General features: G+C 31.5%; 4 protein-coding genes and 1 long non-coding RNA gene across 8 annotated transcripts; 3 read left to right on the forward strand and 2 right to left on the reverse strand.

The window, feature by feature from the left end:
* Window positions 1–4,448: 4,448 nt before the first annotated feature.
* On the reverse strand, window positions 4,449–7,173 carry LOC114176800 (ubiquitin-conjugating enzyme E2-17 kDa-like). The gene is made up of 5 exons (XM_028061962.1): window positions 7,025–7,173; window positions 6,683–6,762; window positions 5,390–5,517; window positions 4,846–4,950; window positions 4,449–4,773 (listed from the first exon to the last, which is right to left on the reverse strand). Exons 2-5 carry the CDS (start codon window positions 6,750–6,752, stop codon window positions 4,630–4,632), a joined length of 447 nt encoding a protein of 148 aa, XP_027917763.1. The 5' UTR covers window positions 6,753–6,762; window positions 7,025–7,173; the 3' UTR covers window positions 4,449–4,629.
* An 800-nt stretch (window positions 7,174–7,973) lies between these two features.
* Window positions 7,974–9,779, reverse strand: LOC114175918. The gene is made up of 3 exons (XR_003602946.1): window positions 9,614–9,779; window positions 9,425–9,495; window positions 7,974–8,285 (listed from the first exon to the last, which is right to left on the reverse strand). It is a non-coding gene; the product is annotated as an uncharacterized LOC114175918 (long non-coding RNA).
* A 6,646-nt stretch (window positions 9,780–16,425) lies between these two features.
* On the forward strand, window positions 16,426–20,992 carry LOC114177515. The gene is made up of 2 exons (XM_028062892.1): window positions 16,426–17,061; window positions 19,718–20,992. Exons 1-2 carry the CDS (start codon window positions 16,736–16,738, stop codon window positions 20,949–20,951), a joined length of 1,560 nt encoding a protein of 519 aa, XP_027918693.1. The 5' UTR covers window positions 16,426–16,735; the 3' UTR covers window positions 20,952–20,992.
* Window positions 20,993–27,442: 6,450 nt separating this feature from the next.
* On the forward strand, window positions 27,443–43,773 carry LOC114177910 (DNA (cytosine-5)-methyltransferase CMT2). Of its 2 annotated transcripts, XM_028063507.1 has the most exons (23): window positions 27,443–27,827; window positions 29,904–29,938; window positions 30,038–30,575; window positions 30,812–30,846; window positions 30,957–31,059; window positions 32,240–32,344; window positions 32,418–32,537; window positions 32,640–32,733; window positions 33,570–33,712; window positions 33,820–33,885; window positions 33,960–34,193; window positions 34,884–34,942; window positions 35,027–35,093; window positions 35,181–35,510; window positions 41,140–41,208; window positions 41,285–41,371; window positions 41,585–41,672; window positions 42,014–42,132; window positions 42,210–42,311; window positions 42,838–42,881; window positions 42,960–43,029; window positions 43,101–43,204; window positions 43,310–43,773. In XM_028063507.1, exons 1-23 carry the CDS (start codon window positions 27,498–27,500, stop codon window positions 43,491–43,493), a joined length of 3,126 nt encoding a protein of 1,041 aa, XP_027919308.1. In that variant the 5' UTR covers window positions 27,443–27,497; the 3' UTR covers window positions 43,494–43,773. The 2 variants fall into 2 exon arrangements, with proteins under 2 accessions (XP_027919308.1, XP_027919309.1); XM_028063508.1 differs by lacking the exon at window positions 29,904–29,938 and having other exon boundaries at window positions 27,697–27,827.
* A 2,430-nt stretch (window positions 43,774–46,203) lies between these two features.
* On the forward strand, window positions 46,204–57,155 carry LOC114177735 (pentatricopeptide repeat-containing protein At3g29230-like). Of its 3 annotated transcripts, none has more exons than XM_028063233.1 (5): window positions 46,204–48,732; window positions 50,237–50,343; window positions 50,426–50,579; window positions 56,611–56,816; window positions 56,908–57,155. In XM_028063233.1, exon 1 carries the CDS (start codon window positions 46,739–46,741, stop codon window positions 48,593–48,595), a length of 1,857 nt encoding a protein of 618 aa, XP_027919034.1. In that variant the 5' UTR covers window positions 46,204–46,738; the 3' UTR covers window positions 48,596–48,732; window positions 50,237–50,343; window positions 50,426–50,579; window positions 56,611–56,816; window positions 56,908–57,155. The 3 variants fall into 3 exon arrangements, with proteins under 3 accessions (XP_027919034.1, XP_027919035.1, XP_027919036.1); XM_028063234.1 differs by having other exon boundaries at window positions 46,204–48,724; XM_028063235.1 differs by lacking the exon at window positions 56,611–56,816.
* The last annotated feature ends 14,934 nt before the right edge of the window (window positions 57,156–72,089 follow it).

Consider the following 72,089-nt stretch of genomic DNA (forward strand, 5'->3'; position numbering starts at 1 on the left):
CTATTAACATTATTTGCTATTAACAACTTTAAAATAATTTTAAATAAAGTTCAATGTAAAATATTAATTAAATGAACTTAATTTGGTTAAAAATATTTACTTGAAATATCAATTTTGATAGAAATATTTTTGTACTTTTGTATAGAAATTAAATTTCATTTCAATTTGGAGAGGGACAAAATTGCTAATTTTTATAAAAAATGAGACTAATTTGAAACAAAAATTAAAATAAAGGGACCAAATTGAGATTTTGGAAATGACATAAGTGACACGTGTCATTGTCACTGCCACGTGACACGATAACATCTTGACACGTGACAATTTTTTTGATTTTTTTAAAAAAATTAAAAAATAAATTAAAAAAAAAGTAAAAAAAATCAGAAACTAACACGTGACACTTCCTCTAATGACGTCAATCTGGACTTAATAGAAAGGGCAAACTTGAAACATTTTAACGAAAAAAAATAAAAATATCAATTTGAAACTTTTAAAAATTCGAGTACCAAGTTGAGATTTTGACTCCAAAACGAGGACTAAAGACATAATTAAACCTAAAGAAAATATTATAGATGTGTTGGCAATACGTTACTTTTTAGTTTCTAACTTTCTAAGTAATTAAAAATTTTAAAGTTAGGATTACAAGTAATAAAATGAAAGAATAATGATGCAGATTTATAATTTTTTTAAATATATGAAAAATGCAATGCAGCGAAATATTTTACTGGTTTACATTTTTTAAAGGATTAGTGCAAACTATCTGTTGCGTAAATGAAAGTAAACAATTATTATATATGGACAAACCTTTTATAAATTCCTGTAGCATATAAAAGGAATTTTAATTATTTTTTCATAATACACACAAACTAAATTTATTTTAAAAAAAATAGAAAAATTGTTTCGTAAGTGAATTAACTCACAGATAAATTAAATGTATTTTAAAAAAGAATTCATGAATAAATTAATTTTAGAATATAAAAAAAATAATTGTATAAATTTATGTATCTTTCAAAAATAAATTATATAGTTTTACATTGTTAAATAAATGAGATATCTTCTGAAGGAAAAAATGAAAATAAAATTTTGAATAAAAATGCTTAATTCAATTAAAATACAAAAGAAACATAAAATATATGTAAAAAGGACAATCTATGAAAAATAAAATATGAATTTTATAGTTTTAAATTTCTTTCTCTATTTATTCTTCTACAACATGATATATATATATATATATATATATATATATATATATATATATATATATGCTTTTTTATTTTATTTTATTTCTCCTCAATCTCTCGAATTATTTTCCCTCTGTCATTATATGTTACTTTTTTTAATTATTTTTATATATACATAATTCATTGATGTATTATTTAGAAGATATAAATGAAAACACAAACTGACAGACATGTGCCTGTACTTCTGTTAATTTATATAAAAATTATATATAACTAAATATCTAATAAGGGATGCAAGTTCAGATCCAAAATAAAAAACTGAGGAATGCAGTTAGAGATGTACTGAATAGAAATAAAATAAAAAAAAAAACGAGATACACTATTAATTTAGTGAAAAATTCATTACATATTTACTATTTTTAAAAGTACAGTTACCGACAAAATAACTTACATTGACCTCATATATTATACATTTTATATTCAAAATTTTCACATCAACAATATTTTAATATATATTACCATATAATAATATAAAATTTTACTTATTTCTTTAAATTATTAAACCTTTCAAAACAATTATTACATTTATTATATATATATATATAAACTTAATTATTTAAATATAGTAATAATTATTATTATATTATTCAATTTAATAAAAAAAATTATGCTTACGGGTCTCATGCCAGTTATTCAAAAAGTGAAGTTTTGAATCATGATACTCTTTATTGTTGCATGAGAATGTAATTTTGTTTTTACAATATAAATGTATTTCAGTTAAATATGGAAGGACTAATTATTTAATTCCTGAAAAAGTAAATTCTGATTTTAATTGCTATATTCTTATATTTTCTATATTTTTCATAGCCATCATCAATATAAGAAAAGTTCACGATTTAAAATCATAATATTTTATGATTATATCATTTTAAAAGAATTAAATTATGATTATATAGAAATAGTTTTCTTATACTGCTAATGCTTTTTAAATCAAATTAAGAAAATAATAGCATAAATGTTTGAATTTAATTTCAATGCATTATTAATTATTAATATAAAAGCATTTGTATTGTTAACTTAAAAGATAATATTTAAAATATTTTTTTAAACATTAATTACCATAAAATGAAAGAATAATAAAGTGTTTCCTCCTTGTAAATACTTCTAGTTAGAACATTATTCAGTATTTAGTATAAACATGTTTTTCACAAAAATATAATTGATCAGATTGTGAATCAGAACTCAAAAAAAGTCCATACAATTTATTAAACTAAAATATACTTTTAACTTATATTAAATAACAATGAATGCTTATATTTTTTGTTCTTAATTTGAAAATAATGATTTTTTAGATACAACTTATGTGATCGCTGATAATCATTTATTGATTATTCATCAGTGTGTTTGGTTTCATGTCGAATTGACGTGTAATTGGTTTTTCAACCTAAATTCATGATATATTTGGTTTTAAAATTAATTTTAAACTAAAAAATTCACATTAAAGAAAAAGTTAATATTATCAGAAAAGAAAAGTTAATATTATCAGGTTATGCGTTCAACAATCCATTGCTCCAAAATCAATTTTTCAACATCATTCCAAATACACTTTATGTATTAAACAAATTAGAGATGACGAAATGTTAACAAGTGATGTCTCCTAAGTTTGATAAATGTTTTAAATTTTTTATCTTAAAATAAATATTAGAGAATGAGAATCATCGTTCCAAATTAAAAAAAAAATTAAGATAAAAACTCACATATTTCATGAAAATTAAAAATATATTAAACTTATTTTAATTATTCACGTTAATACATTAAAATAAGTGTAGGTGTAAAAAGTTAATATGTAGCTCTGAACAGCGCCGCGTGTTACAGATATAATGCTAAGGTAAGTCTGACACTCAAGAAGAGAGATACAGAGTCACGAGACTTCTGAGGTTATGTTTTTTTTTAAACACTTTTATAATTATATTTTGCCTAAAATATTGTAAATTTATTTTTATCTACATATATTTTGCCTAAAATATTGTAAATTTATTTTTTATTTAAAAAGTATTAGTATTACCTTTGATAATGACTCTTTTTTTTATAACTACTATATTTTTTATCATCATCAGTGTTTAGATATTTTAAACATAAGGTATAGAAAAGGCAACCTTAGATAGTCATGTGAACAGATTTGGTATTTATTTTGTTTTGACGTGTGAATTGATTTTGTATTTTGTTTTGTAGGTTGTTCTGAAGTTTGTGTCTCAACCAATGTCGGTAAGGGGTTTCTGGAGACATGCAGTTTAAATAAATTCAAATCACCTAGGGTCCATCTTTTTGGACCCCTCCACAAAACTTGTCTCCTGAAAAATTTACGGGGTTTTGCTATATACACTCCTAAACTTACATAAATACCCTTTTCATTATCTACTTCAAATACTTTTCTCCCTCTTTTACCCTATTCTACTCCTTCCCTCTCCCTATCCTATTGTGTACCTCTTCTACTTCAAGAACCTCACAACTCTATCTTATTAAATAACACATAACAATTATATTATAATAAATATTATATTTATAAGTGGCGTAGTAATAATAGTTATTTTTTTATTTTCACGATCATATATTGTTAGCTACTTAGTATTGTTGAATGAATCATTACAATCAACAATTTTATTTCTTGTCTTATTTATGGAAAATAGTTATCATTTTGGAAGCACATGAAAATTTTGAAAATGACTGTTTTCGCCTATTGTCCTGGATAGCATTTTATTCCATGGTTCTGAAAGGTACTTTTCAAAATTGCTTCAAAATGACTAGAACAATTATATCAAATTTTAGTTATTTGTGTATGAAATGAATAATGTCATAAAAAAACATTTATAAATTAAAAATATAATTTAAACAAACTCATGAAAAAACTTCAATCTTCCCGACGATGAAAAAAAAACACACAAAAATGATTTTAAGAAACTATTATAAGAAAAAAATTTATTATGGGAAAACTGTTTACGCAAATTATTTTCAAGTACAAAAAAATTGTCATTATAAAGACAGGTAAAGGAAGAGATGGGGGTTGGATTATCATATTAGATTTTCTCCTATGTACTTCTTCATAATACCTACATTTCTGCATTCATTCACATCACAAGTTTGAAACAAAAAGAGAGACATGGGGGTTGGATTATCATATTAGATTTTCTCCAACAATTGAAGAAAACTAATAAGATTCACAAGGATATTAAATTATTTTTTTAAGAAATAAAATTTAAATGAAAATTATGCTGCATCTGAAACTTCCTTTTTTAAATTTTAAAGTTCAAAGGACTTGCATAGAACAGAGTACATACATATCATACTTGTTTAAAATCAATTCAACACTATTTATTTACTAGAGTGTAGAAAGTAAGGAAATTAACTACGGAAGAGAACAATAAAAATATGAAGTAGCAGATGAAGCAATGACTTAGCCCATGGCATATTTTTGAGTCCATGACCGGGCAGTGGCCTCATACTTGGGTCTATCAGTTTTGTACATATGAGCAATCTCAGGCACCAGAGGATCATCTGGGTTGGGATCTGTCAGCAGAGAACATATAGACAAAAGGACCTACAATTTTTTTAACATTTTTAGTATATCACTACCAAGAAAATTAAAAAAAGAAATTATCAGATAGATTACCTTGGATATTGTGAGGGCAGGGCTCCACTGCTCTTTGAGAATGTCTAGGCAGATACTACCATTACTGTTGATATTAGGATGGAAAACCTTTGTCCGGAATGAAACCTTAACCAACAGATAATGAATACGTATTAATGAAAAAACTTGCATTTGGAACTGATTATGTCTAAAATCCTTGAATTTCTCTACTCACAACTAGCCATTTCTTTAACTGATAACGATTAAAAAATATAACAAAATTAAACAAGAGTCATCAACCAATCATCTAATGAATAAATCAGATACATTACTCTGCAAGTCCACAACAAATAGTTAAATCCACTACAATCAGATACATTATTGCCTTGCTTGGTCCTTTATATAAACTTAAATTAAATTCAGTCATTTACAGCACATCAATGCAAAAGTCTAATGAAATTGAAACTCTTCATACAAAAAAGAAGAAGTCATAGTTAGCACAAGAAAAACCAGTCCCAGTGCATGCATACATATAGCCATATACATAACAGAATTGTGAATAGAGTATAGTAGAGGTTTGATTTACCTTGGGTGGTTTGAAAGGATAATCAGGAGGGAAGTGAATTGACACAAGAAATACACCTCCAGCAAATGGGCTATCAGCAGGGCCCATAATTGTAGCTTGCCAATGGAACATGTCATCAGCCACTGGACCTGCATATAAAAGTTCAATTATTCAGACACTGACAGAGCTAGAACAGTCCAAAAGTTCTGACAGGTTTTAAGCAAACGAGAATAATTGGGGTCCTACCTTGGTTCCTCACTACTACCATACCATGGCATTATTTTATTTATTTACCCACAAAAACAATTGATGCATAACCTGGGATGAAGTCTTCAAAATTTTCTATTTTACTAGCAGAATTAGCAGAAGAGTCACACTGTCGGCTACATTCTAAAGACTTTGATGAATAATTGTGATAACTAGCAACAAAAAAAATAAAAAACCCTAAAAGTGGATACGGCTATATTCTACAGACTTTGATGAATGATTGTGATAACTAGCAACACACACAAAAAAAAAAAACCTAAAAGTGCATACAGTCTCTGGCATGCACAAAACAGAGTAATCATAAAAAAAGCCGTCAAGCAGTACTAAAAAAATAAATAAAGAACATAACAAAATTCATCACAGAGCAATATCATCCAACATTAGTTCAAGGTTTTATATTCTACAGACTTTGATGAATGATAGTGATAACTAGCAACAAAAAAAAAAAAAAAAAAAACCCTAAAAGTGCATACAGTCTCTGGCGTGCACAAAACAGAGTAATCATAAAAAAAGCCGTCAAGCAATACTAAAATAAATAAAGAACATAACAAAGTTCATTACAGAGCAATATCAACCAACATTTGTTCAAGGTTTTAAATTGATGTCACAAGGATTGTTTTTTCATGCTCTTGGATATTCACGGAAGTAGCAGACATATATGGCCAATTTGGTCACCATTGTGGGCTGACACCAAAAATATCTAACACGAATAATCAACCATCGCATTGAAAATTAGTATAGACAAATTGTGGATTATTATAAACATTACTGTCGGAAATGCGGCCCCAATTACTGAGGCAGACACCAAAAACCTTAACTTTGCGACCAAAAACCTTAAAAATGGTGCTATAGACCTTTTCTAAATAGCAGTCCGCAAAAAGTGTAATTTCTATCCCAATTTCAAAACTTTTGAAACCACCGAAAATTGCTGATCAACACTGAAACCACAACTAAAGCCATAACTTGGAAAACCTTAGTCTATAAACTTGGCCAAAAACATTTTTTTTTAAACGAAACTACGTAGCGCAAAAGAGCAGAGAAACATACCAGCACTGCAGGATGCAGGAGGATCTTTCTGCAGGTCCTTCAATTCCTTGTTGATTCGTTTGGTGGCCATCTGATCAACGCTGTCACATTCAAAATTGCATTTATTTATACATAAGCACACACACATATACATGCACCCATATATCCAAATATTCATGCACTTGGAAATATCTTCACTACTATTTATCACAATTAGAAAATACATTAGGAGGAAAAAAATCAGATGAGAATGAAAAATTAAAATAGAAACCGATGATGGGATGCATGTAATTTTGAATAAGAAGCGAAATATGAAAGCAGAGAAGTGAGAGTTGGAAATGGAAAAGAGAGAATTTGACAGACCTTGAGGTGTGCTAGGGTTTGGGGTTTGAGTGTTGTGGAGTTGGAAAGAAAGGAAGAAAATAGAAGAAGAGAGAATGTGAAAGGTTAGAAATTTAGAGCTCAAAAACCGAGCTCTGTGCCCTTCCCTTCTTGCCACGCACAGGGTTACCTGGCACTCCTACCATTCTTCTTTTTATTTTTTATTTTTTATACTATAAAACAAAATATTATTTTAAAATACGTTTATTTTAAAATAAACCTGAAACTCAGATTATTTTAACCATTGATTGTATGCATAACTGATTATAATCAAAATGCTTTTTATCAATTTTGTTTCAACTGTTAATTGTTATCATCCAAATTATTTTATAGATCACTTATTCCATGAAAAAAAGTTCAAGAAAAAGGTGTTTTTAAAATTTTAAATTACTTTTTTAAAATTCAGAATTAGAACAGAGTCAATTTTCAAATTATGAAACTGTAGTGTATAACATGCTTTAATTTAGTGTTTCTCAATAGTGCACGTTTAATCCACAACATTCATTGTCAAAACATGTTGGTTATATTATATGAGAGGTTTACTTTTTCATAAACTACAAAGAAAATATTTTGAATTACTAAAGAAAATACTTTCAATGAGATTTGTATTTCTTTGATTGAGTTTATTTATTTTGTTTCAAATTAATCAAAATTTATTGTTATCTTTAAATATCAAGCATATAAAAAAACTACTTAGTTGATCAATTAAATGGAAATATTTTCGCTTCTGATGTATTCATAACATTTTTGTGTTTTTCGTGCTATGAGTTATCTTAGTGAGAGTGTTTAGTTTTGTGTGAATGAATTAAGTATAAATAATTAAGAAAAAAGGTTCCACATTAGATTGTGACAGTTTAAAACAATACTTCACGTTATGTACATTACAATCACAACAAAAATAAAAGTGAAATATCACATGTGACGTCCCATTCTCAATAGATTAAACTATTAAATAAAGCATCACAAAATTACAGTAACTAGAAACACTCAGATGGACATAAACGTATAAAAGGATAATTGTTACAGTCATCCAGAAGTATACTGTGAAAACAAATTTAGGCATACCACTATGCCATAAACAACCTAAGAGAAAGTTAACAGTTTCACAATAGGCGATGCTCCTCTAGAGCATGAGATTTCAAAAAGGCACTTAGGGCCATAAACTGATCCTGAGAGTCACACAGACAGATTCCCTAAGCTGCACCACTGCTACCATCGGGCCTACTCCCAGAATTTCCTCCATCTGCTCCCACCAAAGGTGATCATCGCAAAAGAGAAAACACAACAGGAACATAAACAGAAATGCAAGGGTAAGCTAGTGTAATTTAATCTTATCATGATACAACGGACAAGTACTTAAACATTCCTTAACATACAACACAACAGGCACAGAACATCATGTTATAGCAAACAAGCAGGACACTATGACTCAATTATCCGGATACATATACTAAGATCGGATTCACTGGACGCTTGCACTTGTGGTGGCCTCTAATGCTCTGCAGAGCCATTGCCAATGGGTTTCACCCTACCACGCACAAGGTTAACTTCAAGCATCTAAAGCCATTATCCTGCCAAAGATTAAGGTCTCCCGCTACTCTCACCACTTGGGTCAGTTTGCTCTACCTGAGACTCACTGACCCTTCAGAGTTTCGGGATGCGATCCTTACTTGAATCCATATCTTAATATATACACTACACACCACCATGAGGTCTCCCCATGAGCCTCATGGAATTATGCCTAGCACATACACATTTCATGTCTCTCATACCACAACCACCACTTTCATTTCATACATCAAATTCTCATTTCACCCAATAATCATGTGCAATTCCATGCCATCACTCACACCAAACATACCAATCTCGTCCATAAAATCCAAACACCCAAGCATATTCACATACATCATATTTAGGAAGAATAATCCAGACAATACATGCAAAAAATTATCCAAATAGTCAGTAAAACAGTGCACACACTCACGAACTCGCTCAGGCGAGGGACTGGCCTCACTCAAACAGCGGGCTCTCGCCCAGGCGAGACATGCAACATAAGGGTTTCACGAACTCTCGCTCAGGCGAGGCCTTCTCGCCTGAGCGAGACAGGGCGTCGCTCATAACGCGAATTGGTCGCCTAGGCAAGCGTTCGAGGCAGAACCTTAGGCGAGCCTCTGATATTCTCGCCTAGGCGAGACGAGCTCGCTTAGGCGAGAATACCAGATCTCCCCCACTGTTCCACGCCTGTAACCCCAGAAACAAACCACGTCAAGTATTTTAACTCCATCTTACACAAATACACGCATCCTCCAGTCATTTCATGCATAACAATAGTGGAAACAAGCACATGCAACAAAAAGAGACGGAAAACCTAGATCCCCTTACCTCTGTTTTGGAGTACCAAAAGCAACCAACTCTAGCTATGGGGTATCGCAGCTACAAGGACAAGAGTAGAGCTGAAACATGAAGATCCAGGCCAAAACAGGGTTAGAAGATCGAACCCTAATATACCCAAAGCGCTCAACAGCGAAGAAAAGGGGAAGAACTAAATTGAAGCTCCAGAGTTTGACTTACCAGGAGTACCAAATGGGTTAGGCTAGCTTGGAGATGGGAGATGATACGTGCCCTAACAGAACCTTGCTGAAGGACAGACTATTTGAGGGAGGGGAACCTGCTTCTGTAAAGGAGACAAGGCACAGAATGAGCTGAAAAGGGGGTATAGGATCCTACGGAAGGGCTGGCCTTGAGCCTCCGAAAAGACCAGGACCAAAACTCTATAATACTGAAAAAGGGGCTTACATTACACGTATTTTGTTTGTCAAAAATAAAATATAAAACCTTTTTCTTTTTTTTTTGGTGTTGAGAGAATTCCTCTGTAATTAGTATCAATCTAATATTATTGTGCACAATTTTCTTTCTCATGATAAAATTGCTTATTTTATACTACTCAACTATGCATAAAAAGCTATCTACAAATTTATTAACCAAAATATGTACTTTTTATTTTTAATTTGAACAATCATAATGTCTTTCTTCTTTTGTTTCCTGCTAAAAAACTAATTAAAAGAAAAGATACTTTTGGATAATTAGTCGTATGCTATAAATGTAATTGATGCTGAAAGTGAAAATAAATTGTTACATGCCTATAAAAGAAATAGATGGATAAATAAATAAATTCTTTTTTTTTAATTATATTTCTTTATTAAGAGATGATTCTTAAAAAAAATGTAAAACCAAAAAATTCATAAATGAATTAAATTCAATATCTTCATTTTACTAACTGTAATTGAATTGAATGTTTTTTCCTTCTTAAACCCCTTCTGAACACAGTCCAGTCCACGCTTCACTTAACATGGTTCGCATTCCAATTCCAAATCCCCTCTCAACACAGTCCCCGTTAGAATTTATTGTTGCGGAGAACGAGAGGAAACAAAAGTGCTTGCCAGGCTGGGTGGAGGAAGGTGGCCGGAGAAAAAAAGTATCCATATTTTTGACACATAACACATTTTAAATGGCGTTAATGAGAATTTAACCTAAGAGAATATATTTAATGAATTAAATATATATATATATATATATATATATATATATATATATATATATATATATATATATATATATATATATATATAAATCTAAATATATGAACTAAATTATTAATTAAGCTTTGTTTGTTGAAGATTTTTTGGTTGGACGTTTTTAACAATATTACTCAATGAACCAAATCCACATGACAATGATTCGTTTACAATGGGTTAGCAAATTTATGTGTTTTTCATTTAGGGTGCTTGAATGTATATGTATCCATTGTTAAAATGAAATTAACGAATAATCCATTCATATTATGATTTATAAATATCTTATCTTTTAATATAGATTTTAATCAATAGTTCATGCATTTTTTTTCCAACAATTATCTCTGAGTGTTTTTGTTTTTTAAAAGGTGGGATGACGGATGAATGAAAAGGCAAAATGAGAAATGATATATGAAGAAGAAAGCGGAGGTGAAGCTTTTGAAACATTATAAATTACAAAAAAAGTAAATTACCAAGGTAGAACATGAACTTGTAAAATATATTAATCATGGTAGAACATGAACTTGTAAAGTAGATCAATGAAAGTGGTGACTCAAATTTGTACAATCAACAATGAATAACATTTTTTTTTAAGTTGTCAAACTATTTGAAATTACATTCATATTTGTCAGGTGGATCACTAATTTATTGGACCCACACTCGTTTAATTAAGAAAAATAAAAAAGAGATATTTTTTATGGACTTTCATCTCATTATGCAATTTAAGATATATAACTCTTGCATCATCAGTTTTGTTAACAGAGTAAGTACAGAAAAAGGAAAAAATTGTGAGGGCCTCTAGTGAGAAAAGAAAAGAAGCCATTAGAGAGAGTGAAGAAGAAGAAATAAGTGTCCTTGAAATCTCCAAGAGAACTTGTGGTCTACCCATTAATTATTAGTAGTAAAAGATTTTACTATACTAGGTCTCGTGGACTTTTCCTCCATAGTGAAGTTTTCATACCTTAAAAAAGTTTTGGTGTTTGTTGGTTCTTCCTTCTCTTTTATACATTTTGTTATTTTATATATTATTTATTTAGTAAAGATTTGATGAGTTTTGTTTCCGTTTGTTTATTTGTTAATTTTGAGATCTTCACAACAACTTTGTCACCCTTTATATACATTTTAATTATCTATTTATGATTTCCCTCTTTTTTCTATTAGTTACTTGACACAAGAAAATAAAAGGACAAATATTACATAATTTGAAGTAACTCTAATAAACTACCTATGTAATGCCAAATGCTCTCCTTGATTCCACATTTTATACCAATTATTGCATATAAATTCTATCTTGACTTAGCTTCATTCTTTGTCTTGATGACTCTTCTCCCATATATCTCAACAATGTTCTCTTCTTGATTTCTCTTATTAATCTTATTTTTTCTTGACACCTCTCTTATTCACCTTTGTATACCAATTTGCTTATCTGTCTCCTTGATTCAATTTACTCATTAATGCTTTCAACAAGTCTAATATAAAAAAAAAATACAAAAGTGAACTACTTAAATATTATCCAAATCTATTTACTTATTATGATTATCACAGTCTTTCCAAATACAAGTTATAATAAAAACGTTCTTGACATTTCAGTTACTTAAGACCTATCAACCTATCTTTCAAGTCAGTACAAAAGTCCTAATTATTTTTAAAAGACTTATAGTGATCACTTTATACCTATCTTTCCAAATACATATTTATCCCTTAATTAATATATTACCACCAATTATGTAAGATAAAATAAATATATAAGTAAGAAATAGTAAAAAATTCATCTTTCCTCTCTAAAAGATATAAGAAAATAAAATATAAAAATTTTAATATGTGAGTATGGATTATATATATATATATATATATATATATATATATATATATATATATATATATATATTTCATATTTTACATTTATCAACATTCAATAAAAATAATTTACTTTCAGATTATAATTAAATTAAAATTCAGATTATATTAGTAAAGTACGTCACACAATCGCTTTTCAACCACAATGGCCAGTCGCAATCACCCTCACTCCCCGTTGCCTACACCATCACTGATGTTGCTTCTTGAGTCATGCCAAAGCTGCCTTGCCTCGTTAGTTATACACCAAAAGGATATCTACCTTTTTTACGTCTGTTTTATAGGATAATCACAACTTTTCTTTCTGTGTCTGTTTTATAGAATAATAATATTTTTATCAATTTTAATCTATCATTTTAATTACTATTTTATTATTTATTTTTATTTTTATAGTAGTATGATATGATAATTTAAGAATGATTAAATGATATATTAGAAAAAAAATAGGTCAAAGTTTATATTATCCTATTTTATATATACTGTTATAATATATATTACTTTTGATTAGACAGTTTGTTGCTATTTGTTTGTAATATATTTTACATGATAAAAAAAATTACCCTAAAAAATAAATACACGATTATGGAAATTCTAATCTTAAAATTAATTTTTATTGTTACAATTGTAGGGATTATGGTTAAAAGTTTTAAAACATGTTTCAATTCAATTAGTTTTGCATCTCTAATAATCAAGCACATAAGCATTTTGTAGTAAGACTTGATAAGTTCAAAATACATTTATGTTAAATTGATGTATTTTAAATAATTTTATGATTTCTTTAACATTTTAATATAATAAATAAGATAATTTACATTACGTATTGTATATGAGTCATTAGATAATAAATATATTCATATTAAGTTTAGTGTTTTTTATGACAATGGATCGTTTATATATTTTATATGTTTTCAGTTTCAAGATCCCATTGGATTGTCCAATGCTGAATGTTGTAGATAGGATAAAAATGAACAATTTATCTTCTTAAGATTATTTGGTAGTTTAGGTAGAAATAAACAATTTAGTTATTATAGTTGTTAAAAATTGTATATTCCGAAATTATGTATTGCAGGATAGATTTTGGGTTTATGGTACACAAAAAAAATTTTTAAAAAAATCCAGATATTTTACGCTATTTGTTACCTAAATCGTCGTAAAAAATTTAACTTTTTTTAATTTATTTTGTATGTTAGTTGAATTTTGGGTGATGTGTAATTTTTTTATAGGTTATATATATGTTTTTGATCTTTTAATTTTTATTGAATTTTGAAATTAATTTATTTTAAAATTTTGGACCAATTTAGTCATTCATCTCTCGAAATATATGATTTAGTCCTTTTAGTCAAATTTTATTAGATTTATTTGATGTTTCATACACATTTCAAGATTGTATTTGAGTTGTTTATAGTGTTTGACACATTTTTGCTTTAATGTTAAGTCAAATACTATTATAAAACACACTTAAAATATTAAATAAATTTAACAAAATTTGATTAAAAGAACTAAATTCACGTATTTCGAGAGATAAAAGCCTAAATTAGTCTAAAATTTTAAAATGAACTAATTCTAAAATTCACGGAAAATTGAGGAACCAAAATCATATTTAACTTTTTTATTTATTTATAGACCTGTCCATGATCACAACTAACATAATAGTCTTTTTACATCATGCAATATAACTAATGTAAATTAAATCATTTTTTTTCATTACTTATATCTACATGGAATATCCAAGTAACTAATATAAAAAACTATTTTACAGTGATGGTGAAAGGGTATGCTAGGATTGGTAGAAGGTCTCGTGATGGTTGAATCATGGTGGGTACCAGTGGCGGAGCTATTTGGGGGCAGGGAGGAGCCCCGGCCCCCAAGATTTTTATTTTTTATTTTATATATATATATATATAAAATTTAAAAATATATTTAAAATATATTAATTTTTTTAAATTATAGATAATATATATTAGAAATTAATAAAAATAAAAATTTATTTTTTATTTCTTTTATTTAAACATAACATTTAATGTAAATATATAAAAAAATATAAAATTAAATATAATAAAAAATAAAAATATTTAGGTTTAATTATTCTTTTGACTCCTGATTTTATTTAAAAATTAATAGTATCATTAAGTTAATTTTACCAACAAAGCAAATCATTTATATTAACAGTCGATCAGTTTTTTAAAAATTGGGACCAAATTGAGATTAAAAAAAAATTGAAGGACCAACTTAACATTTTTAAACGAAAGCATGAATCAAAAGAATAATTAAACCAAATATTTATTAACTTAATTTTTATTTTCCTTTTCATTGTCTTTTTAGTTTTTCACAAATTGTAATAATTTCCCACTCTCATATGTCTTCTTTTTGTTTTTAAAGAAGAAAAAAGTTAGACATAAACTCATTATATTTCTCATTTATCCTCTTCCTTTCATGTCTTTTTGTCTTATTTGATAATGAAAACATTATTATTTTTTATCTAATGAGCTTTTTGTATTTTTTTTATGAATGTAGAAAAAATAATAGTGTATTATGTATTAAGAATAATGAATATGTTTTTCTTTTAATAATTACATATCTCAATTTTTTATTAGATTATGATCAATTATTTTTTAGTATTATTTTAAAAAAGTATGTTGATAAAGAATGAAAGAATAAATTAATCCTTTAAGAGTGATGAAAAGAAAATTATTAACTAAAACAAGATAGATTCTACATCTTCACATATTTTAAAGCATTATACTAATGATAAAAAATGTTCAGTTAGAGAAGTCATTTTTTGAAGTATTATACTAATGATCGAATTTAATAATTTCAAAATTATATTACTTTGGCCCCTCCGACACTTTTAGTCAAGATCCGCCATTGGTGGGTACAATGACAGTGAAAAACCAAAAAGAATAATGTTGTTAAAAGTGAAGAAAGATGTGTTTTTTCATTGATATTCTGAGATAAATATCGCATCAATTATAGGAACCAAGTGTAATAATACAATTTGTTAAAAAAATGTACTTTAATTCTAAGTCTAACTTATCTTTAGTGGACGTGGGATGTTCAACCACCCACTCATATCGAGACATATACATATTGAGCATGAGATCAGACAATAAATGGTTCCATAATGATAAATGGTTTAATAGACCCAACAAAATAACTTCTCATTGGAATAATCTAATCTACAACTTTAATACCATATTAATAAATAAACTTTAAGTTTAATTCAACTCACAAAATTAACTTAAAAAGTGAAGTTTGTACCTATTTATATATTATAAAGTCGTTTTATCTCTAATTGATGTAGACTTCCAAAAAAATGTTAATTTCTATTACAACTAATAATAATATGTATGTTATATGTAATTACCAAAATGTTTCAACAACATCTTTTTATCAACTATTCCACTCCACTACAACTAATATGATATGACATGTCATCAACATTTCTCATTTATATTATAGTGGTTTGAAGCTAATTTTACCATTATATATTAGAGAAGAAAGTATCCCCACTATTTACTATAATTAAATTTTATTTATTTACCATTCTCAATCATGTTTACTTTTTTCGCACACAAGATTTCATGATTTGATTAAGTTATCCGAACTCAATTTCACTCGTAGGAATATTTTGTGAAGTTTAGTTTTATGCATGTTGAATAAATTATTACAAGTTATAATCAATTGGTAAAGATTAAAAGGGAAAAGAACAAATGTGCTCGAAATCAGTGAAGTATATAATAACAAGTTGGACAAACCAATCATTCACTTGTAGAAGAATGTTTTAAAGCCTAATAATAAGGAACAGTTGTTTCCAACTAAGCACATTTCATATATATATATATATATATATATATATATTCCTCTTGTTATGTGGTTACATTTTGTTTCTTGTGAAATGATAAAAAGAAAACCATGAGCTAAACTAACAGTGGAATCTATGTGAGGAACAAGAAAAATTTCAGAATGCAACTATTTGTTTAAGCATTAATAAAGTAACGGAAATTCCACGCAACTCATCTTCCAAATCATTGAACACCAAGAGTCGGCAAATCTCATTAGCACTTACCACAACAAACAAAATGAAGAGAAAAACAGGCACAATACTATTCATATACATATATATGGGTGCACTTTACAAGGTAATTTTCTGCACCCTCGAAACTTTCGTTAACCAGCTGTGTTTGCATCAAACACTTACACTTCCTATGTTACTGTGACCATTCTTAAAACACCCTCTTCCGTTGTTCTCTCTTTGTTCTCAACAACGATGGAATCGGACACTGAAGGTGGAGGTGCCCTAGGGCAAGCATCATCAGTTCTTGCACCTCCAAATGGGAACAGCATAGAAACTAGGTCTATGAGAAGTTCCAATTATAGTTACGCCAATGAAGAAGTTATTGGAGATGAGGCATCAAGGTTTGAGGTTTGGGGATGGTATCTGTATGAGTTCTGCTCTTACTTTGTTCAAACTGTTCTCATCCCTGTGGTTTTTCCTCTCATTATTAGTCAGTTACAGCACCTTCCAATGGACCCTGTTCAGGAGTGGTTCAAGAACCACCAGGGTGTGGTCTGTGCAGAAAAGGAAATTAACCTGTAAGTACACTCATGCTTTAATGAATCTCACTTGTTTGATGAAGTTTTTGTTAAGAGTCCTCTTTATTACATGTTGGCATAATAGGAAAGTAGATAAATGATTGATGATGAAGTGGTGGAAGCAGCCATGAGTTTGAAATTTGGTAAAAAGGGTTTTGTTTCATTGAAAATGGACATGGTGATGAAGGAAGCACAGGTTCTCATCATAGTGCTCTTTGATTGTTGGTGCATGGTGATGAATAATGGTGTCTGCTTTCACACTTCATCGTTTTTTCTACTCAACAATAGTTAGGATTCCACTTCACTTAGGTTACACTCTTCGTATACTATTAACTAACTGTGCATGCTCCTTAAATTTTCTACCTACGTTGAGCAACAAAAACATAATTTTCCTTCCTAATATTATTACTAATAGTGCCACGAGTAAGGGATATTAGTAAAACAATATATATTTAGAGTACAAATAATTTTGTCATTATATATAATCTAATTTTATCATTTAAAATTTATTTCAAAACAAAAATTAAAAATAAAGTTAAAATGTTCACATTTTTCATTTGTTGAAGTTTAAAAGAGAATACGGGAAAAGGGAACGTGGGGGAGATAAAGCAAGTTTTTTTCTCTCTATCTCTCTCTTTTTTAAATAAAAACAATCTTCTTCTAACTTTTTTAAAATATTTTTACTACCCAATTTCTTTTTCATGGCTTTAAAAATACTTATTACCGGTTAGCTAGCTCTTAAATATATAAAAATACACAATTTACCGTATCTTTATCAATTATAATTTGATTTGATATTAATATAAAGGGGTTAAGTACGTTTTTAGTTCTTGAATTTTGATCCAAAATTAAAATTCGTCTGTTTAAAATTTCTATATATTTTGGTCCTTAAACTTTAAAAATTAATAAATATAATTCTTTTAACCTAATTATGTTAAATTTTGTTGACGTGTTGAACACTTTTCATGTTAGTATTAAAGTTATTTAAATTGTTTGACACATTTTCGATTCAATATCTGCTGACAAAATGTGTTCGACGGGTCAAAAGTTAACATAATTGAGTTAAAAAGACTATATTCATTTATTTCTAAAGTTTAGGGACTAAAATGTTTCGAAGTTTCGGACATGAACGAATTCTAATTTTGAATCAAAGTTCAAGGACATACTTAAATAATGTTATGTTATTATTTTTATTAATCAAAATTCTATTGTTAATATTTATTTATGGTTTTATTGATTATAGTACATTACTCATTTATTTTTAAAATTATGTAATAATGAAAGTGTTAATAATATTTTTAAAAATAAAAATGTGATGCTATATAATTTTTTAAAAATCAATTAAGTTAGTGAGCTTATTTAACATAACAAAATAATAAGAATAGTAAAGAAGTTTAGCATATCTAAAAAAGTTTAAGGGCGTGTTCTTTTGAGTGAAAGGGTTCGAGGGAGAGGGAGAAGATTGATTTGAATGAATTTGAAGATGAAAATTATGTTGTTCTTTTTAAGGGATTTGGAGATGATAGTGGAGTAAATTTGAGAGCAAATTTTGTGAAAGTTTGTGAAAGATTAGATGGATGTGACTAATAAAAAATAAAATTTAATTTATGAAAAAGTTAAATTACCAAATTGTCCTTGGTGTTAAAAGAATTATAAAATGATAATTAGAAAATTTGTAATTAATTTTTATTTTTTTGCAATAATTAAAAAATGTTAATGATATTTATTAATTGAAAAAAATAAATATTATAATATATTTGATTTGAAAAAAAAATGAAACAAAGTTGTGGAGAAATTGGTAGAATCAGGTACACCCAAAATGAAACTAGTTAAACATGAAAAGTCTATTATGATTATAATGGAATGAAATACAAGAAAAATATAATATTATCATTTAATATTAATTATGATTATTTTTACTATTAATATTATTTATTATTATTAATATAATAATAATAATAATAATTAATAATTAGTTATTTTATTTTCATAAAAATTAAATTCTTTTTAGTCAAATTGGAACCTTACAAGCCTTTTTGCATACAAATGATGACCACACTTTGTAGTTTTAGGTGAACAAAAGAAAACCAAACACCGAAACCAAAAGCATAAGCATGGTCAACTGAAATTTACACTCATGTAAAGACAAGAGTATTATTGTAAATGTAAATAAATCACTCCAAATCTCTTTGGCACATGTGAGATGAAAAAAAAGTAAAAATCTCTATGTTTAGCTCCTTGTCTCACTTAAAAGATTACAAAAAAAAAAAACAACATTTAAAGCACAAATCCATCCTTTTATTTCTTTGTGATAGTAAAATTCATAGAAAAGAAGAATGACTAATCTATAGTGTCATAATTTGAATATTTAAACGTCTATGTAATAATTAGTATATTTTATTCCTTAGATTGTTATATTTCATTTATTTTATTTAAAAATAGGATAACTCAATTATAAAAAATACCCAATTAAGTGCGAGGGGTATATTTTGTATACAGAGTTATTCAATTGAAACATTCAAATGTCTTCAAGTTATATTATAATAGAAGAACTTTGCACTTATATAATAGCATAATTATTTTACTTATTTATAATGGAATAACTTCTAATTAATTCTAGTTATAGAAGTAATAATGTTTGCATGAATTGGTGCAGGTACAGCACACTAACAGAGCGCACCATAACAGTGAACGGTTCAACCTTCTCTTCTTTGGAGTGGACAGCAATGGCATGGGGTGGAGGTCTTGCCCTAGCTGCTCCAATTCTGGCCTTTATTTCTCTCTACATCAATGCTTCCTTCCAAACATTCATCACAGCTGCAGCAACAGGCATTGGAGTCCTCTTTTGTCTCCCTGTAGGTCTCTTCAAAACCACTAAGATCTTCATTCTCTACATTGCAATCATTGTTGTTGCAATCACACTCTCAACTGCAACACACACTCACCACTTAGCCCTCATGGCTCCTAAACTTTCAACACCATCACCATTAAGCAAACTATCCATATTTTCCAAAAAACAAGGACTCTCTACTTGGATCTCTCTCTTTGCCACTGTTGTTGGCTGTTTGGGTGCCTCCATTGTCTCATCCTTCACTTACCACATGCTCAGGGAACCCATTGAGCGTGAGTTTATCAGTCTCTGGATTGTGACAATATTTTGTGGCTTGTTATGGCTAGTGGGGCTGTTGCATGTGTTCACAGCAGAAAACAGAACCACTTCTGTGCCAAACATTTTGTCCACAAGGTTTCAACTTTTTACAATATTCAAATACCCAAATGCAATTGGAGGTTTGGTTTCTGTTTTTCTCTCCTCGTTTACCACAATGGGGGTTTTCACTGGTGGGGTGCTGTTCATAGTGGGCCAACTCTGCATTGTGCCAGTGCACTTGCTTTATTTCTGGTTAACCTATTTCCTCTTCCCTCTGGTTTCCCTGCCACTACTATTCCAACCACTGCAGCACCTAATCAAGGCCAATTCTGTGAAAATGAAGATCATGGGGTTACTGTTGTCGCTTGTAAGTTCTGGTTTTGGGTTCTACTTCTGGGAGAGTCACTGGAAATGGGGGCACTTGCTGGTGTTTGGGGCCATTCAGGGCACATCAAGTGCACTGTTGCATGCTTTTGGAAGGGTGTTGATGTTGGAGACTGCTCCATGTGGTGAAGAACGTGGGTTTTGTGTTTGGTATGGTTGGGTGAGAGGAGTTGGGTTGTTTGGGGGGTTCGTAGTGGGTTCAGTGGTGCCAGGGAGTGTGAGAACTGCTTTTGGGGCTGCGTTTTGCAGTGCCCTTGTCGGCATTGTGGTTCTGCTTTTTGGAAATGTGAGTGACTTTGGTGCTGCTAAAGAGGGTGGTGAGAGGGCATTGGATTCCAAGGAATCTATCAGCGTTTGAGAGTGTGTCGTGTAATAAACCGATGTTGTTGTTACATTGTATATTTTGTCTGCCTTCACTTTTGTTCTCTCCTACAATTGCATGCAAATGTCGTGTAATAGGATTGGTTTTGGGTTCTCAAAATGTGTCAGAGATATTGGACCACTTCATAAAGTCTTCAAAACGTTCTTGGACCATTCAAGTTGCCCCTCCTCTGATTTTGTTCTTGGTTATTTGCTTAACCATATTTTATCAGAAATTTTACAGCTTAACGATAACAAGAGACATGTGTTGTATAAACATGTCACCATCACAACTTTTTTATATAAGGCAAACGTAGTCCATGAGTATATAAGGTGTGATGTGAGAAAGTATATCATTCAATTGAGTCAAACATCTCCAACCAATTTTTTTCCTCAGTTTCTACATTTAGCCATGTAGCCTAACCATTGTCGCTTTTAAAAGAATCAAACATTCATGTTGTGTTTGAATGCATTAATTTTGAACGGTATTTCTTTTATTCTAAGAATTTTAAACTTTTTATAATGATTGTTTGGATAAAGTAATTAAGATGAAATTGAAATTGAATTTTTTTAAAGGTATTCTAAATAAATAAAATAGAAGGATTTTAAATATATCTTCAAAATATAAGAAATTTAAAATTTTACTTCCTTTCACTTCTCATGTGAAGGTCATGTCGAATCTCTTCAAGATTAAGGCTCAGTCAAGTCGGTTTGGATTAGGGTTCAGTCAAGTCGCCTCAAGTTGAGGGCTTAGTCAAGTCGACTTGGGTTAAAGGCTTAGTCAAGTCGATTCAAGTTAAAGGCTTAGTTGATTCTCCTCAGGTTAATGATTCAGTCAAAGGTGGAGCCGAGTCAATCTAAGTTGAAGGTCAAGACTAGACGGCCCAAGCCTAGATGAAACTCATGTCGAAGGTTTAGGTGAGTCAGTTCGGGCCGAAGTCGAGCTAATTGAGTCCAGGCTAAAGGTTGAATTGAGTCAGCTTAGGTCAAAGGTCGAGCCAATTCGGCTTAGATGAAAGTTGAGTTGAGTTAGCTTGGGTTAGGAGTCGAGACAAGTTGGTCCAGCCAAAGGTCGAGATGCAGCATGGGTCGAAGGTTGAGCTGAGTGAGTTCGCACTAAAGGTCAAACTGAGTCCGCTTATGCCAAAGGTCAAGTTAATCCGGCCTGACCGATAGTTAAGAAGACAGTCCGGTCTGAGGGTCAAGACAAGTTGATCTAGGCCAAAAGTTAAGATGAGTCGGCCCAGATCAAAGGTCAAGCTACGTGAGTATGGGTCAAAGGTCCTTATAATTTGTTAAATTTTCTAAAGCGGATCAAGGATTTTTCATCAAAATTGACATTAAGATATATCTTAATTGCACTAACAAAGCAAACATTCCTTATTAACAACTTCAACTTTGATAAAAAAATATTTAATATGTTTTAAGAAATTTATTGAAAAGGACAAAAATGCACCAATTTTTCAAAAATCAAGATTAAATTGAGATTAAAATAACTGAAGAATCAATTTGACATTTTTAGTTGAAAGGATTAAATTCACCGATTTTTTAAAGAAGAAGACTAAATTAGTCTAAAGTTTCAAAGTTGGACTAATTTCAATTTTCACTACAAGTTAAGGGACCAAAAACATATTTAGCCCTTAATTTTATCATTCAAAGAAATCATTTTACTCCAAACAAAGTCAAATCCTTCAAATAAATTTAAAGAAGGGTAGTTTGGAAATTCATAATTTTATTAATTTTATGGGGGTACAGGAAGAAAAAGGTAGGATGCAGGAATAAAAACCCTGTCTGAAAAAGGTTTGAAATAGTGGCCCGAAATTCTCCTTGTCTCCCTTGTCATCTATTATTTACACCACTGGTCTTATCGGGTTAACAAACCCAAATATAACAATTGTTATTTGCACCTAATTTACATTTGAACAAAATTATAATTCAAAGTAAATCATAATTAAAGAAAAATTATATTTTACAACAAGTAAAACTAATCAAGATTTACCTCAGCCATTCATTAGAAGAGTTTGGAAAATAAAAATTAATAAAATAAAATCTAGAACTTATAAAATTAACCAGATAGTTCTAATTCAAGAATTAAGATGAAACTTAATGATGTTCTAATTTGGTGGTTAAAATTTCAATTCAAATGAAAGCTCTATTTAAATCAAAGAATCACATGAAAACCTTCTTGCATTTTTTTTAACACAAAATCAATTAAAATTTAGAAACCCTATCATTTAATAAAAATGCATTAATTTTTTTATACTTGGAAGGTAAGACCGAGGATGGTATTCCTCTTTTTGTCTAATGATTATCTAATCAGGAAAAATAAGTGATATTCTTATTACCAAGCTTCACCATTTGCTTTTTGAACTTTTGATAATAATACAATTTCTCTTAAAAGATAATTTAATTACACTACATCCTCCTTCATGGATTAACCTGTTTTATTTTATTTTGTTACCCTAAGTTGTCTTTAATTATTTCCTCCAAACTTCCCCTAATGCAAGTTTTCTTGAGTCTATATTCACTTTTTACATCTATTTCTATTTCCTTCATGGATTAACCTATTTTATTACACATGTTCACTATAGCTTCTACTTAGATGGATCAAATATTTTCATCCTCAAACACATTCATGCAAAAATTCTTAGTTGCATACTTACTTTCTAGGAATGTATTAAATTAACAAAAAAAATTATTAATCATGTTGATTACCAATTGAGGTTTATTGAAAATGTTGGAAAATTTTGTCATTTATTCTTCTTTTACCTTTAATTTTCTTATTATTTTCCCTCTTAACACAAAGATTCCTCCAACTCTTTTTTATCTTAAAATTTCCTCATGTTATATGCTTAATAGACTATTTTATTTAATTCTCAAACTCCAAGTGTGTGTTCATGCTATATATAGTCTCCCCCGTGCCTATCACATTCTGTTAATTCTAATTCGAAACCTTTTCTTTTATGATTTTGCTATTGCATTAATATGTTAGAAATTAAAGTGTTAGTTTGAATTTTTATTAGGTAAAAAGTAGGAAATTTAGTAACAAATAATAAAAAAACTCACAAATTAAATATTTTAAGGTTTTAGATTGGATATAACAATTCTTTGTATATGTTATTTATAATTAAGCATTATTATCGAGTACATGTGATTAAGAAATATTTCAGTTGAGAGATTCCTTTTCATTTTTTTTTAATTTGCAAAAAATAGAAAGAAAATTTTATTTAAAACTCGTTGTTATAAACTTGGTGTAAATGTAGTTGTTGAAAGTGCACCCTTTGACCTTCTTGATTTTGCATTGAATTATTGCTTTTTTTTTCCTCAAACCATCATTAATTACAAGTTTTTTTTTTTAGTCAATGCGTTCTTTATGGTGCAATAGTGGTATACGGTTGATTTCATAATTTATGTGTTGGAAATGTGAACCACTTGACCTTGATTTCCTTCAAAATATTAATGTTGCTCCCATACTTCATCTATTGGAGAATATAACCACTTGACCTTCTTGATTTTGTGTTCTTGGTTGCTTAATGGTATTGTTGTTAGAATTAATTCTATTAATGACTTATTAAAATATTATTATGGGTCCAATTATGATTTAATAAAATTTAAAAATATATTGATTATTATTATGGGAAGTGATAATAAAATAAATATAAAATAAAAACCAGCTTTATGGACGTTGGTATAAAAAAGGGATTGAGGATTTGTCTCTGACTATAAGCACAACAACTCATCAAGAACATGTGAGAAGAAAAAAAGAAAGACAAAGAGATAGATCGGGAAACAATGGTTGAAGAACATACAAAATTACAAATTAAAGAATGCATATTCACAAAATCTCTTATGGATCAATGATTAATGCTTTATTATGTTTTATCGTATGAAAATCTTAAATCTTAAAGATTCTTAATAGTTTTACATTGCCACTATGGCTAGAATATTCATTCTCCTACCTATAACTTCTACTAAATCCTTACAAGTCAAAGTTGAACAATTTTTGTTCAAGTGACTTATATATGATATGAAGTTTGATACCTAATCCTTTTGTCATGGTAATTTTATCTGTATGGCATCTTTTCCATTTTCACACTTAATACTTTCCATTTTTATCAACAAGAAGATCCTTCTTATTTCTAACATGCTATTCTTTTTTTTTTGCCTAATAATCTTATAAGAAAACATCGTTGGCTTGCATGTGAGGAACATTGTTGTTTACAAAGAACTTCAACCCTTCCATCTTTCACTCTAACAAAGCCTAGCAAAGTTGTCCAAATTCATAATAACTTTTTAAAACTAAAGAACATAAAATAGTGAAACTAAAACTTACTCTCTTTAAAAAAAAAGAATTAGAAAATTGAATGGTAACAAACACCAGATAGTTAGCTAATGTTTGGTCAATTTTTAGTTGGAGATTAGTCAGCAACAAAATGTTCAAATATCTTGTACAAATAACAAAAATAATAATTTTAAAGAAATGTAAAGTAAAGCCTATCTTATGGATTTAATTTCAATTTCTACACTATTGAATAGAGGAATGATTAAATATATTTTTAGTTCTTGAATTTTGATACAAAATTAGAATTTGTTCCTATTCAAAATTTTGATATATTTTGATCTTAAAACTTTAAAAATGAATCAAATGTGTTTCATGCTAGCATTTAAGACCTTTAATGTAAATGTTTTATTCATAGAGATAGAAGAGTTAGAAGTATTTTAATATAATTTAAAAAATAAATAATTAAAATAAACATCTTACTCTTACTCATGTTTTCATGGACTTTTAATTTTATGTGTAAATGTTGCTTATAGTTAACAACTATATTTTTTTACTATGAATTAATATTTTATTTAATCAGACTTATTACACTTGACTACTAAAGTATCTCTTTGGTACCTATAAATACCCTTTATTTGTATGAGAATAAACACACCAACAACCACTATAACTCATATAAGTGTTTTGTATTCTTCTTTATATTATCTTTAAGACATCGATGTTCATAAGGTTCAAAGATCCTTCGCTGCACTCGATTGATCTGACGGGTTGTTGTATTTTGTGAGAGAAGCGCATATGATTTTGTTGTGTCATGTGCACTAGGGATGTTTTCTCTCTAAGAATACCGTTATGCGTGTCTCAACCCAAACTATTTCAATTTCTTCCCTCATCTAATTTTTATCTCTTATTGTTATAAACATTATTAGATCTCTTATTAATATTTGTTGATATATATATATATATATATATATATATATATATATATATATATATCTTAGTATTATTATAGCTCTAATAATTATTATATTATTTTATGTTTTTATTATTAATAGTATTATTTGATCAATAATTTTCTAACAAGAAGTGGGGTAATACTACTATCATCAGGTTTCTTCTTCTAAATGAACTTCAAACCCAATATCTAAACCTAAATATTATCAACTTCTCATATTCGTTTAAAGACCGAGATTCACTATCCCAAACGGACTATAGTCCATATGTTCAAGCTCGCAAGGCGAATAGCCTAAACTTCTCACACTCATCTAAAGATCAAGATTCACTATTCCACACGTTTAACATGTAAAAGATTTAAGGTAATTGAATTAAAAAGACTATGTACATTTTTTAAGTTTAAAACAAAAAATATCAAAATTTCATACATGAATGAATTTCAATTTTGCATTAATTTTTAAGAAGTTAAAAATATATTTAACATATATTTTAGTTTTAAATGTGTTTGGTGATTAAATTATTATTTTGTATATGACTTCTATCATTAAAAATATTAACGATAGGTATTTATATCAGGAAAGTAACACATTTTAGTGTTTAATAAGAAAGATAATAAAGGTAGAATACACGTATAATAAATTACAAAATGTATCAGAATGTTAATTGTATATTTTTTTCATCTTACTTTCTTCATGTTTGTTTACTTTAGAGAATCTAAATTCATTCAGACGAGAGAAACGAATTTTGATTTTTTACTGCATTTTGTTGTGCTATTTTTCCATTGTGTTTTATTAATATATTGATTAATATTAATTTTGACGTTTTAAAATATTTTTAAAAAATATTTAAAATATCAATACAGTCAATATAAAATATACTTCCTCATTGTTATCTCTAAGATTGAATAATTAAAATTACTCAAATAAAATTACTCAAATGAGAGAGTTAAGTAACTGAAAACACAATTAAAATGACGTTTACAAGAGTTTATGGAAAATTAGAATATATTTACAGGGTTTATCGAATTAATTTCTTTTAGTAAATTTTATGAAAAGGAGAAAATAAAAATAACAAGTTAAATAAATACCTGATTAAATTCAGAATTAAGATATTAAAATTATAAAAACTTCAAATTTAATTACATAAAAAATTAATCATTCCGGCTAAATGTAAGAAAAAAAAAATCAATACTAACAACTCTTTCTATTATTTAAATTTAGTAAAAATTATAAAATCTCAGTATAAATAGTCTCTGCTCCCATTCATTTACTTCAGAGTGAGTCAAATCTGCATCTTCAAAGCATCAAAGTCATGACATCAACCGTCGACTCTCAATCGGATCCCCAATCCAATTCCCTCAGCCCCACACTGTCACCAAACGCACCCGATTGCGATCCATTTCTTCCCCCAATTGAGTGCCTCCCTTCTCCGCCCTCGAGCGACGCCGTTAAAATGCCTCTGCCGCCGCATGCAGAGAGTCTCCGCCGCTCTACCAGACAACACTCCGAGCCGACAGTCGTAGAAGATGCAAATGCAGGGTTCAGAAAGCGGAAGCTACCGGTGGAGAAGGAGGGGGGTCCTCTGAGACGCTCGCCGAGATTCTCAGCGAGTTCTGGATCAGGGTCGCGTCATCTCGTTAAGGTGTCTCACTGTACTTTTTGCTTTTGCATGCTATTCTTTTTTTTACGGCTTTTACTTTTTTGGGTAAAATCCTATATTTTAGGTCAGGATTGTTAAAATTAGTTTTAATCGCTTTCGCTATATTTTTGGTCATCGAATTAAATGTTTTTAAGGAATAAGCTCAGTTTCATGATATTTTTGGTTGTGCTCAAATCTACATTTGCACATTATGATTATATTTGGAACCTCATGTGTGTAAAAAAAACTCCTTTCTTTTATTCCAATAATTATATAAACCTTATAGAAAACGAGTTAGGACAGAATATACTAAAAAGTAATTTATAATATAGACACAAGATTGAAACTAATAATTCTTTTTTCGTATAAATATTAGAAGGTAAAGTTTGTACTTTTAAATGAATAATTAAACCTAAGAAAAGAGATCCGGACTGCTTTTAAGAATTCAGTTAGCAAACTTAATTTTAGTACACGGTAAACTAATATATATATATATATATATATATATATATATGTATATATGTATATATATATATGTATATATATATACATATATATACATATATATATATATACATATATACATATATATATATATATATTTAATATTAAACATATATGTTTTATTAATTAGAATTTTACTGCATGTTATTTTAGTAAATCTTTAATGTTTTTAACAAAATTCATTAATTTTACAGAATACTAAAACTGAAAGGGTTTTATTTAAAATAAAGTAACTGATAGAAAAGAGATATTTAAAACACATTGAAAATATTAGTTTACTAGGATTACCTATGAGTAGTATGAGAAGTATAGACTTTTGGATAAAATAAATTTATTCTTTCTAAAGTTTTCAAATTTTGTATTTGATTTTTTTTAATGTCCCTTTCTCGTCGGTTTGAAATGTGTAAGTTTTGATACTCGAAGTGATTATTAAGACATTAAAAGTGTTGATAACATATTTAAAAATAGGATATATTTCATAATTAGATGGATGAATATTGTTTTTAAAGAAATTAAAACTATTGAAATATTAGAGAGATTAAAAGTTATTTTATCCTGTATCGGTTTATTTATTATTTAAAACTATTCTTAGGGCCAGGGATATATATATATATATATATATATATATATATATATTTTTTTTTTTATTTAACGATGCTCTTTTATTTTATCTGAAATGAAAGTTCTCCTAATTGCTGGCGGGGCTAATTTTTCACTTTTTTGTTCGTTTTGGCAAAAGTTAGGCCAGAAAGAAAAAATATACTCTTCTTACTTAGAAAGAAAATATTATCATATCAAAACCATCGAAACTATTTAATAAATGCGATTGTAGTAAACTATTTAAAACCATATAATCTATTATATTATCATATCAAAACCATAGAAACTATTTAAAAACTAGTAGATGAAAGTTAAATAATTAGACTGTAGGAGATTGAAAATATAATTTTTAAACAATAATTATTTAATTCACGTGATTAATAACTGTTTGAAGAGATCAATGTAACAAAAAGAAAACGGAATAATTGATCTTTTTCTTTTTGTTTTTTTTTTGTCTGATAATAATAAATACTGCTTGCGAGATATATATATATATATATATATATATATATATATATATATATATATATATATATATATATATATATAGTTCATGCATGTACATTCTAATAATTGACATTTATTTTTATTTCTATAGATATTTACATCAGAAAAAAACATGGTAAATTCCAACCATGATTTTTATTTTGTGTGAAAAGTTATGCTATCCATGGGATGTAGAGTAATGCATCAATTACCTCAGGATTTTTTTATAATTATTTTTGGACTACGACATAATATTAAGTATTTTCAAACTGTACTTGATTCTCTAAGCTTTGTTTCTTTCATTCCCATCCTCTCAAACATAATTGTTTCTACTCTTATTCAGTCTCATTTTTTGTCCATGTATCTTTTTCTTTTCTAGTATAATATTGGCAACACTTGAAACAATCTGCAGTGTTGGTGATGTGTATCTTTGACTTTATTCGAATTTCATGGCTTAAAATCCTGTGTGTTGATTCTTGAGTTGTGCAGTGGCATGGGTCTAGGGGTCCGGAATTACCGCTGAAGTGAGTGAACATGGAAGTTGACATATCTTCACTTTCCTGCATTGCTTCAATTTTCATTGTTTCAATTGAAGGCCACATAATGCTTTTTTGATTTTACAGTGTCCAAAATTTTCATGGAAAGTTCTACGATGGGAAGCACTTGAGGCAATGCCAAGGATTAAGTCCATCGAGTGAGGCATACACATTGGAGCTTAGGAGATCCCCAAGATTTTCCTCTTCAAATGGAAATGAAAACATGGAAATTAATGTTTTACAAAGAAAAACAACATCAAAAGCAGTTCACCAAAAGAAGAAAAATACAAAAGCAGTTTCTACTTCCATTGAATTGTCTAGTTCAACAGTTTATCAGCATTCTGAAGTTAAAATTATGTCTAGAAGCTCTACTTGCGGCATTGACGATACCAAATACTTGACTAGGTCTTCAGAGGCAATCACTTCCCCATATCAGAATGGCAGAACAACTTCTAATTCCTTTCCCTTGTCTGAGTTAGATGACGATCCACCAAGAAAGAAATATAGAACATCAACTTCTTCAACTAAGGAAGGTCTGGATTCAGAAAGCATTGCTGCCTTCATTGGTGATCCAATACCTGAGGATGAAGCTCTGAAAAGATGGGGATGGCGCTATGAATTAAAGGTTGTTGGCCTGATTTTTTCGGCATAAGTTCATGTTATAAAGAACTTCTGTATGTATGTTGTGCTCAGATAGGAGATAAAATATTAACCATTTTTGTGTCGCTTATAATGACGGTCTCGTTTGAATTATTTTTTTTACTTTCGAAGAAATGGAACCAGTTTTGTTAGTTTCCATCTAATCCAAACAAATGGTATTCCTCTATATTGTTTATCTGATTTTTCTGCTGAAGCTTGCAGGACAAAAAATGTAAAGGCCAACAGCTAAAAATAAAGTAAGTATTGATCAATTCATAATCTTATATAGTCTATTGTATCGCTCGTTCTCAGTTGATGCGATTTCCAATTTCTTATCCTTATATTTTTTATTCTGTTGATTTCATAGTGAGGGTGAAGAAGATGAGATTATTGCAAATGTCAAATGCCATTATGCACAAGCTGAAGTTGGGAATTGCATTTTTAGTCTTGGTGATTGTGCATTTATAAAAGTAAGTTTAGTTTTTTTTTTTTTAAATAAAACATATTTTTCTTCTGTTCATCTTTCCCCTATTCAGAAGTTCGGAAACATTGTTATCAATACTCCTATTGCCTTTTCATATTTTCCACTACATTCCATGTCCACCATTTCACTGACAATTTAATCAAGGTTATATATGTGGCCTAATTCTTGTCCTTTATTTCTTCCGCAATTTTTCTTGATATATCTTATCCACATTAGTATTGCTATGTATTTACTACTTTTCTTTTTTTATTCTTTTATTGGAGATAATATTTCCCAATCCTGAAATTTGATTTCTTAGATTTAATCACAAATATTTAAGTTAGTAATTCGAGCAGAAACTAAAGGGCTACCTAAGCGGCTTAGGTTTAGTTGGGAGATAATTCTGGTTAGAAGCTTTGGTATCAATATAAGGATACATATATATATATATATCTGTAAGTTTCCATATTTTATTTTTGTTCTTGCCTAGGTTCTCAGTTCTCTCTATTTATGAACTTCATAGAGGAAAATGTATAAATGTCTGTTTATGTTTTTGTATACATACAGTTATATATTATAGGAATAGGAGTGTAGAATGTAAGCGTACACACATATATTCTTGTACTCTCCTTCATGGAAAAAAGTCACACTTTTTAGCATATCGTTTGTTAGGAACCCTAATAGAGTAATAGATTAGAAAAACCAATAGAAAGACTTGTACTATTGATGATTAAAGGAAAATTTGGCAGAGAAAGTTGTCAGTGTCACAGGAATGTTCCTTCTGAGAGCTAATGCTCACTGTCCATAATAAACTAAGATTATTCTCTACCCTTATAGACTACTCATTCCCTATGTACCCAATTTCCCCTTATACTATTGGCATTTCTGTTTTACTCCTTGCCACATCATTATTCCCATTCTGTTCCTATTTCTCTTCGCATAAGATATTTGCCATGAAAAATTCTCCTTCCTCTCTATAAAGTATTAAATGGAGGATTTAAAATTTGCTATTGAGACCATCACCATCAGTAACTACTGCTATATGTTCAAATTCATCAACCTTTCTAATGTCCATTGAAGAGTATGTGAGTAACATAATAGGTGGATGTTAGTGACGTCTATGAACTTTATAATCTCATGTCAACATAATAAACTAATTTATGCTAACACCTGGCGTAATCTTTCAGGGTGAAGGAGAGGAAAAACACGTTGGCAAGATTATTGAATTTTTCCAAACAACTGAGGGACAAAACTATTTCCGAGTCCAATGGTTCTACAGAATTCAAGATACAGTGAGTACTGAACATGCGATGTTTATCTAATAATATCAGAGGATATGTCATTGTAACTTCCAATGATTTTCAGGTTGTTCAAGATGAAGGTGGTTTCCATGACAAGAGGCGTGTATTTTATTCATCAATAATGAATGATAACTTAATAGATTGCATAATAGGAAAAGCTAATGTAACACAAATAACACCCAGGGTATGCCAAATCTTGGTCACACTCCTTCTTAATCAATTTCTACATCTGTGTGTGTGTATATATATATATATCCTAACCAATATTTATGTGTTTGACTTGCAGGTTGGTCTGAAGTTGGCTTCAATTTCACCATCTGACTTGTATTATGACATGGAGTATTGCGTGGATTACTCTACATTCCGCAACATACCATCAGGTGTGTCATCAAGGAGCACTAGATGCATTCGATTATCAGCTTCTACATGTTTAGTTTTTCCGGGGAAGGGGAACCCTTTTTATCTTTTGGCTGTAGGTGACAACTTTTGTTTGCAGACATCTATTTTGACAATTTCATGCATAAACTATCGTTTACTAGAATTACAAAACAGAAGATAAGGAAAATAAGATCTTAAGGGATAAAAAAGTAATTTTTACCTTCATATTAATTGGCACAAAATTAATTTTACTAGTCAATGGGCATAAAATTAATATTACTAGATAAAAAATTATACCATTCTCTCTTTAAATCCTAAAAGATAATTTCTTCTATACTCTAAATTATTTGAGATATAATAATGATATCATGGGATCTTTCAATTCAAACACTTGCCTTTAAAGTAACTAAAGCTTCCTATATATACACAAACCCTTTCAAAATATAACTTGGGTTGTACTGAATGTGTATGAGGTGATTGATAGTTCTGCATTGGTGGGTATTAGTTCAGTGAATTGGGTCTCTCACATTTTACGAATATGTGTCCACAACAGAGGCTGGACAGCAAATGAATGAGGCCTGCAATAAAGTCTAGAGATGTCAATTAATGTTGACAGTGCTAACATGTAGAGACATTTCAACACCCTATGTCATATTAATACTTTGCTTCTAAGTTTCATTTGTTCGTATGTGATCAACGTTAACATTCATTGCTATCTTGAGTCTTCAAATATATGTTCTGTTGTTTTCTGATATTAAGAGTTTATATATTTGCCTCTGATCATCCGTTATGACTAATGAGTTATCATCACCTTCTGTTTTTGAGAGCCTCTCAACAGACGCCTCTGCAGTGACAGAGAGTCTACCGTCTTCTGAGCTGTGCAAGAACGAATTATCATTACTGGATCTCTATTCTGGGTGTGGTGGCATGTCAACTGGATTGTGCTTAGGTGCCAAAACTGCATCAGTTAACCTTGTCACGGTATTATAAATGAAATGTTTCTCTGTGATGAAATTCTTCCTATTTATGGATTTCACCAAATATCATCTATGATAAACTTATCTTGCTTTTGTTGCTATTTTTCTCAGAGATGGGCTGTCGATAGTGACAAGTCAGCCAGTGAAAGCTTGAAACTAAACCATCCAGACACACATGTGAGTGCTGACAATCATCTGCTACCACAAAGATATTTGATAACGGTTCACAGCTATATTCCTTCATTGTATAGGTGCGAAATGAATCTGCTGAGGACTTTCTGGAATTATTAAAGGAGTGGGAAAAACTATGCAAACGGTATAACTCAACTGTTGAAGAAAGAAAACTTCCATGTCGATCCAAATATTCAGGAGAAAAGAAACAAGAAGTTCATGATAATTCTGATGATGAATTTGAAGTTTCTAAGTTAGTTGATATTTGCTTTGGTGATCCCAAAGAAACTGGTAATCGTGGTCTATATTTCAAGGTAATAAATCCAATTTCAACCTTCCGGTATTCAGTTTTTTTTCTCATTAAACCTTATTTTTCATGAAATCATGTCTATATATATTTGTTTACTTGTTGCTAGACAGTGATAGTCATGTGATGTCAACTAGTACTTGCAATTTTGTCAAATTCAATTATGAGCTCATTAGATAATTCTCTAATAGAAAGAGATGATTATTGTGGATTCTAGAAGGGCACGCAAGCACTCAGATCGCACATAGCCTCTACACGTAGTTTAATAAGAAACCTTACACGAATGAACCATACCACTAAAACTCCTGCAGCAGCAGTAGCAGAGACCAAGACCTTATAAACCCCCTCTAGAATTCCATATTTATGATGTGGGAGTCAAGTATCCTAACTTGTAATTGGATCCTAACATAGTTCAAGCTTGAAACTTCTAAGTGTTAAGCCGAATATGATTGTAAGATCTTTTGCATAAGGTGATGTCTTAACTTGAATGCATATGTATGTATACTTTTTATGATGTCTTTTACCTTATTTTTACCCTATTGAATCTCTAATAGCATATTTGGGTAACTGTTCTGGAGAGTTAAACCGTTTTGAGTTAAAAGTAATTTTGGGAGGATTCCTGCGGTTATTCAAATATAGGCTAAAAATGTTTTGGTTCATAAACTGATGATGTTTGCATTCTCATGTTGTTTCATAGGTGCATTGGAAGGGTTGCAGTACAAGTGAAGACACTTGGGAACCAATTAAAAGCTTAAGGTATGTATTTCTCTATTCTTTTCAATGTGGTTGATGATATTAAACAATCTGGGACCATCAATACTTATTTATTTCTACTTGCAGTAAGTGTAAGGAAAGCATACAGGATTTTGTGAGAAAAGGGATGAAATCAAAACTCTTGCCTCTTCCTGTAAGTTGTATTATTTATACTGTAGATAGGGTAAAATCTCGATGGATTATGCATTTCAAATTGAGTTGTTCCTTAAAATTATTTCAGGGAGAAGTTGATGTTATTTGTGGGGGTCCTCCTTGTCAAGGAATCAGTGGATATAATCGCTTTAGAAACTTTGAGTCACCATTGGATGATGAAAGGAATCGTCAGATTGTGATTTTCATGGACATGGTGAAATTTTTGAAGCCTAGGCATGTTTTAATGGAGAATGTGGTTGACATATTAAGATTTGACAAGGGTTCACTTGGAAGATATGCATTAAGTCGTTTGGTGAATATGAAATACCAAGCAAGACTGGGAATCATTGCTGCTGGGTGTTATGGTCTTCCACAATTTCGGTTGCGCATTTTCTTGTGGGGTTCTCATCCTAGTGAGGTCAGTTTTAAGTTTGGTGATAGAAAAAGTTGACAAATGTACAACTGAATACAACATCTCTCCTTCTATCTTAATGTCTATTTTGAAAAGCATGCTTATGTTAATCCACCCAAATTTACCTAAGAGTGTGTCTTTCTCCATCAATGTCTTCAACAACTTGCAATAATTATTGTCATATATATGTAATATTCATTATTAAACCATAATGACAATGTTCTGTAAGAATCTAACTATTTATAAAGGTCTAATTCCATTATGATCGTTCCATTTTGGGTTGTTTTGGTCTTTCCTTCATCTGACCAACTCTTCTAATTGAAGCTTATATTGCTACTTGTTTCACACCTTAGGTGCAATTTAGGTGATATTCCCATGTTGTCTCTAGTACATGCATGCTTGATCTTTCTCGATTATACTGGACTTTAAGCTTAATTCAACTACACAAAATCGGATTGTAAGGTGAAGTTTGCACCCGCTTATATACTATGAGACTTCTAACACACCTTCTCAAACTAAGACATATACGTATCGAACGTGGGACTAGACATTAGTGGATGGTCTAATAGCGGACGAAACAATAGATCCAGCAAACAACAAACTTTGCTAGGATAGATCCTAAACCATGACTCTGATTCCATGTTAAGAGGTGGGCTTTAAGTCTAACTTAACCCCACAAAATCGACTTGATCTTTCTTAGTTATACTAGACTTTAAGCCTAATACAACCCCACAATATCATATTGGAAGGTGAAGTTTGCACCCACTTATACACTGCAAATTGGCCTTATCTGTAGTTGATGTGAGACTTCCAATACACTCCCTTACACCGAAGCATATGCATATCGAACATAAGACTAGACATTAGTGGGTGGTCTGATAGTGGTCCAATAGCAAACGAAACAATAGACTCAACAAACAACAAACTTCGCTAGGATAGACCCTAAATCATGACTCTGATATCATGTGAAGAAGTGAACTTTAAGTTTAATTTAATTGCACAATTAGCTTGATCTTTCTCGCTTATAGGTTTGCACCCACTTATGTACTGTGAATTGGTCTTATTTGTAGTCAATGTGAGGCTTCCAACACACATCCTCACATCAAGATATATACATCTCGAAGTGAGACTAAACGTTGGTGGATGGTCTGATAGCAGTCCGAAAAACGTAATAGACCCAATAAAAAACAAACTTTACATTATACGCATTTGAAGGTTGAGTAAGAATGTCTAGTAGCTGATAATTGTTGTTATCCTTAGCATACTTTAGTTGCGCCTTCTTTGGGAGTTTCCTTAAATATAATTTTAAGGGTGTAGGTTTAGTCACACATTGACTATAGAGATGTGACATAAATAGAGTTTATAAAGTTTGGACAATCTTCATCTTACATATTGTTTTGTTTGATTTAGTTATAAAATGATATCAAAACTTATCCTACATCCATTTTTGGACCACCTACCGTATTATCCACGTATACAATCCCATAATATTCAGCATGATGGAGTGTATTGGGAAAACCTAAGTCTCATCAACTAGATATATAGCTAAAATAAAGTTGTATGCAAGTGGGATAATCCTAATCTCATAAGTTGGTATTGAGGGGTTGAGTTAAGCCCTAGGATCAAATTTAATCCTAATACTCAAAGTGTCAAACTAGATATTTTTGCCCAACAACAAGCTGTATAGACTTTGATATGATAATAGAAACGCATTGGGGTTGATTGGCTCCTAAAAGCTTGTTCAAAGTAGGAGGACTGCTCTCATGTCGTGGGAGAACTCTAGCATTATTTTTTAGCTAATGAATTACTTGATTATTGTAATTTTTGGATCCTAGAATAAACCTATGAGAAAAAGGCCAAGATATAAATATCTAACAACATTCAAGACATGCATTAGTGCACACTTATGCTTAGCAACCTCTCAGTTTTATTTTATTTTTTGATCAGCCGCAACCTCTTAGTTAAACATCCACATTATTTACCTTTTCATACAGATTCAACAATGTTATATGTTGGTTGTCGATTACCTAGCACAAACTCTACACTTTAATCTAGGCTCAGGACTGGCCATGCAAAAATATATATTTGATCAGAGCTCTAACTACATTTTTTTTTTTTTTTATATAGAAACATCTTGTAACATAACTATTGTATGGGAATGGAGAAATCTGTGAAGACAAACTCAGCTTAAATAGAAACATTTGAGATGGAAAGCTACATATAGGAAAAAAGACCATGAAAATGAACTCGACTATTGTGCAACATAATACATAAAATATTCATTAGGGAGTAGGAGTGCAAAGAAAATATACCACCCCAAGAGTAAGCCAATCTCAGAGTGACTGGATTGCAAATAAAGGCATGTACACAATAAACCAACCCTGTGAGTAAACTCAAGCCCAAACATGAAATTTGGATGGGCTCTCCTTTGAATTTGGACATACGACTAAACACAACTACATAAAACTACATTGAGGAGAGGATTGCCTAACCTTTATAAGCTCGTCATATTTCCAGTTGAATTGAGACTAAACCACTTCCATTGAAGCTACAATTAAGGCAACTCCCAATGACTGTGTCACTATGGCAGGTTAGGGACGTCAACAACAAAATCAACTTTCCAACATTCCCTTTCATACTTCATCCTGAAAAATTGACTTGTTATATGAGGACTACTTTAATTTTAAAACTTTTCTTTAAGCCATATCTTTAATTGATGTGAGACAAAATCACTCTCTTGAAGCTACCTAAGGCAGTTCCCAAAGAGGCTACCAATAAAGCCAGGAATGAATACAATTAAGGAAACTTTCCAATAATAAAATTACTATTTCCTATAAGATTTAATATGGTCCCTTAAATTCATCATCGTATCCTGGATGAGGACTAATGTGGTCTAGTAAGTCATATGGTTTATAATGGAGAAATAACTTTGTGCTGTAGAATTATTAATAAAGTATCGAATGTATATGAATTACTTACAACCTTTCTTTATTAATTTTCAACAATTAAGATGGGTTTACCTATTGCTTGTTTTTCCCCTTATCACATTGTTCTCTCTCTTATGCCCCTCTGCCTCTTTGTTTAGTCTCTTGTCTGAGCGCCTACTTGAGCATGGCCACCCTTCTTTTTCTGTCCACTTTTATGCCTCTCTAACTAGCCTTCCCCTTCCGGCGTACTTCATTCCTTTCCGGTAAAAGACAGTTGTGGCTGTCATGGCGCATCCGCAACATCAGCCTCGCATTTGCGCCCTCTCTTTCCACCTCTTTATTTACCCCCTTATCAATCTGCTGCATGATCTGTGGCTGCGTGTAATAGTTGTTATAATAACTACCTTGAAAAACAGAATTCAGTAATTCTGTTGTTTAGTTAATTCTGGTTTTTGTTAAATCAGAATTATAAATAGACCTTGTATTTGCTTTTAAAGAATAATGAGAGTTTTCTAGTTTTGTGTAAACCTCTACAATCTTCCTTTGGAGTTGTGAGTGAGTATTACTAGAGTGATCTAGGAGTTACGTGAGAGTAATATCAGTTTAGATATTACAATTGGTATCAGTTGCTGGGAAGACAATGGTGACTAATAGAGAATTGGAAATTAGGATGGTTTCATATGAAAAGATTCTTTCTGATAATCAAGAATCGGTGCAGCAATCTTTGGAGATGATTCAGAAATCCTTAGCAGACCTTACAGCAGCATTTGCAGCTTCCAAGATAATCAAGACATCTATGATAGATGAGGAGATACAAGATGAATCGGTAACCACAGTTATTTCACCGCTGGAACGGGCCCACATTCCATTTCCTTCATTTGATGGTTCAAATTTTCGTGAGTGGAAAGCTAAGGCAGAGCAATTTTTTGAATTAGGGGGAACCCCTGAAAATCAACGAAGTCGTTTGCTGTTATTATCAATGGATGGAAAAGCTTTTGCTTGGCAAAGGCATTACATGCAGAATATTAAGAACACGGGGAAATCTTGGCAGCAGATCATTAAAGATACAGGAAACAGATTTGATTTTGGGACTATGGATGATCCTGTTGCAGATTTGGCAAGATTAAAGCAAGAAGGAACCTTGTTGGATTATCTTGAAAGATTTGACACATTACTCGCTCCGGTAGATATTTTTGAAGACTTGGCTTTTAGTTTCTTCCTTTCTGGCTTGACTGTGGAATTAAAAAAATCTGTCCGGGTACATACTCCTAAAACGTTTCATGAAGCAATCCGTCTTGCTCGCTTACAAGATGAAGTCGTTCAAGTTATGGCACAAAAATTTTCAACAGTAAATACATGTACTACTGAGTACGTCGACAAAACTGTTGAGGTAGGGTCTGCACCAGTTTCTAGTACCAAAAATTATCCTATTACTACTTTAAATCCTTCAAGTGGGACACATTCTGCACCTAAATCGGATTCCACGTGCTCAAGTGTTCAATCTTTAAATCGTAAACAAGCGAGTGAAAGATTGCCAAAGGTCTGTCGGTTTTTTGAGGAAAAGTGGGATAAAGATCACAAGCGTACATGTAAAGTATGGGGTAAGCTGAATGCTATATTTGGAGCACAAGATCAGATCTTGGTGAATCCTTCAAGGGATACAGAAGATGAACAAAACGTTGAGTTAATTGTAAATAGTTTAGAGATAGTTCGGGAGGCTGATTCTTGTAATACTTTACAAGGAATTACATGATACTAGATTTTTTTCTCCGAAAGCATTGTAAAGGACTTGAGGACAAGTCCTGGTTTGAGGGGGAATAATTGTAATAGTTGTTATAATAACTACCTTGAAAAACAGAATTCAGTAATTCTGTTGTTTAGTTAATTCTGGTTTTTGTTAAATCAGAATTATAAATAGACCTTGTATATGCTTTTAAAGAATAATGAGAGTTTTCTAGTTTGTGTAAATCTCTACAATCTTCCTTTGGAGTTGTGAGTGAGTACTACTAGAGTGATCTAGGAGTTACGTGAGAGTACTATCAGTTTAGATATTACACTGCGTCTTTATCTTAATGAACAATCGAAACATTCAATCCATGCCTGAAAAATAAAAATGCACAAATTTATAAATAGAACCACCTTTTCTTTCTCCTTGGGAACGAAGAAAGGGGGAATTTTACATTTCGATGATTCCACTGGCATTGGTTTGTACAAGGGCTTCGTTGAAGTCGTTGTGGAGAAGGTCAAGTTTGTTGGAGAGTTGAGTGTGGCGTTGTTTATAACGGTGGGATTGGTGAATCATTCTTAGAGGATGGAAATGGTAGTATACCTGGTAGATCATTGGTTGTGGAGAAAAGTGGAAAAGACAAAAATAAAGAAGGATGGTAATGCCGTAGGAAATTAACAACGGAAAACAATGTAGAGCGGTGACAGGGAAGAAAGAAAGGTGCAGAAAGATCGGAGGTGGGATGGAAGGATGAAACTGTAATTCCAAATAAAATGAATCGGTAGTCATCTTGTGTAACTAACCAGTTAAAGTAATTGGTCCACTATAGACCCACACGACTAGGTGCTGGAAAAACTATTCAAATTTTGTACGAAAAGTATAGTTCTCATGTTTCAGAGGTTTGAAGGAATTTTATAGCTTACAACAAAATGGAGAATATGTCATTATATTTTATCATTTGTTAATTGTTAATCTTTTGCAGGTTTTACCCCAGTTTCCACTGCCAACGCACGATGTCATCGTTAGATACTGGCCTCCGCCAGAGTTTGAGGTATTGATCCTCATGTGTAATTGTATAATTCTATATTGTCTTGTATCTTTTTCACTAGTTTTGGATTTACATGCAGCGCAATGTTGTTGCTTATGATGAAGACCAACCTCGTGAATTAGAGAAAGCTATCGTTATCCAAGATGCCATCTCTGATCTTCCAGCTGTACTGTTCTTCATTTATTTGCTTCTCTTTTTGTTTTGTTTTTGTTTCTTAACTGTAAAAGTAAGAGTACCCTTCATTTATTTTAAGTGCTTGGTGATGTTAACTCACTAAGATTGCAAGGAGGATACACCCTTTTCTCACTTTATCACTTTAGATCGGCTTTTCTTTATGTTTACTAGTGTTCCGCATGACTAAAATAGTTCAATGTGATAGGTCATGAACACGGAAACTCGTGAACAAATGCCATATAAGAGTTCTCCAGAAACTGAATTTCAAAGATATATACGGTCAACTAAATATGGTAATAGCGCTTTCCTTTGAGTCCATAACTTGTGACGAGTCATAAAATCGTGTTTTATATGGTATATTTTTTAACCACTACGTTTTTTTTTATTTTTTATTTTTGACTCTTTATTCATCTGTAATATTAAAATATAAAAAGTAGTTTGAATTTTATTTCTTCCAGATTCAAGTTATTGAGTTTAGTTGATTTGAGTTCATCACAAGCACTAGAATTACTATGATTTATTTGTTGTCACTGTATATTTTTTTCCTTTTTAATTCTTCTCTTACGTATTTTGGCAATAGATCTTTGGACCAAACACCAGCTTATCTTTTGTTTCCTTCTTGTTCATTGAGTAGAGATGACTGGGTCAAAATCAAATGAAACAACAGAGAAAAGGCCCCTGCTGTATGATCACCGTCCCCACACTTTGTCTGAAGATGACTACGAACGTGTTTGTCAAATTCCAAAACGCAAGGTTGTTGTCTAGATTAAGTTAATGTGTTACACCTTTGATCCATTCCTTGTTGACCCTTACATTTAATACGACTGTAGGGTGCAAATTTCCGTGATCTGCCTGGTGTAATTGTAGGCGCTGACAATGTGGTAAGACGACATCCGACAGAGAATCCGATGCTGCCATCTGGAAAGCCATTGGTGAGTATTTATGTTTGTCACCGGAAAGAGGTTTATATCCATTTTCATTTATTTTATATGCATGTATCTGTTGCTATTTGATCATCGAACTTCGAGAGCGAGCAACTCATGATTAAGGGCATTTTGTAAAAAGTAACAATAATAAGAACGTGAGATATTCAAGATTGATTCTTATGTAAAGGATCAGGCAAAATCTCTATTGTGGTACTTGTGAAAAGGACCAGAGAGAGTACATAACTGTATTTGAAATTCAATATTCGATATACCCGTTTTAAATTTAAGGCTTTTGTAAGGAAGTTTGAAAGAATGTAAGAAGAGATTTATAGCATCCAAGATTTCATGATATCATTCCAATCTTTATGAGCATTTGTTAAGAAAAAGAATGTTGTTGGATGGTTCTGGTTTCTTCAAGCAGTTGAAGTTAAACGGGGTTTTGAACGGCACATTATCTGTTTAGCTTTCTTAATACATACCTAGAATAGCGTGAAGTAAAATTAATCCTACCTGACTATTTTTGTGGTTGCAGATCCCAGATTATTGCTTCACTTTTGAGCAAGGGAAGTCTAAGAGGTGATTTTTTGAATAAAGTAGTAAACTTGCTTTGCTACATTTGCATGACTTCTAATCTGTATTTTCACATATATGCAGACCATTTGCACGGTTATGGTGGGATGAGAATCTTCCTACTGCACTAACCTTCCCAAGTTGTCATAACCAGGTCTTAATCCGGTCTTTGATTTGCTAAAGAAATCACACAAATCGATTTCTTATATATCTGAAATCTTGTAGGTTGTACTTCATCCGGAGCAGGATCGAGTGCTCACTGTACGAGAATATGCCAGACTGCAAGGATTTCCTGATTATTATAGATTCCATGGGACTGTGAAAGGGAGGTACAAAACCATTGTTTAATGAAAAATTAAACTAAACTTAAATGTTATAATGCCTTAAAATATACAAAAGGTTTGAGTTAATTGTGTGTATTATTTAATTTGCAGGTACCGTCAAATTGGAAATGCAGTTGCGATCCCTGTTTCACGAGCTTTAGGTTACACCTTAGGACTTGCTTGTAGAAAGCTGAGTGGAAATGAGGCACTTGTAGCCCTCCCTCCTAAGTTTTCTCACTCTCATTATCTTCAGTTATCTAACAATCAGCCTGCAAACACTGACAACACTCACTAGCATTCCTCCTATTATTTTCCATTCATTTCATTGTAGCCACCTTTTTTAGTTGAAACTTCGAATACCCTGTAAACACTCCTCAACTACTCCACTTAACTTGAATTCACAATTTCTTCTATTTCTACTTCTCTTTAGCCCTTTAGCTAAGAACAAATTATGTTCAACATTTAATTTCGGAGATCATCTTGAAAACTGCTCTCATTCGTTGGAGCCTCTTTGGTTTAAAAGTTTCACAAGTACTTTTACAAATTTCAATATTAAAATGAACTATTCAAGTGAATTATCTCCTTGCTTCATTTCTTTAATGTAGATAAGTTGGTGTAAAAGTTTCAAATTTCTTTCATGTAAACTTTTTAAGAGAGAGAAACTTTCAGTTTCTCACTTAAAAAATACACCCAAGTTTTTACTGAAAGATCATCAATAAAACATAAGAAATGTCTTTTGTTTCTACTTGATGTTGGCTGAATAGGCCTGCATAAATTTGCACGAATCAACTGCAACTGTTTCTTCGATGCTTTCCACTGACTTTTCTTAGGCATTGAGTTGCGATGTTGTTTTCCAGCTAGACAATGTGCACATAGATTTTGAGGAGTTGTGATATGTAGACACCTTGTCACCATTTGCATAGAGACAAGAGTTTCTAAGTCATCATAGCTTAAATGTCCGACCTTGTTATCCCTCAATTGAGAATTATCTTCCACACCTGCTCGTAAACATGTAGTTTCTGCTCTCATAGTTGTTGTTAGCATAAACATTCTGTTTGCACTCATTTGTATCTCCATAATCAACCCTTTCTCAGGATGAACAACATTGCATTTGTTCTGGATTGTTAACCTTAAATCCTTCTCTTGAAGTTGCTTGAGACTTAATAAATTGTTCTTGAGTTCAAGAACGTAATAGACATGTGTGACTACACGTGCAAAATCTTTCAAAATAAAATAAAATTCTTAAAACAACTAATTTACTCACATTTGTAAGTTTAAAATGCATAAAGAAAAACATATAAAACCTTGTTTTCATGTTGAAGTCATGTATCGTTAGTTTCTTTTTGAAAGAAAAATCTGTACTTTCTGGCTTAGTCATCTATATTATAGTTTATGATTATGTTTTTTTGATAACTGTATAAATATTTTACACTCTTTTAACTATCAGTTTTGTACTATCAAGAATATTTAATATTGGACAATGATATTTTAATAACTATATTTTAACAACTTTATCTTACAACATGAGGTGATATCTTCTGAATGATTTTAGAATATAGAGAGATGAGATAATGAAAAGATGAGAAACCACCTAAAAATATCACCTCTCATGTTGTAAGGGAATTTATCAAAATCTAATTGTTAAAAAATTACTTTTCTTTAATATTTTATTTAATAGTTTAGACTATTAAAAGAAATGAATGTTACTTATACAATATTGACCCTAATATGTAAAAAAAAGAACAATACTATAAACTAACATGTAATATTTATAAATACAACATTAATGTTAATTCAATATTGTTTATAGACATCTAACAAAAATAACTAAATTAAATTAATTTAATACAAAATAGGATTGAATAAAAAAAATATTGAGAATAGAACTGATGAAAGCAACAAAATTTCCCCTAAAATACATTAAGTGGAGAAATAAGTTTTCCACCATGAAAAATGGACTATTCTGCTAGAAAGAACTCTCAAGATTTTCAAAATGATAAAAAAAGAGAGTCATATTTAAGTTCTCTTTCGCTAAATATAATTTTTGAGTCCTAAGAAGTTACTTATTATATTAAAGTGAGATCTACAATTAGAGTAAAAATTAAATAAGACTTTATATTAATTCACAAAACAAACACATTACTTGTACTTACTTAAATAAAGTGCAGTTATTTTTTTCATAAGCTTAGAGATCTGTAATTACAGAAGGTCTTAACCCACATATATTTTATATATACACAGGCAATATCGTATGACACGATGAAATATTATATTAATATTAAACTTGTATGCATTTTGATTTGTAATTTTAATTGTTTTTTTTCTTGTTTATTGGAAGAAAATAAAAGAAGTAGATAATAAATGAGTGTAGATTTAGGTCGATTTATTGAAGTGAAAGATGATACAAAATAAGAAATGAATGAAAAAATGTATTTAATTTGAAAAAATAAAATAAAGAAAAGTGATCGTTTTTAGGAAATTACCTTTTAAATGTTACTTTTTTTTTCTTACTTTTATTTGGTTACGAAGTACAGCAAATATATAGACTTTTTAATTGAATGGCTACATTTACTATTTTTATTAGTTGCTATGTTTAAGTAATATCATGTAATTAACTATTATTTACTTCAAATTGATAATGTTAACTTCTTAATTTGAACTACACAAAAATTTTAAAAAGTTAGCAAACAAATAATTAAAATAGTGTAATAATTAAGAGAAATACTAAAATAATCCTAGCATTTAAGTAATAAAAAACTTATGTATATTTTTTCTAACTAAATTCTATAACTATTTTTTAAATCTTTAATTGGTTCATTGATACTCTAATTATATAAATCGAAAATATTATTATATTAAATTACTTTATTAAAATTTAATTTATAAGTATTAATTATTTAAGTTTTGCTATAATTACATATTATTGAAATGCAATAAAATTTAATTTTAAAATATTTTTATTTTAATTTTCAATTAGAAAAATAACAACGTGAATAATTGAACAAAGAAACCCTCCACTTCATCTTTAACCAAACTTTCCTCTTACCCTTAGCAGCCCTATAACGGCGAGCGAGCGCGACGGTGAGAGGGTGCTACGGTAACAGCGAGCAAGCGCGACGGCAACCGCGAGTGACGACGATGGCGAGCACAGTGATGCGAGTGCGATAGAGGGTGATGCAGTGCGAGAGAGTGCGACTTAGACCACTGGAGCCTTAATCAGGTGAGTATTCTTCAAAAACGCCCTCCGTACGAACTCGTAAAATCGCTTGCAAACTGGCGAGTTCGAACGAGTTTACCGATTCTACGTCTGATTTTACCGATTCTACACGAAAAACGAGCTTATTTGCGATTTGACTTGGAAGTCATGAATGGACACGTAAATTCATCCGAGTTAACGAGTTAACGAGTTAACTCGCGAATTTGATAACATGGACACGACCTCCGGATGTCGGACTTTGGGGTCGCGTGGATCCAAGTGGAACACATACCAACATCATACACAAGCCCTTGTTGATATGTGTTTTTAATCCACGACTATAAATGCAAGGCAAAATAGGGAAGTTAGTGGTGAACTATTCTCCAAAGAGACTACATAGAGTTGCGGAAGAGAAGCTGATATCCCTATTAAGCTCATGCGAAACGTGCGAGCGGCTGCACAAGATTCAAGCTCAAATAGTCACCTATGGACTCCAGGGCAATGATTACGTCACCCCTAGTTTCATCACAGCGTGCATGCGTCTCGGTAGAATTGATGACGCACGAAGAGTGTTTGACACAACGGTGCAACCAAACGGCGCCACTTGGAATGCCATGTTTCGAGGCTTTGCTCGATTGGAGTGTCCCTTTGAAGTCGTTGTTTTGTTTGCACAAATGCACCGTGCCGGTGCTTCGCCGAATTGCTTCACTTTCCCAATGGTGGTGAAGTCGTGTGCTCAGACGAACGCAGTTAGAGAAGGAGAGCAGGTTCATTGTGTGGTGGCCAAACGCGGTTTTAAGTCGAACGCGTTTGTGGGAACCGCATTGATTCACATGTACTCCGCGAGAGGGGAGGTGTTCGTTGGGGATGCTAACAAGGTGTTTGGTGAAATGTGTGAAAAGAATGTCTTCGCTTGGACTGCGATCATCACTGCTCATGTCGCGTGTCGTGACATGGCTTCTGCCAGGCGTCTTTTTGACCTGGCGCCGTTGCGTGATGTGGTGTTGTGGAACGTTGTCGTTTCAGGGTACATCGAATTGGGGGACATGGTAGCTGCAAGAGCGCTGTTTGATAAAATGCCGAACCGCGATGTGATGTCGTGGAACACCGTCTTGAACGGTTATGCCTGTAACAGTGAGGTGGAATTGTTCGAGAAGCTGTTTGATGAAATGCCTGAGAGAAATGTTTATTCTTGGAACGGGTTAATTGGAGGGTACGTTCGGAATGGTCTCTTTAATGAAGCTTTAGAGTCTTTTAAACGGATGTTGATGTTACCAAAACAAGAAGGGGAAGGTGGTGATGTTGTGGTCGTCCCCAATGATTACACAATTGTGGCAGTGTTGTCTGCGTGTTCCAGATTGGGGGACCTTGAGATGGGTAAGTGGGTGCATGTTTATGCAGAGAGTATTGGGTATAAGGGCAACTTGTTTGTTGGAAATGCTTTGATAGACATGTATGCAAAATGTGGTGTTATAGAGAAAGCACTTGATGTGTTTAATTGGTTGGATGTGAAGGATATAATAACCTGGAACACCATAATTAATGGCCTTGCCATGCACGGTCATGCAGATTATGCTTTAAGTTTGTTTGAGCGGATGAAGAGTGCGGGAGAGAAGCCAGATGGTGTTACATTTGTTGGGATTTTGTCTGCTTGTACGCATATAGGGTTAGTGAGAGATGGGTTTCTGCATTTCCAATCAATGGTTGATAATTACTCAATTGTGCCTCAGATTGAACATTATGGATGCATGGTGGATTTGTTGGGAAGAGCTGGTCTTATAGATCAGGCTGTGGATTTCGTGAGGAAGATGCCAATGAAACCAGATGCGGTTATATGGGCGGCACTGCTTGGGGCTTGTAGGATGTACAAGAATGTGGAGATAGCAGAAGTGGCACTTGAGCATCTCATTGAACTTGAACCCAACAACCCTGCAAACTTTGTCATGCTTTCAAACATATACAAGGATCTTGGAAGATTGGAGGATGTTGCTCGGTTGAAGATTGCAATGAGAGATACCGGGTTCAAGAAATTACCGGGATGTAGTGTTATTAGGTGCAATGATAGTGTGGTGGAATTTTATTCCTTGGATGAGAGACATCTTGAGACAGAGAGTATATATTGGACATTGAAGGGATTGACAACTCTGTTAAGATTGAATGGATACGTTCCAAATCTTGTAGATGTTGCTCATGGAAACTGAACGAGGAGAGAGTCATCTTAAGGGTACTCAATTCCTCATGAATTGTGGTTCAACATTTGAAATATCCACTAACTTTTACAGACCAACACCTATTCTTCAAATTCTGGGTCTGTTTTGAATCTGTGAAGAGTTACGTGGTAAATTTCACATCTTTCATCCTGTTGCTGCTTATTGTCAAACTCAGTTATTGTCAAATTCTTGGTATTTATATGAGCAATTTGGCAATAGTCACTTTTGTATGTGGTGACAACCTCCATCTGGCTTTTTCTTGGATGACAGTGCATTTTTGTTCTCACTTGCAATTTGTTGCCTTCTAATGGAGATTGTTTACTCATGTTATACTGAGACGACCAAAATAGTTTATGTAATAGACAAACTTCACCTCACGAGCTAACTTTTGAGATTGAGTTACATCCTAGTATGTTGATCAGATCACTCATAGTGTTCTATTATAAGTGGGGAACAACCTTTTGACTTATACACACACATATATTTACGTATATTTTTTTTTGTCTAAAATTGGCTAGATATTTGATACAGATTCTTTTTTGTGTAAGTTTGTTCTGTGGTTTTTATACAATGAAAAAGGGTGATTGTAAAAGTGAGGGATTGATTTAGGAACGTTGAGAGAGGGGATTGCCTTACCCTTCGCTTGGTTGCTTCATTCATAATGGTAGGCGATGATTGCTGGAAAAGTGTAACTTATAACCTAAAATGGTTGAAGGAGACCAGTTTAGATAGAGTGGTAGTACTGGAAGTCTTAATTGCTGGCTAACTGTTTTTGCGTTTTAATTTCTTGAAGGTTTCTGGCAACAAGCTGTTAAGCAGTGTTAAATTAAATAAAAACTTGTTATTGAAGTGTTTAATAAATACACCTTACTAAGTGTTTTTAATTGCTCAAAACAACATGTATCGAAGTGTTTTTGTATTTTTTTACTTTTGGGACAGTAAATATATATATATATATATATATATATATATATATATATATATATATTTTGAATTAAAACTTTATAGTTGCATATTCTCAATCAATGTTATCTTCACAACTAGTTATAGTGTTAGTGTTTGAGTATCCTAATTTGTAAAATCAATTAAGTCTGTAGACAAATATGAATATGATTAATCAATTTTTGATATTACTAATGTGTTTTAACTTAGAAATTGCAATTAGAAGTAGCTACTTTTGGTGTCGCTGATGCCCTTGCTGGTATGAGAGCTCATCAGAGGATGGCTGAGTTTTTTATTCCACCACTTGAAAGCTTTGGATTTTGCTTGGGGCATCAAGCTTCTTCTAGCTAGCTTTGTTGCTTTCTGTTCTTTGTCTTTTTTATTTCCCTTTGTACCAAGAAAAAGAAGTAGTTAGTTTGAGGAGTGAAATAGCTAGTTTGTTCTAAACAAATTTATGCAAGTATTCATTTTGAAATGAAATAATTATTCATTTAGAGATTGAACCTTGCTCAAAGAAGACAAAGTGTCCTGAATGAACCGATTTATTTGTTATCCTTTGGCAAAGCTAGATCTGAAACATGTTTGCAAGTTTTAAGCTAGCATATCTCTCTATGGTGATGATTTCTAATTTATGCGTGTTTTATTGTTTGTAGTTCATCAATATTTACTACAGTATGCTTCTTGATGCAGTTTTTGGCTATGAACCACGTTCAGTTTTGCCAATTGGAGTTGTTGCATTAGAGGACAACATGGGTTTTATGCCTCTTCCCAAAATAAAAGTTCTTGCTAGTAGTGCGGTGAGATTTATGTAGACCCTTTTTTGTAAGAAGCTTATTGAGGATATAATTTAAAATTTTTCTTATCACACTTGACAAATAGGTTTCCTACACGCCATTTTTGAGACATATGGACTTGGATGGGTCTGACTCCAGTGACAAAGAAAAGGTTTACCTCTCTGTTGGATTCTGTCTGCAGTTGTATCATAATACCTGGTGGAGTTCAAGAAACATTTCTCATGGAGCATGGTTTTGAGGTACAATGTTTTTCTCTGTTCCTTTTTAGTATATTTTTTTATTTGTATCCTTTTTTGGTAACTGAGTGTTTATTCTTTTAGATATAATATTATAACTGATGTGAAATTGTAGTAATATGTTTGGTACAAGCATTTTCTCTTGCTATGCAAGCACTTGGGCTACATTGCCATTTGAATGGTGCTTGTTTGATAGTCTTAACTAGCACTTTAATTTCTTCCCCGTTTGATATTTCATGTCTAATTTTGATGGAAAGGTGGGAAAATTACATTCTCTTGATTCATTTTATATATGTTATAGATCTAATATTAGGATCAGTAACCTGAAAGTTTCAGCTATGGAAATATGACTTGCCAATAACTCTAAAGGTGTACTTGATTCTTGAGATTTGAGTAATGTAAAATAAGAGAGATTATATAATTGGTGATTATGCGTATTCTCCCTACGCTATGGAACAAGGGTGATCAAGCTTGCATGTGAAGCACTAGACTTGTTGTTAAAAGAGATTGGCCTAATTATCTTAACCACAAAGGGATCTGAATTGATTACCAAGCTTTTATTTGGTTTAAGATGAATCTTGAATAAATCTTTAGGTTTTAAAGCTCAATTAATCAATTTCACAGCTCTGGGTTAATGGACTGTTTAAATCAATCAAGAAAGATTAAGGGAGAGCAGAAGGAATCAAGACACACAATTTATACTGGTTCGATTCAAGGCGAATCTACATCCAGTCTTCTCCTAAGTGACACACTTAGGAGGATTCCACTAAACAGAAAGATCCAAGAATTACAAGCACACCTATGTAATTCTAACCCCCAAAACCCAAGAACTTGATTCATTAATCAAGAACTCCCCCTAGGAGCAATGCATCCACACAATTGCACCTAGGCCTACACTTCAAGCACTGAAACAACTGTAATCAGAAATACAGTAAACAAAATCAAGAAACGAATACACCTATGCTGTGCGGATTTGACAAGATGCTCCTTGATTCAAGCAAGACCCATCATAGTAGAATCAACTATCAATCTTCTTGGATCTGCACTTGAGTGATCTTCCAGAATGTTCAGAAACTCTGTGACTCTCAGAGTACTCTCTTTCAGATGGAAAACTGCGTGATCTATCCAATTCCGGAACCAGAACAGATTCTAAAAATAACTTTTATACAAAGATTTCTGTGGTCACTAATTGATTAGCAATTTACCTAATTGATTATCGTGAGTATATTTTCACTTCTTTTGTGCCATACTCACATCTAATCCATTAGTTAAAAAACTAATCATATACAAGATTACACAGCAGGCCTAAAATACATTTGATAAAGAGAAGCTATTTGCCTAATGCATATTCCAACTAGACCAAGCTATGTTTTATTCTAAACCAGTAGACATCATCAAAATCATTCTTCATTCATAGGTGAAGTAACTCCCCCTACCAACAATCCTCCCCATTTTTGATGATGTCCAAAACATGGACTGTGATAGGCCTGCCTGCAGCACATTAAGCAAACAACAACAGCAGTACAAGCACACAAAGCAAACAACAGCATAGGCATATAACATATATCATTTTCATTACATACTCCCCCTACCAATAAACCATCAATATATCAAATTCTCCCCCTTTTTGGACATTAGCAAAAAAATCAGACATATTTAGGATGCAATACAGGACAACAGGAAAATTGTATCTAAATAGCGCAACAATGTAAGAGATGCAGCAAGAGATAATGCATAACAACCAGAATGCATAACAATTTCGCATAATGGATTAGCGGGCTCCTTTTGAGAAATTAAGTAGCAACTATGTGATGCAGAACTTAACACAGACTAAGCTTCAGACAGAACACGATAATGGATTAAGGCCAAGGTTAGGCAAGCAGCTTCACAGTTTGAACACAGTAGGCATACAAAGTATGACAATACTAACAACGCAGCAGGTGAAATCAGTAGCACAGGTTAACATCAGAGTGCAGACAACCATAAATCAAATCAGCAATTAAGTATTGCAATATCAGTTTAAATCAGTAGTGCAGAAATTTATGGAAGTATAGAGCAAATAGAAACCAAGACCAATGTGATGGATAAACAAATCCAACAGCAAGAATATCATAGTGCATACAGGCAGTTAAGGATTACAGTACTAGCAGATGACTAATCTAATGAATTATGTAGTGTTCAGAAGCAAATTAGCCATAGTAGGAAAACGATAATCCATTAGAGAATTACCTAATGGATTAATTTATGCAGAAATATGAAAAAAATGCACATTTTACTTCCTTTTTAGTGAACAAACATGCAGTAAATTCAAAATATGAGGGTACTTCAACCAACAATTATACTTGATCACAATAGAAGAGGAACTTTTCACCTTGGCAACGCCTAAAATTTGACCTTTGTTATTAACACCTCTTGTAACATGACCAATAATTGGCTTTGTAAGATATCCTGCAGAAGTTCTTCACATCTCCTTTCATGTGTCTTGAGCATCCATTATATAAAAGCTACATTGTTTTCCTTGCATCAAGACACACCTAAAACAAAGATTAAAGAGAAGATGCAGGTACCTAATTGAACTTGGGTCCTTTCATGTTAGTGGTTTGAGGTGTTCCTTTAGGTACCCATTTGTACTCTCCTTTAGGAACCCCACAATTTTTAAAGTAGCAGGAATTAGAAAAATGGCCAGGTTCAGAACAGTAAGTGCAGATAATAGAGGATGGTTTACTGATGTTGAGGAAATTTCTACACGATAATCGATTAGAGTTGCCATTGTAACCAATTTTCTCTTTATTCAGCACACTCCTTTGAGATCCTAGTACAGCATCTAGGTTGGATCTTCCTAGGGTAAATTTTGAGAGAGTTTTCATCAAATACTCTATCTTTTCTAGCTGTCCTGGGCAGTGCTCACATCTGGACCTAGGATGTTTTTCAGATTTTTCTAATTTCTCCAAGCAAGTTATTAGATTCTCATTTTCCTCTTCTAACTGTTTTATCCTACTCTCAAGCCATTTAATCTCTCCTTTACGCTTGCTATTTGACTTTTGCAGTTTTGTAACTTCCTTATGCAGTTCATTAAATGCATCAAGCAGTTCGTAGTAATTATTTTCCTCATGTTCAGATGTGAAACTACTCACACTGCTTTGGATGATTCTGTTTTAGCCATCAGACACAAATTATTTTCCTCTTAAGTGCTGTCATCAGATTCACTGGATGTGCTGGAATCATTTTCTTCCCAGGCAATGTAGGCTTTCTTTTTCTTCAGGTGCTTCTCTGCCTCATTTTTCTCTTCCAGTTTCTGCTTCATCTTCAGCACAGGGCAATCTGCCTTGATGTGTCCTGTCTTGCCACACTCATAGCAGGTTTGAGTTCCAGATTTGGACTGCTTCTTGTTTCCTGCATGACTGTTATTAGTTTTATTCTTATTCTTCAGAAATTTTGAGAACTTTTTCACCATTAGTCTCAAGGCTTCACTGTCAGAGTTGTAATCATCATTAGAGTCATCTACAGTTTCTGCTTTCTTCAGTTTTGCTGCAGATTTTACAGCATTCTTCAAGGCTATTGTGTGCCTCTTTTCTCCATCCTCTTCTTCCTTGAGTCTTCCAAGCTCTAGTTCGTGTTCTCTTAGCTTCCCAAAGAGTGTAGCTATGTTCATGCTAGTGAGGTCTTTGGATTCTGAAATTGCAGTGACTTTGGGCTGCCATGTCCTGTTTAAGCTCTTCAAGATTTTGATATTCAGTTCTTCTTTGTCAAAGATCTTGCCAAGAGCTAAGAGGTGATTTACTATGTGTGTAAATCTCTTATGTACATCACATATGCTTTCTCCAGCCTTCATTCTGAACATTTCATACTCTTGAATGAGAGTATTCTTCCTTGCTCTTTTTACCTCATCCGTGCCCTCATGGGTGACCTCCAAAACATCCCACATCTCTTTGGCGGATTTACACACAGATACCCTGTAAAATTCATCCAAAGTTAGTGCAGAGGATATAATATTTTTTGGCTCTAACATCATAGTGTGCCCTTTTATTTTCATCCAAAGAACCGTTTTGCCTTCCACAACTTTAATGGGTTGAAAAGGTCCATTAACTACAGCATCCCAGACCCCTTTGTCCACTGATTCAAGAAAAATTTTCATTCTAATTTTCCAAAAAGGGTAGTTTTCACCAGCAAACAGAGGTGGCCTGTTGATGGATGCCCCTTCAGCAAAGGTTTGAGATGTATTAGACATATCAGGATCTTTCTAATCGATTAGCGTGCGATTAACCAGCTCTAGTGCCAGTTGTTAAAAACAAATCTGTCTAATTATCTTAACCACAAAGGGATCTGAATTGATTACCAAGCTTTTGTCTGGTTTAAGATGAATCTTGAATAAATCTTTAGGTTTTAAAGCTTAATTAATCAATTTCACAGTTCTGGGTTATGGGTTAATGGACTGTTTAAATCAATCAAGAAAGATTAAGGGAGAGAAGGAATCAAGACACACAATTTATACTGGTTCGATTCAAGGTGAATCTACATCCAGTCTTCTCCTAAGTGACACACTTAGGAGGATTCCACTAAACAGAAAGGATCCAAGAATTACAAGCACACCTATGTAATTCTAACCCCAAAAGCCCAAGAACTTGATTCATCAATCAAGAACTCCTCCTAGGAGCAATGCATCCACACAATTGCACCTAGGCCTACACTTCAAGCACTGAAGCAACTGTAATCAGAAATACAGTAAACAAAATCAAGAAACGAATACACCTATGCTGTGCAGATTTGACAAGATGCTCCTTGATTCAAGCAAGACCCATCAGAGTAGAATCAACTATCAATCTTCTTGGATCTGCACTTGAGTGATCTTCCAGAATGTTCAGAAACTCTGTGACTTCAGAGGGCTCTCTTTCAGATGGAAAACTGCGTGATCTATCCAATTCCAGAACCAGAACAGATTCTAAAAACATCTTTTATACAAAGATTTTTGCTGTCACTAATTGATTAGCAATTTACCTAATTGATTATCGTGAGTATATTTTCACTTCCTTTGTGTCATACTCACAGCTAATCCATTAGTTAAAAAACTAATCATATACAAGATTACAGCAGGCCTAAAATACATTTGATAAAGAGAAGCTATTTGCCTAATGCATATTCTAACTAGACCAAGCTATGTTTTATTCTAAACCAGTAGACATCATCAAAATCATTCTTCATTCATAGGTGAAGTAACTCCCCCTACCAACACTTGTAAGTTAGAAATACAATGACCAACAAAAAATAGTTAGAATTATTGAGCAGCAATGCCATTAGGCTATTTTATAAATGTACAATAATGAGCCAAGATCTGCTGGGTGTTATCAGTAGCAGTGAAGTCATACCCGTTTGCACACTGTGATGGTTGTAATAAAGAATGTAAAGTAAAGAAATCTTTTGTTTAATATGCCTCATGAAACTGGTGCGATCATAGTCCTGTTTATTTGAAATCTGACATTGGCTGTGCAGTCATTTCAATTTCACTATAGCAATGGGCCCAATGATTACAATCTAAACACCTTGTCATTTTGTATGGTTGCTTTTGCAATTGAATCATTGTAAATCACAAAATTCCTAAAAAAATATGCAAAGAATATATTCAGTACATCATATATGTTTGATAATTTGGTGGCTATGTATTGCCTGATTGTTTTTTAAATAAAGGATGTTTCTACTATTTGTAAAGATAGTCCGAAAAGGGGTTCCAAATAAAATGGGTTTGCAATATGAAACTCCTTTATATAATTTGTATTCAAGCAAGTTAACAATATTAAGAATCATTTGCTTTCTAGATTGCCTTTCTTAAAGCAAGGAGAGGATTTGTCCGGATAGCAATGGAGTTTTGCAGGATGCATGCATTTTACAATCAGCTTTTAGAACTTTTTATGTAGAAGGACATCATTGTTTTTTGTACAGCAGTCATTTGACTGATCTACCAGTATGAAGCTTAAATTACATCGTAGAAGTTGGATATCTGTCAATATTGTTTTACACGGGTTATACTTTCTCTTTTCAGATCTCCGATACCCTTTAAACATCCACTGCATGTGGTGGTGGGTAGACCAATTGAACTCGAGAAAAATCCTGAGCCAACTCCTGAGGATATATTCTGGAATCCAGTAGCTTCTATCGTCTTCTTGTTATAAAAGTCTGCGTTTTGATCTTGTTAATAAGCGTTCATATGGTTTTAACTTTGAAAGGCATATCTTGCCTTGTCCTAAGGTTGCAATCCAAGATTTTCATGATATGGATAAACTATTTTTAAAAAGGTTCTGAACTTTTTGTCTCTGATATTGCTTTCACTTTGTTTTAGGTTGCCAAAGTACATAGCCAGTTTGTTGAAGCACTTCAAGGTCTATTTGAACGACACAAAGGTCGAGCTGGATTTCCAGACCTTGAGTTGAGAATTGTTTGATAATTACACTTGTCTCGTAGGGTAGCCTGTATTTGGGAGTTTTAAAGATGGAGTGGGGTGAGAGGTTCATACTTAATGGAATGAGGTAAAATAATACTGTTGATTTTTGAGGTTCATACACAAAGGTTCATACTTATCATCTGAAATCTTTCTACTTTGGCCCATCAAACCATCAAAAGACAAACAAGTAATTCATCAACAAATCGAATAAGAAGGGGCAAATCAAAAATTTCTATTGTGAACGTCAAAGTTCACATTGGCATTTCTATTTATGGCGCCACAATTAAAAATATACCCATATGAATTTTGCACAGTGAACCAAGAAAATCAAAGTGCAATTCGAGAATTCCACGTGGGACAACCCAAAATATACCCTTTTAGAACTTGCACTATGACCAAAAAGAAAATCAAAGTGCTATTCGTCAGTTCTGTTTAGTGATTATACCCAGCTCAAGTTATATATGGCTTTCAAAATTAGCGGCACACCAACAACTTGGATTTTAAGAATTAATAAAACAGTATATTGTATGCTGTCAAATTCATTTGAAGTCAAAGTAATTTTTTATACTAATAAACTCAATATATAGCTCAATTTTAACATATCAATTGCTCTCACAAACAATCCCCTATCCTTACTATGACGAATAAGTAATTTAAATTGTTCTCCATTAGTCTCAATGTGGATGCACACCTAAGTTACGCAACCAATAGTTGAATTGTAATATCCGACATCATTAGGACTCAAAAAATAGCCACAAACAGAAATAAGCTTTCATCTCACAACAAAATTATAAGCAACAACTCATATATAACCATCTGAAATTTGCATTACGAAGTTGAAGGACTTTTACAATTGGAGGCGCAATTGTTACCCGCTATGAATACAAAGAGGTTCATGAAACATTTTAAAGGGACAATTTTCACAGGTGCATGAAAAGTTTAAAAAGAATAAAAACCATGACCTATACTTATTTCACATTTTCAAAACAAATAAATATGAACTCAGCTTATCATCTGAAATCCTTCTACTTTGGCCCATCAAACCATCAAAAGACAAACAAGTAATTCATCAACATATCGAATAAGAAGGGGCAAATCAAAAATTTCTATTATAAACGTTAAAGTTCACATTGCCATTTCTATTTATGGCGCCACAGTTAAAAATATACCCATATGAATTTTGCACAGTGAACCAAGAAAATCAAAGTGCAATTCGAGAATTCCACGTGGGACAACCCAAAATATACCCTTTTGGAACTTGCACTATGACAAAAAAAAAATCAAAGTGCTATTCGTCAGTTCCGTTCAGGGAGTATACCCAGCTCAACTTATATATGGCTTTCAAAATTAGTTGCACACCTACAACTTGGATTTTAAGAATGAATAAAACAGTATATTGTATGCTGTCAAATTCATATAAAGTCAAAGTAATTTTTTATACTAACAAACTCAATATATAGCTCAATTTTAACATATCAATTACTCTCACAAACGATCTCTTATCCTTATTATGAAAAAATAAGTAATTTAAATTGTGCTCCATTAGTCTCAATGTGGATGCACACCCAAGTTACGCAACCAATATTTAAATTGTAATATCCGACATCATTAGAACTCAAGAAATTGCCAAAAACAGAAAGAAGCTTTCATCTCGCAAAAGAATCATAAGTAACAACTCATATATAACCATCTGAAATTTGCATTAGGAATAAATGTAACCTTATAAGGCTTTTAAAATTGGACGCACAATATCAACCGAAGTTGAAGGAATTTTAAAATTGGAGGCACTATATCAACCCAATTTATAAGATTTCAAAATTGGAGGCGCAATTGTTACCCGCTATCAATACAAAGAGGTTCATGAAACATTTTAAAGGGACAATTTTCACAGGTGCATGAAAAGTTTAAAAGGAATAAACACCATGACCCATACTTATTTCACATTTTCAAAACAAATAAATATGAACTCAGCTTATCATCTGAAATCCTTCTACTTTGGCCCATCAAACCATCAAAAGACAAACAAGTAATTCATCAACAGATCGAATAAGAAGGGGCAAATCAAAAATTTCTATTGTGAACGTCAAAGTTCACATTGGCATTTCTATTTATGGCGCCACAATTAAAAATATACCCATATGAATTTTGCACAGTGAACCAAGAAAATCAAAGTGCAATTCAAGAATTCCAAGTGGGACAACCCAAAATATACCCTTTTGGAACTTGCACTATGACCAAAAAGAAAATCAAAGTGCTATTCGTGAGTTCCGTTTAGGGAGTATACCCAACTCAAGTTATATATGGCTTTCAAAATTAGCTGCACACCTACAACTTGGATTTTTAGAATGAATAAAACAGTATATTGTATGCTGTCAAATTCATTTGAAGTCAAAGTAATTTTTTATACTATGAAACTCAATTTATAGCTCAATTTTAACATATCAATTGCTCTCACAAACGATCCCCTATCCTTATTATGAAAAAATAAGTAATTTAAATTGTACTCCATTAGTCTCAATGTGGATGCACACCCAAGTTACGCAACCAATATTTGAATTGTAATATCCAACATCATTAGGACTTAAGAAATAGCCAAAAACAAAAAGAAGCTTTCATCTCGCAAAAGAATCATAAGCAACAACTCATATATAACCATTTGAAATTTGCATTAGGAATAAATGTAACCTTATAGGGCTTTCAAAATTTGAGGCACATTATCAACCGAAGTTGAAGGAATTTTAAAATTGGAGGCACTATGTCAACCCAATTTATAGGATTTCAAAATTGGAGGCGCAATTGTTACCCGCTACCAATACAAAGAGTTTCATGAAACATTTTAAAGGGACAATTTGGACAGGTGCATGAAAAGTTTAAAAAGAATAAAAATCATGACCCATACTTATCTCATATTTCAAAACAAATAAATATGAACTCCACTTATCATCTGAAATCCTTCTACTTTGGCCCATCAAACCATCAAAAGACAAACAAGTAATTCATCAACATATCGAATAAGAAGGGGCAAATCAAAAATTTCTATTGTGAACGTCAAAGTTCACATTGACAATTCTATTTATGGTGACACAATTAAAAATATACCCATATGGAATTTGCACAGTGAACCAAGAAAATCAAAGTGCAATTCGAAAATTCCACATGGGACAACCCAAAATATACCCTTTTAGAACTTGCACTATGACCAAAAAGAAAATCAAAGTGCTATTCGTCAGTTCCGTTCAGGGTGTATGCCCAGCTCATGTTATATATGGCTTTCAAAATTAGTTGCACACCTACAACTTGGATTTTAAGAATGAATAAAACAGTATATTGTATGCTGTCAAATTCATATAAAGTCAAAGTAATTTTTTATACTAACAAACTCAATATATAGCTCAATTTTAACATATCAATTACTCTCACAAACGATCTCTTATCCTTATTATGAAAAAAGAAGTAATTTAAATTGTGCTCCATTAGTCTCAATGTGAATGCACACCCAAGTTACGCAACCAATATTTGAATTGTAATATCCGACATCATTAGAACTCAAGAAATTGCCAAAAACAGAAAGAAGCTTTCATCTCGCAAAAGAATCATAAGTAATAACTCATATATAACCATCTGAAATTTGCATTAGGAATAAATGTAACCTTATAAGGCTTTTAAAATTGGACGCACAATATCAACCGAATTTGAAGGAATTTTAAAATTGGAGGCACTATATCAACCCAATTTATAAGATTTCAAAATTGGAGGCGCAATTGTTACCCGCTATCAATACAAAGTGGTTCATGAAACATTTTAAAGGGACAATTTTCACAGGTGCATGAAAAGTTTAAAAGGAATAAACACCATGACCCATACTTATTTCACATTTTCAAAACAAATAAATATGAACTCAGCTTATCATCTGAAATCCTTCTACTTTGGCCCATCAAACCATCAAAAGACAAACAAGTAATTCATCAACAGATCGAATAAGAAGGGGCAAATCAAAAATTTCTATTGTGAACGTCAAAGTTCACATTGGCATTTCTATTTATGGCGCCACAATTAAAAATATACCCATATGAATTTTGCACAGTGAACCAAGAAAATCAAAGTGCAATTCAAGAATTCCAAGTGGGACAACCCAAAATATACCCTTTTGGAACTTGCACTATGACCAAAAAGAAAATCAAAGTGTTATTCGTGAGTTCCATTCAGGGAGTATACCCAACTCAAGTTATATATGGCTTTCAAAATTAGCTGCACACCTACAACTTGGATTTTTAGAATGAATAAAACAGTATATTGTATGCTGTCAAATTCATTTGAAGTCAAAGTAATTTTTTATACTATGAAACTCAATTTATAGCTCAATTTTAACATATCAATTGCTCTCACAAACGATCCCCTATCCTTATTATGAAAGAATAAGTAATTTAAATTGTACTCCATTAGTCTCAATGTGGATGCACACCCAAGTTACGCAACCAATATTTGAATTGTATTATCCAACATCATTAGGACTTAAGAAATAGCCAAAAACAAAAAGAAGCTTTCATCTTGCAAAAGAATCATAAGCAACAACTCATATATAACCATTTGAAATTTGCATTAGGAATAAATGTAACCTTATAGGGCTTTCAAAATTTGAGGCACATTATCAACCGAAGTTGAAGGAATTTTAAAATTGGAGGCACTATGTCAACCCAATTTATAGGATTTCAAAATTGGAGGCACAATTGTTACCCGCTACCAATACAAAGAGTTTCATGAAACATTTTAAGGGGACAATTTGGACAGGTGCATGAAAAGTTTAAAAAGAATAAAAACCATGACCCATACTTATCTTATATTTCAAAACAAATAAATATGAACTCCACTTATCATCTGAAATCCTTCTACTTTGGCCCATCAAACCATCAAAAGACAAACAAGTAATTCATCAACATATCGAATAAGAAGGGGCAAATCAAAAATTTCTATTGTGAACGTCAAAGTTCACATTAACAATTCTATTTATGGTGACACAATTAAAAATATACCCATATGGAATTTGCACAGTGAACCAAGAAAATCAAAGTGCAATTCGAGAATTCCACATGGAACAACCCAAAATATACCCTTTTAGAACTTGCACTATGACCAAAAAGAAAATCAAAGTGCTATTTGTCAGTTCCGTTTAGGGAGTATGATTTGTCAGTTCCGTTTAGGGAGTATGCCCAGCTCATGTTATATATGGCTTTCAAAATTAGCGGCACACCAACAACTTGGATTTTAAGAATGAATAAAACAGTATATTGTATGTTGTCAAATTCATTTGAAGTCAAAGTAATTTTTTATACTAATAAACTCAATGCATAGCTCAATTTTAACATATCAATTGCTCTCACAAACAATCCCTTATCCTTACTATGACGAATAAGTAGTTTAAATTGTGCTCCATTAGTCTCAATGTGGATTCACACCCAAGTTACGCAACCAATAGTTGAATTGTAATATCCGACATCATTAGGACTCAAAAAATAGCCACAAACAGAAATAAGCTTTCATCTCGCAACTGAATTATAAGCAACAACTCATATATAACCATCTGAAATTTGCATTAGAAATAAATGTAACTTTATAGGGCTTGCAAAATTGGATGCACAATATCAACCGAAGTTGAAGGACTTTTACAATTGGAGGCACTATGTCAACTCAATTTATAGGATTTCAAAATTGGAGGCACAATTTTTACCCGCTATGAATACAAAGAGGTTCATGAAACATTTTAAAGGGACAATTTTCACAGGTGCATGAAAAGTTTAAAAAGAATAAAAAGCATGACTCATACTTATTTCACATTTTCAAAACAAATAAATATAAACTCAGCTTATCATCTGAAATCCTTCTACTTTGGCCCATCAAACCATCAAAAGACAAACAAGTAATTCATCAACATATCGAACAAGAAGGGGCAAATCAAAAATTTCTATTATAAACGTTAAAGTTCACATTGCCATTTCTATTTATGGCGCCACAGTTAAAAATATACCCATATGAAATTTGCCAAGAAAATCAAAGTACAATTCGAGAATTCCAAGTGGGACAACCCAAAATATACCCTTTTGGAACTTGCACTATGACCAAAAAGAAAATCAAAGTGTTATTCGTGAGTTCCATTCAGGGAGTATACCCAACTCAAGTTATATATGGCTTTCAAAATTAGCTGCACACCTACAACTTGGATTTTAAGAATGAATAAAACAGTATATTGTATGCTGTCAAATTCATATAAAGTCAAAGTAATTTTTTATACTAACAAACTCAATATATAGCTCAATTTTAACATATCAATTACTCTCACAAACGATCTCTTATCCTTATTATGAAAAAATAAGTAATTTAAATTGTGCTCCATTAGTCTCAATGTGGATGCACACCCAAGTTACGCAACCAATATTTAAATTGTAATATCCGACATCATTAGAACTCAAGAAATTGCCAAAAACAGAAAGAAGCTTTCATCTCGCAAAAGAATCATAAGTAACAACTCATATATAACCATCTGAAATTTGCATTAGGAATAAATGTAACCTTATAAGGCTTTTAAAATTGGACGCACAATATCAACCGAAGTTGAAGGAATTTTAAAATTGGAGGCACTATATCAACCCAATTTATAAGATTTCAAAATTGGAGGCGCAATTGTTACCCGCTATCAATACAAAGAGGTTCATGAAACATTTTAAAGGGACAATTTTCACAGGTGCATGAAAAGTTTAAAAAGAATAAAAAGCATGACTCATACTTATTTCACATTTTCAAAACAAATAAATATAAACTCAGCTTATCATCTGAAATCCTTCTACTTTGGCCCATCAAACCATCAAAAGACAAACAAGTAATTCATCAACTTATCGAACAAGAAGGGGCAAATCAAAAATTTCTATTATAAACGTTAAAGTTCACATTGCCATTTCTATTTATGGCGCCACAGTTAAAAATATACCCATATGAAATTTGCCAAGAAAATCAAAGTACAATTCGAGAATTCCAAGTGGGACAACCCAAAATATACCCTTTTGGAACTTGCACTATGACCAAAAAGAAAATCAAAGTGTTATTCGTGAGTTCCATTCAGGGAGTATACCCAACTCAATTTATATATGGCTTTCAAAATTAGCTGCACACCTACAACTTGGATTTTTAGAATGAATAAAACAGTATATTGTATGCTGTCAAATTCATATAAAGTCAAAGTAATTTTTTATACTAACAAACTCAATTTATAGCTCAATTTAAACATATCAATTGCTCTCACAAACGATCCCTTATCCTTATTAATAAAAAATAAGTAATTTAAATTGTACTCCATTAGTCTCAATGTGGATGCACACCCAAGTTACGCAACCAATATTTGAATTGTATTATCCAACATCATTAGGACTTAAGAAATAGCCAAAAACAAAAAGAAGCTTTCATCTCGCAAAAGAATCATAAGCAACAACTCATATATAACCATTTGAAATTTGCATTAGGAATAAATGTAACCTTATAGGGATTTCAAAATTTGAGGCACATTATCAACCGAAGTTGAAGGAATTTTAAAATTGGAGGCACTATGTCAACCCAATTTATAGGATTTCAAAATTGGAGGCGCAATTGTTACCCGCTACCAATACAAAGAGTTTCAGGAAACATTTTAAAGGGACAATTTGGACAGGTGCATGAAAAATTTAAAAAGAATAAAAATCATGACCCATACTTATCTCATATTTCAAAACAAATAAATATGAACTTCACTTATCATCTGAAATCCTTCTACTTTGGCCCATCAAACCATCAAAAGACAAACAAGTAATTCATCAACAAATCAAACAAGAAGGGGCAAATCAAAAATTTCTATTGTGAACGTCAAAGTTCACATTGACAATTCTATTTATGGTGACACAATTAAAAATATACCCATATGAAATTTGCACAGTGAACCAAGAAAATCAAAGTGCAATTCGAGAATTCCAAATTGGACAACCCAAAATATACCTTTTTAGAACTTGCACTATGACCAAAAAAAAAATCAAAGTGCTATTCGTCAGTACCATTTAGGGAGTATGCCCAGCTCATGTTATATATGGCTTTCAAAATTAGCGGCACACCAACAACTTGAATTTTAAGAATGAATAAAACAGTATATTGTATGCTGTCAAATTCATTTGAAATCTAAGTAATTTTTTATACACAATGAGGCTCATAAATCATCATTTTTTCATTTGATAATTGGATAGTTATATCTTGCAAGCAAGATCTCAGTCATAATTGCGTGATAAACCTTTTCAATCTATAGAACGCACACAAGGTGAGGCTCAAATGGGTCGTGGTTTGAAGAATTTGATGATGTTTAAAATATGTTTGGCATATGACTGTTGTGATGTGATGCCAAACTGTATGACTTAAGTAACGAGATGCTATGATAATGTTTGAGTGCCCTAAAGAGAGGTTGGACAAACTCTTAATGAATGGTGACTAAAGGAAACCTAGGAGAGGTGCTCTGGCCTTAGTGACCTAAGATGAGTAATATGACATAATTCAATGCATAACAATACTCAAATTCAAAAGTGATCTACATGAAGACACCCTCTTTGTAGCCTAGGAAGCCCTACAAGTGTCTTACTAAAAGGAAAAGGAAAAGCCTAATTCTACAAGCATAGAAAAAGATTTGTCCTCAAATCTTCATGTTTCTCTATGACAATACCATTTTTTTATCATTGATCAACCTAAATATCATTCTCTAAGTATCAAAGAAATTACGTTTGAAAGCCCTAAACTTTAAGCAAAAAAGAAAGCAAATAAGCTAAATTATGCGGCCTAATGGAAAGGCTAGAAGGCACTTAGAACCTTCAAAGCACTTACCAACTAAGATGCGCTTCACTATAAGAAATTAAGGTTCTAATTAGGAGATGGGATTGAACACCAAAGGCTCCCCCAAGACACCTAATTAGGCCAAGATTACAAGAAGCAAAACAAGTAAAAGTTACAACTCAAATAAATAAATAATGCACATCTATTCCTTTCCAAGTGTTTCTCTCATCCTTTTCTTGTCAGTTTCGCTAAGGCTTCAAGTCTCCTTTAGGTTTCCACTCCGAAGATGCTACCTCAACAGTTATTTCACCTCAAAAGAAAGTCTACACACAAAACAAGCAAAAGTCGAAGAGGATGTCAAAGAAGAAAAATCAAGAAAATGCTTAAAAATAAAGGTTAACTTCAAAGGGATAGTTTGTATGACAAAACCAAGAGTAACAAGAAGGAAACAAATAGAAACAAGGTTAAGCAAAACAAGAGAATCAACTAAAGAAATGTACTAAAATGAATGAACAACACAAAAACAACTAGAATAGAGAGGATGCTTATTTATCTCTTTGGTTGATCGCTAATGGTGCATATAGTCACTCTTTTAGCTCAAAGCTGAGACCAATAGTTCTAGAAAGTCCAGTTTACAGCCTCAAAGTAGTTTCAAATTTCAAATGCAAGCAAAATAAACATAAAAAAGAAGGTAGTAGTGGTTTTAGTGCACTTGTTTTGATCACTTTTTTCTTTTGCTCTACTGTTCGTGAACTTTTTTTCTACTTTTCTCAATAATTTTCCAGCACCAGAACAAAACTACTAGAACATATTTTCAACACATATTTTGCACTTGAACAAGAAGCAAATCAAAATGGAAAGAAACCTATTAGAATCAAAAGATAGAATACGAAACTCAAGCAAATATAATGAAAACATAACTCTATGAACTTGCCAATGAACTAATAACAAGTACGAACTCAAAGATGCAAAATAAAAGCACTCAAATAAAATAAATTCTACTTACAACAACTAACAATTATCATCCTCTATTAGACTAAATATAAAATATGTCGAACAGTACATAGGTGAAATTTGTCTTGTAATAATTTTCCACAAACATCACTAAGAAAAACACCATCATTAAATCTGCAAAAAATATTGATGAGAACCTTATTTTTGAATTACTCTTACCTTGTCAAACTTTTAGAGAAATAAACTCACCAAGTCTATTTTCTCAAGCACAATCATAGATACTACATTAACAGAATTGACATACTCTAATAACGACTAACATATATTAAAAGATAAGTTAAAGCTATGTTATCCCTAAATTCACATTCAACACGAACACTTTTTCACTCAAGTGATATAAATTTGTTTTGAGATTCACTAACTAATCCATTAATTGTATCATCACAATCTTACACAATTCTAATCATACAATCACACTTACACACTCAGCCTACATAATACTACATCACAATTAAGCAAAAGACATAATTTTTTTATTAATACAATATTAAGTTCAAGACTCATGGCTAAATCAACAAAAAATATTTCACTAGAATTTCAACACTCAATTACTCTAAATAAATTCTAACCCCCAACGACAATTAACAAGGCTATCATCCTTTATTACACTAAATATAAACAAATTCCAAACCATACATGAATCATGTTTGGCTCATAATAATTTTCCACAAGCGTCACTAAGAAATAAAGCACCATCAAATCTACTATAAAAGTTTACAAGAACCTTTGTTTTTCTAATTACACCTGACATGTAAAAGCTTTAGTGAAAAATATTGATCTAGTCTAATTACTAACGCACAATTATAGATATTGCTTTGAGAGAATTTACATACTACTAACAATTGTCTATACAACAAAAAAAATACATTCAAAGTTATTTCATCCTTAAATTCATGTTCAACATGGCCAACTTTTTTGCTGAAATCATGTGTTTCTTCACTAGAACATTCACAGACTAATAATTATATCATCATATCACAAAACAATTTTAATCTTACAATAACACTAACATTCCTAACCAACATAGAAACCCATCACAATTACAAGCAATATATAGTAGATATATTAATAAAAGGGTTAAATATGTTTTTGGTCCCCTTAACTTTAAGTGAATTTTAGAATTAGTCCATTTCAAAACTTTAGACCAATTTAGTCTTTCATCTTTCGAAATACGTGAATTTAGTCCTTTTAATCAAATTTTGTCAAGTTTATTTGACATTTCAAACGCGTTTCATAATGGTATTTGACTTAACATTAAAGTAAAAATATGTCAAACAATAGAAACAACTCAAATACAATCATGATATGTGCACGAAACATCAAATAAACTAATTTGATTAAAAGAACTAAATTCATGTATTTTGAAAGATGAAGGACTAAATTGATATGTTTCACTCAAAGATTAACTAAATTGCTAACTACATCATTGTACTACTCCATAATTCTAATCATACAATCACACTTAAATTTCTAACTAGCATAATAATTCATCACAATTAGGCTACAAGACATAACATATCTTTCTAAAACACAATTCTAAGTTTAAAATCTCATACCTAATTTTTTCAAAAGTCATTCACTAGAAATCAAGCACTCAATTACTCTACATAAATTCTAGTTATAACAATAATTAAGATAGCTATCATCTTCTAATAGACTAAATACAAACATAATACATAAATGAAATTTATTTCATAATAATTTTCTGCAGGCATCACTATGAAAAAAAATCATCATTAAATCTGCAAAAAATAATTATGAGAACCTCTATTTTCTAATTACTCCTACCATGTAAAACTTTTAAGGGAAATAAACTCACCAAGTCTAATTTCTCTAGCACAACCAAAGATATTGCATTAGCTGAATAGACATGCTCTTATAATAATTAACATATATTAAAAAATCAATTAATGTTATGTTATCCCTAAATTCACACTCAACACAGCCAATTTTTTCTTAAGCGATATGATTTCACTCCAAGATTCACTAACTAATTCATCATCACACTCTTACACAATTCTAACCATACAATTACACTTACACGGTTAGCCAACATAATATCTCATAAAAATTTTATTCATACAGAAGTACGAATTACCTTATCTGAAGAACATAATTATTTGTTCCACTTTTGTTTCCTTGCTTCTCACCGCACCTACAGCCAAATCCAATAGAATTTCTAAATTGCAAGATGTTTAGACACATAATGGAATGAATTAGAAGTGCGGGAAAATGAATTAGAAGCCTAAATTGCAAGAACCTAAAGTAATAAATTCAATATTTGCAAGAAAATGCATAAATTAATATAAATAAATTAGGAAAGGGAGCGAGAAAATACACTAACCAAAGTTAACACCCTTTATTTAGAAAAAATAAACCTCCCAATGTTGACACCCTTTCTTTAGGGAAAAATTGTTTTATCCTAAGGTTAGTAGGGCAGCTACTTACAGTGAAGAAAAAACACACATCCAAGAGGACTCACTATCCTATAATGTTATCGAATTTGCCTGAAGACTGAAGATGAACGTCGTTATGCTTCAGTCTTTAAAATGACCTTACCCATAAATGAATACTGTGATTTACACAGTCCATTCAATGGCAAGGGTTCAGTCATAACCTTAAAAAATATACCTAAATTTCATCTTTTTATGAGAAATTATACTGTCTCATTTTAATTATGAGAATGTTAATTATTATGGTAGTCGTTTAGAGGGTAATATATTTAATTTACGAAGCAGATTTTTACATCCATGTACTACAAAAGAAATGGTTATTTGTGAACCTTAAAATTACCAGTTTTAACGGTTAAAAACCATCACAAATGAATTTATTTTTCTTTAAAATAACCGTCACAATTACACATGTCAAAAACAATTTGACAAAAATATTTTAACCGTTGGTATTATTATCAGAAAAGAAAAAAAAATTATAGTGGTTAAAAACCACTACAAAATGTAGTCTAATTTGATTATATTTTATCATGTTTTGACAATTAAAAACTGCTAAAAAATGTAATCTAATTTGATTATATTTTATCATATTTTTACGGTTAAAAACTGACACAAAATATATTATATTCTAACCGTCGTCATTTAATATAGCATATTTTAATGATTAAAAGTCATCACAAAATATATCATATTTTGACGATTAAAAATCACTACAAAATATATCATATTTTCACAATTAAAAACTACCAAAAATTATTTAAAATATTTTTTAAATTTTTAAAAATTTCAAAACGTATTTATTAATTATTAGACTAACTCTATAATTAACTTTTTTCTCTTATATTGCATTATTAGACAAAATCTAGTTTTAATAATCCAAGGTTTCCATAAATTTCGAGGAGATATAAATGAAAAAAAAAATCTAATTCTTATAATATAAGAAAACACGTGAAATGGATATAATTTCACTATTGATTCAAATCCCCTGATCTATAAAAATCTTAAACAAAGGAAACTAGTTTGTTTTGATACCAGATGTAGCACAAGACTTGGATGCTTTAGGTTTGTAACTTATAAAGGGTATCTATGTAAGATTAACTTTAACTAATTCACTGTTATCATTAACTTTAAGTTCAACTGCAACACCTGGCAATTTCAAGAGCCACACTCTAACCACTTGCCATGAAATCAAGTTCTATTAGTTTTCTGTTGTGCCCCTAATAATAATAATAGTCTATAGAAGATGCTAAAATACTGAAAAAGGACGAAAATAACACCAGTTTCCTATTTGCTAAAACCAAACAAGCATAAAAGTCATGTAGTATACACTCAAATCTAAAAAGACAATTTCTCCAAGGTTAGCAATCCTAGTTAAACTACTTAGGTCAAAGAAGAACAATGGATTAACAAATCAGCAATCTATAAAGGGGTTATCAACGTTGATATTCAAATAAAAAAGACTTAAACACCAATATCACAACCAGAACAATGAAAGAATACACAAATTCCCATGATCACTCGGCATTTTACTACTTTCAACCAGAGCATTTAGTTTTCAATGAACACCTGAATTTTTAGATCTTAACCGGCCACATTTTACTACTTAGCTTTTAATAAAGGTGGAGTTGTGACTATTTTAGTTGCTTTCCCTATCTTAACAACTGTGTATATTTCGTAAAATGATGAACAGGATGCCCTCAACTAGGTCCAACATTTAATTGAAGCTGTCAAGTTCACTTAATTGTATTTGGGTCTGTATCACACATCAACACCTCCTTAATTATCTTCCTTCTTCTTTCTCTTTTTTCTCTCATAAACTCCTAAGGAATCTCCATCTGATCCAGCAGTATAGCCGCTGCCGCTATGTAGTCTTTCATCGAATTAAGATACATGTTATGGCCTTTGTTTGTCAAGTCAAGATGTTGATTGCACAGGCCATTTCTAGTGTTTTGGTTTGGCAACTTATTCCCTAAAGCAGAACTCCATTTTTCCTTTTCATATCAATTTCAACCTATAAAATATTGTGGCAAGTGAAGCTTTAAGCTTCTGGTTGAATGATTTTAGTAGGTTTATAATATGGGTATGGTAATTTGATGATTTATTGCAAAGCCAAAGATGCAGCGTCCAAAATTATTGTCAACGGGGTCAACGACACTAGATCAGCTAATTTCATACGCACTTTGTTGCCATTGAACATAAAGAAACCGCTAAATACAAATGCAAACAAATGTTTTAATATCGCAAAGAAGTTCTGCCAAATTATTCAAAGATGTACCTCCTCTACGAGATCCCCTGCTATCCCTCTGACCACTTCACACAGATTGTTTAGTAAATGATTCACTGATCCAGAAACTCATGTCCTTGTAACAAGGAGGATACTTCAAAGATAAACATAAAAGAATTAGAATGTTCTAACAAGATTTTAGCAAGGTGTCCATTGAAATAAAAATATAAATTCTTCAACACTAAAGATAAAAATAAAGACAGTCAGACATGCTGAGAACATAAATGACAAGATCTTGAAAGATTACTTAGTTAAATGCCTTCTTAGCAGAATACATAGAAGATGGATATCATTTCACGACAATAAATTTGTTATTAGTATAAAATAACTAACTATCCAAATTTAATTCATTACAAGGCTTTTAACATAGTAAAGCAGTAGAGCCATGAAAAATGTAGTCTACAGCTAACTGTAGACCATCTTAACTTTCAATCACATGAATATTTCTCATCTAACTTTCTAGTTTCAATTGCAGGACACATTAAGGAATAAGAATAAGAGAT

This window comes from Vigna unguiculata, chromosome 3 (genome assembly GCF_004118075.2).
Source record: "Vigna unguiculata cultivar IT97K-499-35 chromosome 3, ASM411807v1, whole genome shotgun sequence".
Classification (NCBI taxonomy): Eukaryota; Viridiplantae; Streptophyta; class Magnoliopsida; order Fabales; family Fabaceae; genus Vigna; species Vigna unguiculata.

What these genes read in the sequence shown, in the direction of transcription:
- LOC114177735 (XM_028063233.1), top strand. Translation starts at nt 46,739, where the DNA reads ATGCAAGGCAAAATAGGGAAGTTAGTGGTGAACTATTCTCCAAAGAGA.
- LOC114176800 (XM_028061962.1), bottom strand. Translation starts at nt 6,752, where the DNA reads ATGGCCACCAAACGAATCAACAAGGAATTGAAGGACCTGCAGAAAGAT. An exon ending in TCCTGCATCCTGCAGTGCTG is followed by an intron (nt 5,518 to 6,682) that starts GTATGTTTCTCT and finishes TTTTATATGCAG; the next exon opens with GTCCAGTGGCTGATGACATG. An exon ending in CTGCCCTCACAATATCCAAG is followed by an intron (nt 4,774 to 4,845) that starts GTAATCTATCTG and finishes AAAAAATTGTAG; the next exon opens with GTCCTTTTGTCTATATGTTC.
- LOC114177515 (XM_028062892.1), top strand. Translation starts at nt 16,736, where the DNA reads ATGGAATCGGACACTGAAGGTGGAGGTGCCCTAGGGCAAGCATCATCA. An exon ending in GCAGAAAAGGAAATTAACCT is followed by an intron (nt 17,062 to 19,717) that starts GTAAGTACACTC and finishes GAATTGGTGCAG; the next exon opens with GTACAGCACACTAACAGAGC.
- LOC114177910 (XM_028063507.1), top strand. Translation starts at nt 27,498, where the DNA reads ATGACATCAACCGTCGACTCTCAATCGGATCCCCAATCCAATTCCCTC. An exon ending in ATTCCGCAACATACCATCAG is followed by an intron (nt 32,734 to 33,569) that starts GTGTGTCATCAA and finishes GCCTCTCAACAG; the next exon opens with ACGCCTCTGCAGTGACAGAG. An exon ending in GAGCAAGGGAAGTCTAAGAG is followed by an intron (nt 42,882 to 42,959) that starts GTGATTTTTTGA and finishes ACATATATGCAG; the next exon opens with ACCATTTGCACGGTTATGGT.